A 72,089-nucleotide genomic window follows, 5' to 3' on the forward strand; every position below is an offset into this window, starting at 1 on the left:
ATTTTCAAAGGCATTCGATCTCATCCTGGGAACAACTCTCCAAGGAATTCAAGAAACAATTCAAAGTAGCGATAAGCATCAAGCTCAAAGCTTCCTCATTAACAAATATAAGGAAATAGCCATAGGAATCATTGAAAATTTACTTGGCAAGATTTAACATAGAGGTAGACCGATCTCACAATGTTGATGACAACGACAACGTCATGATAGTACGAGCCTACTACAAGGATTCCCCTCTAGGATGATATGCAAAAAAAGCCTATGAGAATGATAATTTAGTTTAAAACTCAAGCTCAGAGGTTCGTCAATGTAGAAGAGGCGAGGCTAACACTTAAATTGATTCCTGCCCCCTCAATAACTACAATGACAAACATTAAGTCAACTACGAACTCAGTCACGACAACTACAAATCAACCCTCAAAAGATAATTCTTTTAAAAGAAAGAAGAACTAGGGAAATAACCCCGAGGAAGACAGGGGTAAAAAAAAAAGAAATGAGATAAGCATTTATCTATATACACCGACTATACAAATATCACAAACACATGCGAGAACATATTTGTTGCGAATGAAAATCAAGTCCCATTTAGACGACCCGAAGAATGCGACATCAGCGTAACAAGATAGATTCGAATAAGTTCTATAGATTCTATAGAGACATAGGTCATTCAACTAAGGATTGTGTGTAGCTGAAAGATGAGATCATGGGGTTGATCTCGAGGGGTTACCTTGAACAATATGTCTGAAACCGGAATCAAGCAAAGGCTCCACCTAATCAGAGGGTAGCTCCAGCTCAACCAGCTCAACAGGGTGCGGCGCCGCCTACAAGGGAGGATAATCGACCTCGCCCAATTGATGGAGAATATGTAATAACCATCGCTGGGGGACCTCACATTTCAGGGACTAGCAGTAATGCTCAAAAGAGGTGCATCCAAGAGCTAAATATGGGAGATGGATCTCCATACCTGTTTGAACAAAGCCATTCACTAAACATCGACAAAAGCTTCCCTCCAAAATAGCAAAAGAGAAAACTCCTCGACAACGAGAAGAATAAAGCCTTGAAAGAGGAGGTCGACAAATTAAAAGAAAATTGGTTTATCTGAGATGCTTTCTACCCAGAATGGATAGCTAACCTAGTACTAGTCCCGAAACCAAATGGCAATTGGTGAACTTGCATTGACTATTCAGACCTTAATAAACCATGCCCAAAAGATTGTTTCCCTGTGCCTTGAATCGATCAGCTCATGGATGCAACCTCGGGTCATGACATCATGTCATTCATGGATGTGTATTATGGATATAACTAGATAGTCATGCATGCACCCGACCAAGAGCATACAAGCTTCATGATGGATAAAGGGCTATATTGTTATAATATGATGCCATTCGGGCTAAAAAATGTCTTGGCTACATATCATAGACTGGTAAATATGATGTTAGCTAAACATATATGAAATAACAAGGAAGTGTATGTGGAAAACATGCTAGTCAAGTCCGAACATAGTAATAACCATGTTGACAACCTCACAGAATGCTTTGCTATACTTCAAAAATACAACATGAGACTCAACCAGCAAAAATGCTCCTTCAGAGTATCGTCGTGAAAGTTTATCGAATTCATAGTAAACGCATGAGGTATTGAGGCATACCAAGATAAGATAAAAGCCTTAATTGATATGCCATCACCCCGAAAGCACAACGATGTTCAGAGACTAGCTGGACGTGTGGCAGCATTAAGTAGGTTCATTTCAAAATCTACAGACAAGTGCCTGCCATTCTAAAAGATAGGTGGCAAGAACTTCGAGTGGTCAGACATGTAATGCCCCGACTAACTCTAAGACCTCGTACAATTAAAACTACTCAGCATAACTACTATTTTGGAATACATGTATACAAACAATAAAACTTTATTATAAAAATCCAAAATATGAGATCCCATTGCTATTACATAAAATCGTAAAGAAACAAAAAAAACTTCAATTAATTGTTCAAATACTAAATGCAGAAAAACATAAATACATAATTAAAAATACTTGAAACAACACGTCATCCTCAATCTTTCCCATCAGTCCATTAATTTAGTTCTCGCCCAATACACATGACAAAGTATCCATGAATCCATCCTGCCTTCCAAGCTTATTTTCTTGCACCTTCTAAAATAAAAAGGGATGAGCCTAATGCCTAGCAAGGAAAACCTCTAACACATATCATAAATCGTACGTCTAAAAACATAAATCATAAAACGTATGACGTAAACACGTAAATCATAAAACATAGGACTACAATATTAATGGTCATTAACTCATTACCGTAGTATGTGATAGAAACCATCTAGGTCCTTCTGCTACTATTTGAGGTTTGTTTAAACACAATATAGTATATGATAAACCATCTAGGTCCTCTTGCTACTATTCGAGGTAGGTTAAATAATAACTATAGTCTATAATAATGATAAAAAACTTGGGATTTGCTTATTTTCTATCAAAGCAACTATATTTCCCAAGTGTCTACAACATAAAACATATACATATATATACATACATACTCTTAGCATATACACATAATCATTACACATAATATCTAAACTATTTTGCTTACCAAAACTGGGATATTGGAGACAAGAGCGGGATTGAAAACTCCTAAAACCAAACTAAAAAATCATAAGTTTTCTAAAGTGATGGAGATGAAAAAGAAGATCTAAATCTTCATGATAAGAACTTACCGAAAACCTTTAGTTTCTGGAAACTCAAACACCTAACCAAAATCCATTATAACAAGTTAGGATTTTGAAGAAAATGAAAAGAATAAAAGGAACTATAATGAACTTGCTGAGGATAAAGAATACATTGGATAGATTAGAACTTTGATCTACACCTCAATACTGAAATATCCCTCTATCTTACTTCCCAAGTGTTTAGAAAAGCTTAGATTGGAAAGCTTTTAACCTCAAAACCCTAGTGTTTCTCCCTAGAACAAACTTAATAGCTTGGAGGCTCTGAAAAATGCTTGAATAATGAAGCAAATGGCTGAGTTAAAGGTCTTATTTATACAGTTCAAGGAGTAAAAATAAATCTTTTTAAAATGAATAAATCTGAATTTTCTGTTCAATAGATGCACATAACTTGGTCAAAAACATTCAAGAGCCAGTCCAAGTTGTTGAGGGTTGTTTCTTGCTCGGATTTGACGGAATTTGAAACTATGCTAAAGGAGTCGATATATCACCCCTATAGGCAACATATCGCCCCCCCCCCCCCCTTAGTCCCAAGTCTCCGTGTTTTCGTTCATGCGAAGTTGACGTGTTTTCCGTATTACCCATAGGCGATATATCAGCCCTTATAGCTGCGATATATCGGCATACGCTTATATTTTAAACATGTTTTTGCACACTTTCAACACACTTGAAGTTTGTTAAAATAGCTTTGACAGAATAAAACGTGATCCTAACAGCTGATGAAAGGTTCTACACCTTCTTGGTGGCCATTAATAATTTATTCATCTAAAATCCTTAAATTCTTAATAAACATGCATATGACAAGTGTCACGTTCTTAATTATTCTATCTAAGCCGTAGGTTATAATAAATAAAATTTCTCGAACCAATTATATTAATTAAACCTTGTGTTAAAATTAATATTTCTAAACTATAGGTTACACTTATAAAATCCATAAGTATTTCTACAAGTTTCCAACTAAATCTTGGCTTGAACCAATAACCACGAAAACTAACATACTACAAGCTACTACTACTACTATCTAGCTAAGTAAATTTTCGAGACGCTACAAGACCAGTGTGAACTCGCCTTCCAGGTGCTCAAAAAACACATTCCTAAGCTGCCAATCTTATCCAAACTAGTCATGGGGGAAATATTGTACATATACCTCGCTACAGTCAAGCATGCAATCAATGCAACACATGTTCGGGATGATAAAAAAGTACAAAAACCAGTCTATTACGTCAGCAACAGACTGCTGAGAGCTGAATCGAGAAATCCACTAATGGAAAAACTAGCACTATGTCTGGTTCATGCATCTCGAAAGCTTCGACCTTACTTTCAAGCACATCCTATACATGTGCTAACTGATCAGCCAATATGCAGACATTAATGAAACTTGAAGCATCCAGAAGACTACTAATGTGGGCAGTTGAACTTGGGCAATTTGAAATCACATACAACCCAACGAATGTACAGGAATCACCAACGAAAAATTCATAACCCCAGCCCAGGAGCTGTGGAGACTTTATGTCGATGGTGTTTCCAATTAGACTGGATCAGGGGTAGGCATTATCCTAATAACCCCGTTAAGAAATAGGTTCAATTTAGACTTAAGGTTTGGCTTCAAGGCTGCAAATAACAAGGTTGAATATGAGGCACTGTTGGAAGGACTCCGAATAGCATCCAAGCTAATAGTTAAAGCCATACATTGTTATAGTGATTCTCAGTTGGTAGTCAACCAAGTGTTGGAGACTACCAGGCTCGGGGTATTAAGATTGAAGTGTACCTGGAAAAAGTGAATATGGCATTCGAACAATTCTTTTCTGCGTGATCGAATAGGTTCCACAAGAACAGAACTTGAATGCAGAAGCCCTAGCATGACTCACCACAACCAGGGAGGTTGACATACTCAATGTGGTAATAGTGAAGTTCTTACCAGAACCAAGCATAAGCGAGCACGACGGGGTCAAAGTTGACATAATGGATTCGTAGCCTACTTGGATGACACCTTGCAATGCCTCGACTAATTCTAAGACCTCGAACCATTAAAACTACTAATACATAGCTACTATAACTTTATTATGAAAATCTAAAATACTGGATTCCATTGTTCTAGACCTTCTAGATTTATCCTTTATAAATTTATTCATCTAAAATCCTTAATAAACATGAATGTGACAAATGTCACATTCTCAATTATTCTATCTAAACCTTAGGTTATAATAAATATCATTTCTAGGATTAGCTATATTAATAAAACCTTATGTTAAAATTAATATTTCTAAACAATAGGTTAAACTTATAAAATCGATTACTATCTCTATGAGTTTCCAACTAAATCCCAGCTTGAACCAATAACCATGAAAACTAAAATACTACAAAATACTACTAGTACTACTATCTAGCTAAGTAAAATTCTGAGACGCTACACACCTATAATCGACTACCTCAAAATTGGGAACCTAGTTGTAGACCGAAACGAGGTCCAAAAAGTAATGTACAAAGTACCAAGGTATACTATCTTGAAGATGCGTTTAATTTATATGCAAATATGTTATTAGGAAATCCCCATCATTATGGGATTTATTCCACACCGTTTAATCAACCTAATTGTCTAGGGATATTTGTTCGCAATAAATGCAATTGATTATTTTTATACTACGAGATTTGTTGTCTTGATTTAGACCTAACATGTCTCTTATAATATCCCAAAGATTAAGGGAGAAGTCGGGTAACTAGACCTATAAATAGTCTGGGAATAGTCATTTGCAAAGACACGACATTTTGTACTAAGAAAACCTCTACAAAATTGCTCTCAATAAACTTGAATGCAAGTCTCGATAGAAGTTAGTTGTGGATGTAGGTAGTTTTTATACTTCTGAACCACGTAAAAATTCTTTGTCCTTCTTTTCTTACTAAATTATATATTTGCTTAATTTCTCTTATTTTTAGTTGACGAAAAATGTCATCAACAATAATTATTATGTTCCAAAATTAACCCTCAAGGGAACTAATATTTGATTGGTTTGGAAAGTATGAATTCCATTATTGTAAATCATTTTCCCAGCCAATAATTATATTGAATCTCCAAAGCAAAAGTCACTAGCCTCATTATACTAAGAAACCTTAATGAGTGAATGAAAAGATCCAATAAGCACAATCAAGGGTTCATGACTACTCAGGATCTAGACTGATCTACAAATGATCTTCTATTATGATAAAAATTAAATCTTTATCACGAACAGTAAGTTTATAAAGATAGTTAATTTTTAATGGTCTTATCATATATAATCTCTATAATATACAATACCTTTACCAAGATGTCTATCCACATCAGTAATTCGAATTTAGACTACTTGCATCTCATATGCTTAGTAAACCATGTGGATATTGGTTATATATAATATTTAAGATGTTTACATGTTGAGGTTCAAAAAGCATAATGATTTTCACTTAAGTTGAAGTGAAAACATGAAATTGTGTAGAAGGCATCTAAAAACGACTTTTACGGGTGTAAAGTTATACAATAAGGTATCCAAACATTCCCAAAATATTTGGGAGCATTTGGAGGAATTTTGCAACAAGTCTTGGAGTACCAAATCAGAGGCAACACATTGTGTAGGGCTTCAAAACCCTAGTTGACACTACTACTAAAACACCCTTTTAAGTCATATTTTTAGGACACTCACCTAGATGTGAGTCCTAAAAACAACTCCTCGACTTTTTAGGACTCACATTGTGAGTCCTTAAAGAATTTCTTTTAGGGCTTGCAAAGCGAGTCCTAAAAACTGATGCGTGTCCTAAAAGTTTGGTTTTTTTTAATATACACCTATTGGACTTTTTAGGACTTGCAAAAGAATTTTTTGAGGACCCGCTACTGATGCATGTCCTAAAAGTTTTATTTTGTTTTTTTAATAATAAACACCTCTTGGACTGCGAGTCCTTAAAAGGATTTTAAATTAGTTAATTATTTTTTAAATAATTAGTAAAAAAGAACAATAAATTTTTTAATATTTTATATGTGAACAATATATAATTTTCTTTTTAAAATAATTATATATGTTAACATTACATTATTATATTCATTGACGATACTTATTGAAATGATGTTATAGTATTCATTTTCTATTTTTTTCTTTTAAAAATAATAACTATTATTTACGAAAAAATTTAATTAATAATGAAATAAAACTTGTCAAAGTAGTAATTAATAATTTGTAATACTAAATGTCTTTTAGTTAAAAATAAATTATTTCAATAATTTATCTAAATTTTTAATAATATTTAATATTATCTATTAGTAAATTATTTATTATATTTTATTTTTAATTAAGTATCATTTATATAAAACATGAATAAAAAATTACTTTTTTTTTTTTTTGCTAACCCAGGGTATCAGAGGCCCCACCCCCACTAATCCCTGGTGCCAAGTGGTAATTACCACTAGAGTGATATCAGCATGCCCAGAGGTCCATCCATTAGTGGATGACCCTCCTTGGACTGCCCTGACCATCGCTTCAGCCGGAGATCGCCCCAGTGGCCCCCTGTGGTTTAATGACTCAGTGGGGAATCAAACCTATGAGGGATTATCTCCTCAAGTTCGCCCTAACCAACTGAGCCACCCCTTGGGGTTAATAAAAAATTACTTATTAACCTACTATAAAAATATTTTTAAAAAAATATATTGTAATAATTTTTAAAACCATGGTCCAAAACACCCTAACCCTCACATCTTTTTCTTTCCCTCTCTCTATCAGCCGCCTTACCCCTAGTCCATCTCTCTCTATCTCCGTCTCGCTGCCCTCTCTCTCCCATGCTCTCTCTCGATGATGTAGCAAACGACAACTTATGTCCTCCACAGCCTTCTCACCCTCTCCATCTCTCAGCCCCGCTCTATCTATCTATCTATCTCTATCTTTGTCTCTCTCTCCTTTTATCAGGCATCGCCAACGATGTGGTGGGCTCGATGACAAAGGCAAAGGCAGAGGCGGAGGCGGAGGCGGAGGCAGGGGTCCTAACTCTCTCACTCCTTTGTCCTCCCATTTCTCTCTTTCTCTCGTTCATTTTTTTTTTGTAGATGGTGCTCATGGTGGTTGTGATTGTTCTGGGTGGCCATGGTTTGGGGTGGTGGTGGCAGCGGGCTATGGCTTATGATGGTAAATTTCACACCTGTCTTTTATTTTTGGATCTGTCTATTTGTTTTCTCATGTTTCATTTAGTTTGTAATATGTTGGGTTTACGTTATCAATTTTTATCTATATATGGGTTTAAGTAATGAATATATATATATTATCTATTTAAGTTTATGGTATAATATATATTGGTTGCTTCTGTTATCTGCTGGGTTCTCTTGTAAGATTTTAATATGTATATACGTATGTGATCACGAGTTTTGCTGCTTAATTGTGATGTATTAAGTTTATGGCATCTCATTACTGCATAATGTAGACAAAGTGAAATACATACACAGAGGAAGCATATGAGGTTTAGAGGTTTAGAGTCGTATAAAACCATACATAGTGTAGTGTTTAGTATATAGTATAATAGTTAAAGAACAAAGTTCGTCTTGCAATGACTTTGCACACAGGGCATAGGATCTATGCTTCTAATTTTTATAATTTCAGTTGTGGATGTATGGAATTTCCTTTTAATTGATATTATAGATTGGTTTTTACACTAAATAATATTTTGTATAATTACTTATATGCTTCTATTTATGTAGTTAGTTTAGTTGGGTATTCTCGACCTATAATTTTCTCAACAATTATTTACATTGATTCTAACATCCAATAATATTTTGCAGCCACTAATGCTAATAGTTCTTGATGTACAAGATGTCTATACTCCCTTACAGACAGATGTTCTTGTTCCTCTATCCGAGGTTAATGTCCAAGGCTGTTGTTTTCTGGTCTGTTTTCTTCGTTAATTTTGTACTATACTATTTTTTTGTGTTTGAGGTTATATTTAATTGCCAATAATAGTTGATCTTTTGTTTTCTTTATTGATATAGTGCCGCTAGCATTTAGAGTTATTGCTGGAAAGCTTTCCAACCATATTTCAGAATAGTAAAACTGCTGAATCAGCATTTGGCGTTGCAATTAAGGTTTTCCATTTTTATTAAGATAGTTTACGGTCCTTGGTGTTCTAATTATGTTTTTACACCTGGAAACACATCTCTAGTATTTTTTACTTACAACAATTTCGTACTTGATACTCCTTTTTCTTTCTAAGATTCTAATATCATTAACAATATTAGCTTTTATTTTATTTATTTAAAAAATAGCCAAAATTTGGCACTCTTGTACAATAACAAGCATACCTGGGGGATTGAAGAAGCTTATCTCAACTTCAATAAATTGTTCCAGTATGTCCTTGTCAAAATGAAAAAGGACAAAATCGATCCATGGTGTTATTTGCATAACTGTAGTGAATTGTAAATATTTGGAAGTACTGGTTTAGTATATTTGAATGCCCACTAATAATCAATTGAAAATGAAGGTGATGTAATGTTTTGATGAATGCCCGCTATCATGACCCCGACCCCTACTAACCAAACACCGTATCCCGACCAGTGACCCCTACCAACGACCCTGACCCCTACAAACACCCCCAACCCCGACGGAAACCCTTACCAACCAACAACCATATCCTGACCAATGACCCATACCAATGATCATGACCACGACTCCTGACCCCTGCCCCGACCATATCATGACTGTAGTGCACCAAATTTTTTTTTTTAGATTATTAAAATTTTTGTGATTTATTTTATTTAAATGTTAAGTGTGATGAATTGTTTTATTTAAGTGTTGTTATTTTATTTGGTTGATTATTTGTTTTATTTTATTTAATTGTTAGAATTGTTTGGTTAATTAATTTAATAAGTGAATAATTGTGTAACATGTTATTTTACTATTAGTGTTACATTTTAATTAAGTGTGACAATTGAGGTAATTATGTGAGCTATGGTGGAATGCACCAAGGTGCATGATAGATAGTAATGCACCCTAGTGATTTAATGTGTACTAGTGCATCGTAGCATGGTACACATGTGTAGATTTTCTACACACTTTATATTTCCTTATTTTAGATTTTATTTGAGTTAATTTATAAAAAAAAAAAAAAGAAAGGGAAGAAGAGTGTTTGGGCGTGTGACCTAGTGGGAAAGGAATGATTTCTTTTAAGTAATAAAAATCAAAAATTGAAGACAATAGTTATTTTGGGGATAGGCATGATCATTTTTATTCCTTTATATCTATTTAAATAAAGAGAAATTAAGAGAAAATAAATGGAAAAAGGAAACTTACCTTATTATGTTGGGGAGGCTTTATGAGAGGATTATGATAAAGGGGAAATGAAAGAGGAGAAGAGCCATTTGCTCTTGTGTGGCTGCCGTGACCTAGAGAGAGAGAGAGAGAGAGAGTGGCGTGTAGAGAGAGAGAGAGAGAGGAAGAAAGAAAGAAAGAAAGAAGGAAGGAGAAGGTGAAGAGGAACCCCTCTTAGAGTATGTCCTCTTGTTTTTCTTATTTGTATAATCTCTTTTATTGATAATATGTTATTGACTTGTGTTATTGTTGTGTGTTTGGGTTCTTTCTTCTCCTCATGGTGGTTTTCCAATAAAAACCCTAGGCTTGAACAAGGGTGTGGAGTTTGGGTATTGATCTTATTGTGTTCTTGATTTTACAATCAAGAGAGGTAATGGTCTTTTCTTAGCCTTTACATTGTTTTTGGTGGGTTGTCTATGAGGTTTTGATGATGATGCTAATGGTTGATTTTTGGTAGGATTGGTGTATATGATTTGTATATTGTGAGAGTATGGTTTGTGTTAAAAGGGTTGTGATGTTGATTTTGCTATGCATAAAAAAATTGTGATAATCTATGAGTGCATGTGTGGTGATTTCGGCCTAGGCTTACCCAAGGGTGTTCTTGATATTTTGTGTGATGTTGTGTGATCTACAATATATTAGATCCATGTTTTAGGACCTATGTTATATGGGTAAGAGGATAATTGGCAATCTTGATATTTTGATCCATGAAATTTTGATAGATGCATGTTATATTTTGAATGATTAAATTATAAGATGCATGAAAATAATGATAGAAACATGTTAGGTTAATATAAGACATATGTGAATATGGTGCTTATAAATTACTATATGTTATTGTTATTGATAGTGTTTTGTTTGTTTTCATGGAATTGCAACAAATGGTTTTTAAAAGGATTCATGTGAATATGTTAGTAATATTAGAATCATGCATATTATAAGAGTATAATGAGATTTTAAACATGTATGATTTTATGTAATTTTGAGACAAAAGTTGAGTTTTATGAGGAATTAAGCTTGCTGTTTTTTTTTGTAAATAATTGGGTAAAAGTTGATAAGAAGATGAGTTGCATGCATATATAATGTTCTTGATGAATATGTTAATTTTTATGAAATTAAAAAGAGGATTTTAAGTCTCATGTTATGATATTTTACTCAAATAATTACCTACAGAATTTTTATTGAATTTTGAGAGAATATGAGTTTATAAAATTGAATATGGTGATTTTAATGATAAAAATAGTTGCTGGAATTTCTGTAATAAAATATTGAAGTAAGTTTCACTAAAATGAATTTGGTGAGTTTTTTTGGAATAAATTATTTTTCCTAAGTTATGGTAATATTGAAAAATGATATTTTTAATGGTATGAATGCATATTTTGATAAGTAATGATTTTTCATTTATTTAATTTGAGAAAAAAATATTTGGACTCTATTTATTTGTGATTTTTGAATAAAATAAATGGTGGCTGAAAGTTTGTTTTAAAAAGGTTAAAAATTGTTATTAAATTGTCACATATGGATTTTTGCTACTTAAAAACTAAGTCTTATATAAATTAAATCAAAATGTATTTTTCCACACTTAAAAATATATTTTTCACATCATTATGTAACACAATGATAAAATTTATTTTTCTAAAGAAACATATTAAAAATAGGCATTTTAATTAAATCCAAGCTTTTTGGTTAATTCTTTGTAATTTGAGATTAATGAATGAAATTTGTCACATATTTTATTTTTGAGCTAAAATAAAATAAAGTTTTGAGAAGTTTAATCAACTTATAAATTTATAAGAAAAATAAAGCATGTAATATGTCTATTGATTTTCAAACCATAAAAGTAAGAAATGTAGAATTATCGTTTTTGAAAACGTCTTTATTACGCAATGTTCCCACGTATGCATGTTACATGCAAACCAACTTTTACGTCCAAAATCATGATTATTATTCAACTATGTGATTTTTATAAAACAATCATGTTAGTAAAATGGGTAGAACGAGTATTATTCTTTTTGGCGATAATTGCATGTTTAGTGTAACTGTTATCATGAGTGCATGGCCCATGCACACACGAGTTGTATGGAAGGGCAAAATAGTAATTTTATGAACCTAAGAAATGCTATTTTGATTATGATATAGGCTCGTTGAAAGATTGTGAAATTCTTAGCTTGGACCTGAGGTAAGGAAGTTAGATAGATTCTATGATTTTATGCTATGAATGGTAAGGTTGTTATATGAATGAACTGTTATGAAATTATGAATGCCATAATGTGATGATATGTTGAATGTGATATGTGTCTGGATGTTAGATACATCAAACAGAATACGATGTTAGATACATCAAACAGATTTCGATGTCAGATACATCGAACGAGTTACTAAGGACATTGAGACGTGACTCCTAGGGCGGACGCGCCGAGGTTATTCAAGGACCAGAGAGCTCCTGTTTACCTCATAGGGTGACATGGACAACTAGCGTTCCATGCTCATCATGTATGTTGTATGTTTGTGATATGATGATATGTCACATTTATGTTATGATATGATGATATGTTACGTTATGTTATGATATGATGATATGTACGATTATGTTATGATATGATGATATGTATGATTATGTTAAGATATGATGATATGTTACGATTACGTTATGACGTACCATGATGTCTTAGATGAATGTTAGTGTTTGGTTTTTTGTTGTTTTCTTACTTGCTTATTTGTTTGTACTTCCTTACTGGGCTTTTAGCTCACCCCCCTTACTTTCCTTCCAGGTAGCAAATAGGATTTCTCTATGGCACGCGTGGTGACGTGAGGAGTTCTTTCATCATGGGGTGTATGGCGTGGGGTAATCCTATGGACGATAAAACGATCAACGTAGAACGCCATTTAAAATATGTTTTGTTTTTAAGGGACTTTCCTAAATTATCAGTGGGACTTTGTTATTTAATTTATTTGGTTTCTTTGAACTTTGCATAAAAACCTATGTTTTATTTTAAACTTGTGGCGCCAACTTGCATGGTTTTAAATAAGTCCCCCTGAGACTTTAATAATGGATGGTATTCTTTTATAAACTATGTTATGCGAATGTTTTGTAAGTATTAGTCTAGGGCGTTCTTTACAATGACCTCGACCCCTACAAACACCCCTGACTCCCGAAGCCTAAAAACACCCCCGACCCCTATTAACCAATCACCCTATCCCGACCGATGACCCTGTAATGCACAAAATTATTTTTTAGTATAATAAATTTTTTGCTTTGTTTTATTAATAATTTTAAAGTATTAGAAATTTATCCTAATTTTTTTAATTGCTTGGTAGGAATTAAATTAATTTAATTGTTAGTTGTTTTATTTATTTATTAATTTAATTTGTAAGTAGAACGAGTTTTGGTTGAATGCACGAAGGTTCAGGGTAAGTAGTGAGCAATTGGGTGTGTGCATGTGCATGGTGACCATGCAATAATTTTTCCTACACATTATTTCCTTTTTATTTTATTTAATTAAGAAATAAAAAATAAATACATAAAAAAGAGAGGAAAAGGGAGAGTGGTTGAGGGCAGTGGAGTGGGAAAGGGAAGGATTTTATTCCCATTTATTTTTTAAATCAATCAAATTAAAAGTTGACGACTAGAGCTATTTTTTGTAAGGAGATTTGTTGAAAATTTTCTTTTATTTATTCTTTTATTAAAATTTAATTTTAGGCCTAAATTAGATGAAATGGTTTGGGAAACTTTCCCACTCCCATTAGGCTAGTTATTTTCTGTAGGGTTAGATAAAAATGAAGAAAGAAAGAAAATAGCCATTTTGACTCTTGGGAACCATCAGCTAGATGAGGGAAGAGAAAGAGAGAGTGTGTGAGATAGAGAGAAAGAATGAAAGAAAGAAAGAAGAGAAAGTGGAGGAGAAGAAAAGAGAGGGGTTCCAATCTTTCTATATGAATTGCCTTTCTTGGTTTGATTGATTTTCAAGGTTAGATCCTCTCCTTAATTTCTAGTGTTTGATTTCTCTTGTTTTGTTCTTGTTATGTTCGAAAATCCCTAGGGTGAGTGAACAAGGGTGGTAGCCAATTTGAGTATTGAACTCTATCAAAGTAGGTAGTTGATCACTAGCTTTGTTTTTGTTTTGTGATTATAGTTAAGGGATTGTTGATGTTTTGATTCCTATTTAAATTTTTCCATGTGTTGATTGATATTGTTAGAATACCTAAATATGATATATGGTGTTATGTGAATCTCTTGTTATTGGATTATCTTGATCTTAAAGTTTTAGAGCATGGTGATCTTGATGTTATGACACCTGGGGTTTGCCCTATGTTTTGGGCTGCTATAGGTTATTTGATTATAATGTTCAATGCAAAGGCATGCAAGGATTATTATAAATACATGCTAGGGTTCATGTGAGTGTAAGTTCGGTTAATGGTATTTTCTTGTTTGTTGTACATGTGGGTTTCGACTTAGGGAGATTATCATTGCATGTAGGTCATTTTTTTTATTTTATTTAATGTCACATATAATAATTTAGAAACATGTAAGGTTATTTTGGTAAGGTTGGGAATTGGAATTAAGTCCCTAATGATGATCTAGTTAGTATATGAAGATTTGATCTAAGCATTGTTTAAACATGATTAAAAGTGGGTTTTATGTTAATTGTACTTGTTTTTTTTTATAATTTATGAGGAAAATGGTAAATTAATATTTTAAAATGCACATATGATTCACTACAACAATATAAGAGTTTTATGACTTTATTTGGGAGACATTAAAAGTCTATAATGTAGCCCGCTGGAGGAGACATCGTAAGTGGGGTCATTGTAACTACACATCCCACGTCTCCCACTAGGAGATGTTGATGTCCAAAAACATAGACTTTCAATGTCTCCCAGTGGAAGACATTGAAAAGTCCCCCAATTTTTTTAAAAACAAATTAAGTAAATTAAAATTTATTTAATCTTAATTCAAATTGATTTAATAATTAATTAAAATGCTTTTGATTTAATATATAATTTAATTGAAATTAATAAAATTAATTGAATTAAAATTGATATAATTAATTAAATTGAAATTGATATAATTAACTAAAATTAAATTACAAATCTTCATTAATGAAAATTTCGAATATTATTTTACAAGATAAACAATATTTGTTAGACATATGCAAAATTAACAAATATTGCACTATATACGAAGAAAGCGGTAAAATATAATAAAACCTAATAACGATGTGGGTAACTTTGTATTATCGGTAACACATCTGTCGCATATTCTTGTCACATCTCATCAATTTGTGCCTCTGTATATAGCGTACTTGTTAGCTGCAAAAAATATAAATATATATTAATTCATTACAATTACATATATGGTTTCAAAAATAATTTGTAAACTTCAATAAATAATACAATTCTCAAGTAAAGTCTTGGACTCGCATGTTCAATCAAATCCTTCAACATCCTCATCATGTAGTAAATTTGAGCAGCATCCCCCCTATATCATGAACCTAACCATCCATCGATTTAATAAATCAATCAAGCAAGCACAACATAATTTAAATACAAGAAAAATATGTATATAATCCTACATAAAATCGGATAACATTTCCCTTATAATAGAAACCTAACCATCTGCATGTGAATAGCAAAAAAAAAAATTTCAAACAACGTAAAAAAAGTTTCTTGCTTATAGCTCCACAGCACACAACCAAAATTTTTAGAACATACTTCATTAAAACACACAAGATATCAATCTTCCGTTATCACTGCAGCACACAATTTTAATCTCATAACCTATTTCATTATGGATAAATATTTAAGATATTCAAACTCATCTAACATTTCTTTAATAATATTAAAAGTAGAAGTAAGAGAATAGATATGTACATCTTGCAATTAATAATCCAAGCTAGCAAAATTACTTCACTTAGCAATCCACTTTGCTATTAAATCAACAACCAACAAAATTAAATTAAAAAATAATAAATAAAATATCACTAAATATCTAACAATATATAACTTATTCTTGTAATTTTAGAAAATTGATTACCTCAAATGTGTGTTTGAAATATAAATTTTGAGGCAAACATTACCATAAAATCTCACTCCAACAACACCTCAAACTACAAAATTAAAATTAATTAATAAATAAATGATTACTAAACAGATAAAAAAATCCAATGAGCCACTAATTAACCTAAACATAAAATGTGGTTTTATAGAGCTTAGACTTTAAAACTCTAAAACTAAGTCACTGAAAAATCAATAATCAACAAAAACATATAACTTTTCATATATCTCTAATTTTTAAAATTATTTAAAAATTTATTTTAGCATAACTATATATAATAAACCTCGCTAGAATGTTAATGAAAATATGAAAATATATATAAGTATACATAATTTTCAAATTAAATCATAATAAAAATTTAGAAAAATCAAAAACATATATAATTGAATCAAATCTATACATTGTGATATGTAAAATTAAAATTATTTCTACAATGTCAACAAATTTATTTTCTTAGAAACCCACTCAAAATCTTCTAATAATCAAAACTAATAAAGAAATATATCAGTAAATATTATTTTAACAATAATTTATACTTATAATTTTAAAAACTTACCTCAAATGTGTGCTTGGAATAGAAATTTTGAGTCAAAATCTCAAGTTTCCACACCTCTTATATTCTTCAGAAAAATCCTATAAATTCATTGAAAAAACTCATAATCTTAAAAAAAGCAAACACAAAATCGCATATATATATATCATCTAAATACTAAACACATAATTTTTTTTAAAGAAAATTTACCTCAAAAGCATGAAAATTGAGAGAATTTCGTATCTTTTCTAGCCCCAAAATCTCTAGAAATTTGCCCCAATTTTCCTCTTTGTAATTGCTCACGAAGAAGGAGAGGAAGAAGCCATGTCTCGGGTAAATATGCAGTGAGGACTCTCCCAGTGGAAGACGTTGAAAGTCCTCTCTAATTACTTGTTGGGCAAAGGTTTTTCAACGTCTTCCGACCCTTTTAATGTCTTACAATTTTTGTCATTAATAAAAAAATTCAATGTCTCCCAACATAAGACATTAAAATCCTCTCCTAATTTTTAAGGTCATACACCGATGGTGTAAAACATTGTAGGGAGTCATTGAATGTAGAATTTGTTGTAGTAATTCCTCAAAGTGATATTTAATTTGTATGTAAATAAAATGACATATTTTTTTCACATGTTAATGGTGTTTTCATCAAATTAATACATGAAGATTTTTTTGTATATTTTATAAAATAAAATATAATTTTAATCCAAGTATATGGTTTTAATTGAATGAAATTATTGCTGGAATTTTTGGTTGACAGTAAAAAAAATATTTTAAATGAGATAAATAAAGCTACTGCATCAAAAAAAATTAAACCATAAGCTATGTGTATTATGAATGTGGTCTTCTGAAAATGTAAATATGTATTTTCACACTATTATGATGTTCAGTTATTAAAAAAATGAGAAAAGAATATGGTTTAAATTCATTTGTGTTTTTTAAACAAATTATTAGTTAGTGAAACTTTAGGTTATTAAGATAAAATGATTATTTTATTTAAGATGAATACCCCAATAAATTAAGACTTAAATAATATATATGAAAAATGTCATTTTTCTACACTTTATTTATGATTTTTCACATTTAAAACACATGCATTTTATTTTTTTGGATTAGTAAAAAATTATTTTCTAAAGGAAACAATAAACTTATTTAGATATTCTAAATAGCAACAACATTTGTCACATTTTTTTATGCTATTTAAATAATAAATGGAATTATTATATTTTGAGAAATTAGAAAAGACTCGATAAAGTAAATATATTGTATTAAAAATTGTATAACAAAATTTGGCATTTGAGGAAAAAATTAATGGTAAATAAAGAATGATGCTGAATTTTGTTTTAAAAGGCAAGAAATAAGCATGTAGAAATTATCGTTTTAATACGTTAAATTTTAAGAACTCTCCCACGTATGCATGTCGCATGCAAATGTATTTTTACGACAAAATATATGTCTATTGTTCGAACACATGACTTTTACTTTGTAACCATGAAGGGTTAATAGGTAGAATTAACATTATTCTTTTATGATTTTATGTAGATATGTTGTATGTTTGCAATTATTGAGCAACTTGTGGCACGTGTGCATGACCCATGCACACGTGGGATGTGTATGTTGGACATGAGTAGTCTTACGTGATTCTAAGAGATGAACGTTTGGTTATGATTATATGCTCATTGTGAGGTATTCTCATTTTTGCTTTGCTCGGATATGAGCTAAGAAAGTTAGATAGAATTTCTATTTTTATGCTATGAAATGGTAAGACTTATATGCTACAAGAAATAATGTACTATGTAATAGATGATGCTATGTTTTGATGATAAATCAAGCGATATGGAAAAGTAGAATTCTATCATGATATGTTATGACAAGTATGATGGAACATGTATTATCTTTGTTTTGATGTGAACTAGATTACATGTGTTTGTATGATGAATGAAAAGAGAAGGTTGATAGCGTGCTGAACACAATGCAACAAAAGAGTTACTAAGGATATGACGTAACTCAAAAGGCAGATGCACCGAAGTTATTCATGGACATGAGATCTTGTTTAACTCATAGAGGAGGTTTTACCAGCCCAGTTATACTGGTTACCTCAAAGACTTGACATGGATAAGAGAGATGCCATGATAAAAAAGAGTGTGCTTATGTTGTATGAATGTGCTGTATGACTACGTTTTCATTTATGATAATGAAATATGAGAGTGATGATGTTATGAACTATCCTGTTATATTTTACATGTCTTTCTCATCTTATATTTGATTTTGTTGTACTTTCCTACTCGACTTTTAGCTCACCCCTTACATTCCTTATTTTTGGTAATAAATAGGGTTTCTCACTAGCACGCGCTGTGATGTGGAGAGTTCTGACGTCTGAGTGTGTATGGCGTGGGGTTTTCCTATGAACAAATAAACGATCAATATAAGCGCTAAGATTTAAAGAAACTATGTTAATTTTACTTTTAAATATGCCGGTGTTACTTAAACTTTTATTTTCTTTAGACAATGCATATGAATACTTTATCTTTATTTTTAAACTATTGAGCTAAAACTTGCATGTTGTATCAAGGCCCCACAGAGTTTATCTTTTAAGTGATATTTTTCTAATTATCTATGAGATAAGTGATGTTTTTACAAAATAATAGAATGGGGTGCTTTACAAATGGCATTAGAGATGGTCGGTCATGTTTACAAGGACCCACCCCATACATGCTAATGATGAGAAAATCTCACCTCACCTCGTCGTAAGTACTTGCTCTATATGTTATCTATATTGTTTTCTTACTTTTAAATTTTGTAGTTTTATAATTACAGTTTTGTAAGATGCCTCCTATTATTAGAACCACTAAGAAACAATTACTCAAAAAGATTCATGCATTACCTAAGGTTCAACTTGATGAGGATCACAACGATTGGAGAATCCACTACAAGAAAAAACAGTATTCATAACACTTAAAAACTGCTAACCGGGAATATTGATAACGCTTCTGAAAATGCTAACATAGCCCCTATTATTAAAAGTCCTATCTTTTCTATAATAGTATTCGAATGTTATGTTCGATGTTATCTTAAACTATTCAATAACACATTTTTAGTTGCTATAATATTCAAATAATAACATTTAGTTAGAGTATTTAGTTATAAATTTGAAGTTTAATCTTATACTTTTTGCATAACACTTTTCAACTGTTACATTCGATTATTTTGATAGCATTTTTAGTTTGTTATATTATATAAATCATAATGATTTGTTACGCTTATAATAAGTTTTTAAATCATAACATATAGTAATAAAATTTTGTTACTTTATTGTGGATAATATATTTTAAATTTTATTTTGATAAGTATACTTATATGGTTTTTTTAATTAAAAGATTTTCATTACTGTATTTTGATAAAAAAAAAACAAAATTAATCATAAAATGTAATTCTCAATAGATTGATAAACCATAAGTATTACATTAAACAATAACTAATTCAAACCATGAATGTGTCTACTTCATGAGATCTTAGTTCTAACTTAAGTTCGAAAGCATAACATAATAAAGTTTTATAATCTTGAACATTTTTTACTTCAAACTATAGTTTGGATGATGTTGTTGCTGCTACTGTTGATGCTGTTGTTGCTGCTGTTGTAGCTGTTCTTCAGATTGTTGTGCTTAACTGTGAACCCCAGATGGCATACTAGTCCTTCGAGGGAACTTATTCAAACTCTCTGAAAAATAAATAGAGAAAGATAAGCAGCAAATATAAAATTGCATACTAACAAGAATGAAACTATTCTCATAAGAAATCTAATCCAATAACTGAACGAACTTGGTTGGCTCAAGTTGTTAAAAGACATTGAGAGAGTACAATATCATGTCAATGTTTTGTGAGGGAAGTCTGGATGAATTTTTATTGTTTATTTATTATTAAATTATGTGGAGGAGAGTCACTCATGTTAGACAACTAATAAATTATTCGGCTGATCCTTTGTTGGAGTATAAAGATTGACATTTTTCCCAAGAAAAAAAATTGATGAGTTGGCCACTAGTGCAACTTCACTTGTAAACTAACATTAACATTTTTGTAACAGAGTTGGCCATAGCAGTTATCTAAAACTTATCAATGCACCACAGATAAATTTCATGAGGACATTTTCTGACTCAAATTCCCAAGCTATTTAACTTTCACACAAATCCTTTTTTTTTTTAAGAAATGTGAAATGTGACATGCAAATGCAGACATAACATGAATAATAAACTTTCTACTCTGCAACCAAATTCTTTGCACATTGTTATAAGCTTAATTTATAAGTAAAAAGATAAGTCGAGTAAGGTAATCCAATGTAGATCTCAACTTGAAAAAATTATGCATACGAAAAAAATAATAGATAATTAAATCTAAATTGGATTAAGTTGCATTAAACTTGCCCATAGGTCATGTCCCTGTTTCTCGACTATAATCAATCAAGTCTTTCATATTATTAACCACTTCAGAAATCTAAATGGCAAGCATAAATGTAATTAGAATTTAAAAGAGATGGAAAAAAACAAAAAATCAATAAAACAGTAACCAAAAAGCTACTAATGTAAAAGTTGTCTTAGAGTTGAGTCTGATCATATATTATAACATTTCTAAGTCTTTCTCAATATGCATTCAAAAAGTATTTCAAACGTAAACCTATTTGGAAAGATGGTTGTAACTAAAATACAAGTGATATGAGATATTATATGATATTGTTTGGACACTCCTAACTTGTGAGAAGAAACTACTTGAAATATTGCCGTGCTATAAAGATGACATAAAGTTGAAAGTGAAACTTTTTGCCACTGTGTCTTGATAACATTTAATGATATCTCACCAAAAACTAGCAGATTCCCAAAACACACCCACAAATAATTAAATGTCACAATCATAAACAAAAACTGAAACACTAATGATATACATTTTCCTTTAAAGAAAAAATTACCTGCAAGCAGCGTACGTATCTCTTCGTATAGCCTAAATCATTCCCCAACGACACCTCCAAAGTTTTCGCCAATTGGCGAGCTGATGCCACAAACCTAACATACAATTAGCCCCATTTAAATCCAGTCAGGACATTTAAATTCAAGTCAAATCATTAAAGTCATATTGCATAGGAGTCGTAACAAATTGAACACCAATGATCTAAACAAATACGTGACCCTTATTGGTGTGAAAATTATCCAACATAGAGACTGAAGATATAGAAAGCAGCAAGAATTACATCACATTAAGACCTAAATATGTCAAAATAAATAATCCTACTACAGAATTAAGTAATATACCCAAGGGAGCTTGATAAAAATCGGAAAAACATTATCAAATGCATTATTCTATAAAGAGCTAAGCTAAGAATACTTGCCCTATTTAGAAATGTCAGAATCTATTCATTATCTGCCAAAATTTAACATTGACAATATAATACATTTATCATATGGGTAACTGTACAAAAACCTACATATTACAGTTATTTTACATCTCTGGAAGAAGCATTTTGAGTAGCTGTTTGATATTTTTGGGCTGCAGCACCAAGCTGACTAACCTGTACAACAAAATAAACATTAGCCACCACTGGACTAACATAACAGGAAAAAAGGCCATATGATTCATATTCATCCATATCTTAATTCCAAAAAGAATTACAAGGGAATCCACATCTTAATTAATATATCAACAACTATGGTTGTGTGAATCCAAATCATTACTGACTATAATCAACATGAACAAAACAGAATTTAGAAATCCAAATATAAATAAGCATAATAGAAAACAAAATGAAGATTGAAACAAAGCTTGGGAACAACTGCAAGACGAAAACTAAAATAAATAAATAATATAACAAGTGAATGCAAAGCCCATCCCATAACTATCATATAAACTATAACTTACGAAAGCTATAAAAAAGAAAAGAGAATGCAGTGCAAATAAAATAAAACTTGTCAAACAACTTACTGCCATTAAGAGAATACAGTGAATGTATATCAATATGTATTATCAGTATATTTGTATTTTACTGTTTTAACAAGTTAATAATGAGTTCATACAATCCTGTAAGTAAACCGAGAGGCATTTATAGTGATACTATTTTTTTCCATCATTTTGCAAAGAAGGAAAGGGAGTTGGGGGTTGCTCACGGTGAAATCAAGTCACTGAGAGCAATTGAAACTCTTAAAGATAAGGCAGTAGAAGAGGTACCGAAGAAATTTCTGCCAGCCTACTATATTCACTTGAGTTTCACATACAATAAATTCAGTATTCTAACACTTAAATTGTGTCTGAAGTTAGTTTTTTTGTGTTGTTATTTCCTTTCCAGCTCAAGAACGAGGTTGAAAAAAGGGATGAAAAAGTCTCTGTCACTGAAAATCTTCTTGAGCACAAGGTGAGTTATGGTCTTTCATGAGATATTTTCAAACATTATGAGTGTACTTTAAATAAGATCTAATGGAGGCATTTGTAATGTACAAATATGACCCAAAATCTTGAAATAAAGATACTAACAAATGACAAAAAATATGCGCTGGCCGCACAGTTTGCTGCTGAAGCACCTCTTAGAAGGGTGCATACAAATCAAAAGGATGATGACTTTCTTCCTTTGGCTTCTGTTGTTGCTCCTCTTGAGGCTGAAATCAAAATATACAAGACTGAGGTACTACTTTAAAGAGAAAACTCCCTTACATGAGAAGTTGCATTTTGATAAGTCATGGCCAGAATTCAAGCCTTTACTTTTTTTTTCAATTGTTTTCTTGTTAATATCATCAGATTGTAGCCCTCCAAGAAGATAAGAAGGCTTTGGAATGCCACACCAAGTTAAAAGAATCAACTCTGCTTGAAGCAGAAAGGATTTTGGAGAGTGCTTTAGAAAGTGCTTTGATAGTTGAAGAGGTTCAAAACTAGAACTTTGAGTTGAGGAGACAGATTGAGATCTGCCAGGTATTTATAACATCACACCAGATTCTATTTTGTTGGTTCAGTATATACATATGGTGAGGCTGAATTGTCAAGGTAATTGACATGTGTAACATACGCAGGAAGAAAATAGAATCCTTGAGAAAACAAACCGCCAAAAGGTTCAGGAGGTGGAAAAGCTTAGCCAAACCATTCAAGAACTTGAGGAGGTTGTTCTAGGTGGAGGAGTTGCAGTCAATGCTATTTACGATTACAAATGACAGATAGAATAATTGAATATGAGTCTAGATAAATTTACTTGTTGTCTTTTTGACAATTATAGTATGCTAACCTCATTTGAGTAAAAAATTCAAGAGGAAAAGAGGACTCTAGAGCGAGAACTTGCAAGAGCAAAAGTTTCAGCAAACCGCATAGCAACTGTGGTGGCCAATGAGTGGAAGGACAAAAATGATAAAGTTATGCCAGTTAAGTAGTGGCTGGAAGAAAGAAGGCTTATGTAGGTATAGTTTGATTACCTCAGAAATTTCCTACAAATCCGACATTTGACACAATGTTACAATTAAATTATGCCTTTCCACTGCTTTTCATCTACTGTTCTTTCCAGTTGTATGAGTCTCCTTACAAATGAAAGAAGAAACTTATTACGATGTATATGTTAGCATTTATTTTCACTTATTCTGTGAATGTTCAATTCTACAATATGTAGGCAGTAAAAAAAACAACATAAACCAGTAACAAAATACACCAAAGCCAATAGCAAAATAAATATTCTATGCCATTAAACCAGTAGCAAAATGCACCAAAGATGTTTTCAAAAAACACCTTCTTGCTTTCAAAAATTCCATATGCACTAATACAATGCAAAAGTAATGCCATCACAGACAAATAAACAAAGCTATTCTCTTCGTTGTGTAATAATGACTAAATGATATTCACATTCAATCATAATACAAACAATATATAGCAACAACCAAAAAAACTCTATCTGAAAGGGTTTGTAAAATTTTGTAACACTAAATGTGCATAAGAATGGATCAAGGAAAAGAAAAAACCTCCAAATTGTCAAGAGTGGCATGCCCAACCTTGATCATCCCATTTTCCATCATCATTCAATCGGTAGACCTTAACATTGAAATTTATGTTAAAAAACTAAGGTTAATTAGTCAAACAAACATATGTATACATAGTTTAATTAGTTATATATATATAACTAAAAATAAAACTCCACCTGAGAATGAGACATGCATGGAGAGGAAGATAGAGAAAAAAAGAGAACCACATCTGGGCCCTTGTTCTTGCTTGTTGCCTGAGGGCTGAGGCAGAGAGAAAGAAAAAGGAAGGGTGTTGTGGTGTGCTTCAAGGGATCATCCTTCAGCCATCAATGGCCTGATGACGTCAACGGTGGTGAGGGAAGGAAGAGCTGGAGAGATTAGAGAGTAAAGGTGCAAGAGAAGGAAGTGATAACAACAACACAGAGAGAGATAGAAAACATATATATACACTACTATGTTGTTATTAAGACACACTAGAAGTAAAATCTAATGAGTCCATGTATCAAAAGTTTAATTTTTTTCTTAGAGGATCCGCATAGGTCAATTTGTGCCTTCAATATTCGCTTGCCTAAATATAGATGACTTAATTACCAATACTGTATGAGGGAAATCATACTTGTTGTAAGCCTATTCGATACTACGGATTTAGCTTCATTTACTATGGACATTAGATATTCCAAAATGCGAGAAAGAAAAATGAAGATATGTCTATAGTTGGATTTCTTTTAATAAAAACTTCATTTCAAAACTACACTAAATTGCTTGGAGGGAGGGCCTAAGCTCATAACGCAACAACTAAAAAAGCTTCAGTCTTGCAAGTCAAATGGCTAGATATTCACCATAACATCGAGTAACATGAGAGTATAACACATTCAGATCAAAAACATCTATCATATAAATAAATATACTATACTAAGAGGAGCAAGATCAATAAAGACTAAATAGATAAGATATACATAACATAAAATAATAAAAACACTAATGAATAATTCGGATTCAAAAATACTATCACTAATAAGTACATGATCAACAATTAAGACTCATTCACCTCGTTAAAATTTCCATATTAGAGCAATCACACACCAAAACAGAAAACGAGCAACTCAAAACGCAAAGAAGAAAAATTACACGTACAAAATTAAAATTAACAAACAGGTCGTGCAATGCAAATCAATAACACAACGATTCGACGAGAAATTGGAAACGAATTCCATAATAGTTGAAAACCTAGATCAAAAAAATCACAAAAACATGAAGAACCTAGACACACAAAACGAAAAAACAAAGCAAACCCAGATCCCAAAAATAATCAAAAAAAATTGATAGAAAAGAAGAATTGATTAGAGAAAGAGTCGAGAGAAGGAACATACTCATGTGGAGGTAGAGAGAGATGGTAGTAGCTTCGCTCAAGAGCTTATTACAAAGAGGGCACATCATGCATGGCTCTAGCTTTTCCCTCCTCGCTTAAACAATCTGACCCACCATCTCTGTGTGCGACTCCCTCTCTTGCTCTCTCTCTCTCACTCTCTCGAGGCTGAGAAATTGGTGTCTATTGAAACGGCATTCGACTCAAATAAATTGAATATATATAAATATACACATTGATTATATGATATCAATTGGAATCTAAATGATAAAAAAAACAAAAAAAAAATACCTCATAGAAAAAAAAGGTCCAGCAGGAGAGATATCAGAGAGAAAGAATGACGGGGAAGCTGGCACGGCCATGGTGTGTTTTAGCGACTCGCATGAGAGAGAGAGGGCTAAGGAAACTAAGTGAGAGATAGAGGAAGAGGAGGCGACACTGATTTAGGGAGCTGGTTTGGGTAGTTTAGGGTTTAGGGATTCAATGAGAGCAGATGAGGGATTAGCGAAATTTCTGTGGTTGTTCACTTTTTTTCTTTTCTTCTCGGATTAGACCAAAGTTTCATATGGCGCCTTATTTCTTTTTCATTTGGCGGCTAACACATATAGGACTTGTTAAAAAATAATTAATTCTCCATTTTTTTTTTTCATTTGCCCATTAATAACGCTTCTTCATTTATGTAAAATTTTACTGTAACATATAGTCAAAATTGTTGTAGTGATCGTCGTACTGCGGTAGTTTGCGTTCGCATCCAAGGATTGATTAACCAAAGAGGGGCATTGTTGTGGCCCATAGAGCAATACTGGGTGCTAATGGAATCATTGTCTATACATCCAGAGGCTCTCCTCCAGTTGACCATGGCATGGGATGATATCATCCAGGATGATTTGGAATTCAGCACGTTCGATGTAATGACCCAACTATCTATGAGACTTATTCATTAAACCTACTAGACATAACTACAACTTTGAAAAGAACATACATAAGAAAATTCAGAACTTTATTGAAACTTTGGAAAATAATATTTGTAATGCATAAATGAGCTCATTGTTTTAAAATAAAACGTAACTTTTAATAAAATTGTTTACAAAGCAAAATGCAGAAAAATACATAAAACGTAATTTAAAGAGATTAAAAAAACATTGTCCTCGAATCAACACGCAGCCCATCCACTACATTCATCTTCATACACACACAATACTTCCAAGAATCCTTCCGCCATTGCATCTATTTTCCTGCAACACACTACAAGAAAAGGAGTAAGCCAAATGCCTAGCGAGGAAAAACTAACAACATGAATCATATACATAAAATTATATCATAACATATGAAAAAAAACATATAATAAACACATACTATAAGCATACAATAAACATATGTCATATACTACTACAATGGCCATTATACTACTTAGGGCTTGTTAACTAAGCAAGTCATATGTGTAATGACCCAACTACTCTAGACCTTGGACCATTAACGAAAACTATACATAGACACTAATCTTTAACAAAACTTACAAGTGAAAAGATCATAACTTTATTAAAACTTGTAAAAACCATTATTAGACTTACATAAAATCTCAAGTAGGATATGGGATCCCATTGTTTTAAAAACAAAACATGACATAATGATAATTTAAAAAGAGATTACATAATAAAATGCGGAAAAATACATATAAAAACCACAAGAACAAAAACTACATCCTCGAATCGAAACTCTCGGATCTTTGAATCCATTCCGCCTCAATACACATTCCCCAAGCTGCCACGAACCTTTCCCGCCACTAAGCTATTTTCCTGCACATATAAACATAAAAGGAATGAGCCTAATGCCCAGCAATGAAAATCTAACATATAACCATATACATAAAAATTCATAATGCAACATAAAAAACATACCATAACACTTATGTCACATACATACTATAATGGCCATTACTACATGGGGTCCCATAAACTAAACAAGTCATATGCCCATTAGATTAGTGGGGTCTTGCTAGCTAAGCAAGTCATATGCCCATAATCTATTTGGGGCTTGTTAGTTGTATAGGTCATATGCCCAAGTCTACAATCATACTTAACATAACATATTGCATAACATAAAATCATAAGATAACATATAAAAGCATATAACACATAAATCCTATCCTATTTTCCTTACCAAAATAACCGGGATATGAGAACTGATTTGGGACCTTGGAACACTCCTAAAAACCATTTATGAAATGATGAGTATATTGAAGAAAAGGGATGAAAGTGAAGAAGGAACTATACTATTAAAATATACTTACCATAAACCTTGTGCTTAAGAACTTGGATTTCCTAACCAAGAATAGGAATAAGGTTAGAATGAGTAGAAGAATATGAGGATTTTTAAAGAACATAATACAGAAATGGACTAGAGTTTGGGATACCTTGAGTACTTCTATGATCAATCTAAACCTTGAACCGAAATGTGAATAAGCCTTACTTCCCCATGTGTTTGATAAGCTTATAATGATCAAGCTTATAATTCCCAACCCAAGTGTTTACACTCTCACAATGACCTAGCAACTTGCAGCCTCTGAACTTAGAGTAATGGATGAATAAATGGCTGGGTACTAGGTCTTATTTATAGAGTTTAGGAATGAAAAGATCTTCATTTAACTTGAATAAAAATAATGTCTTTTAAAGTGAAAATAATTTGAATTATCGTTCAGCAGAGGCTGAAGACTCGTTCAAAAAGATGCTGGACTCATCAAGAGGTTGAAGGTTTGAATGGAGAACGTTTTTGAAAACTTTCAAGATATGCTGAGAGGGGCGATATATCGCCTGGGCCAGTATGCTCGAGGCAATCGTGCAACGTTTCGTGTTTTTCGTATCTTCGTGCTGCGATATATCGCCCCCTCTAGCTGCGATATATCGGCATACGCTGATTATTTAAACACGAAATTACACTTTTTAGCTTAATTTAAATTGAGTAAACAGCCTTGACTAAGCCCTCTAACATTTTTAAAGCTGCTGACTGACCTTAGAGTATTCAAATTTTAACCTTAATAAATTTAATCCTCAAAATACTTAATCATTAATAAACCCATACCTAACATGTGCTATTATCTAATTGGTTCTTATCTAAACCTTATAGTATAATAAATATTATCCTCAATATCATTCATATTAATCAAACCTTAGGTTAAAATTAATATTCCTAAACTATAGGTTAAACTTAGAAAATCTACAAGTACTACTATGAGTGTCCAAATAAATCCCGATCTGAACAAAAAATCCACAGTCATAAAGATAATACTATTATTACTATTATACTACTATCTAACTTAGCTAAGTAAAGTTCTTGGACTCTACAATATGCCCATTAGATTTGTGGGGCTTGCTAACTAGACAAGTCATATGCCCAAGGTCTAATATCATACTATACATAATGTTAACATATCATAACACAACATAAGATAACATAATATGTAACATAAGCATAACATATCATACAAACATATAAGATCTATCCTATTTTCCTTACCAAAACTGGGATATGAGAACAAATGCAGGGCTTGGAACACTACTAAACCAATAATAAGAATAGTGAGTATTTCTAAAGGGAAAATATTAAAAGATTGGAATTAAACCACCAAGAGAAAACTTACCGAAAAGACACCTTAAGTTCAAAGAACATAAAAACCTAACCACAAAACCATAACAAAAGTTAGAACCTGAATATAAACTAAAAAGACTAAGGAATTAAACAGAATTAAACTTAAGAATAATGGGACATTTATTGACCTTATGGATTGGCCTAACCTCAATACCGAAATACTCTAATCCTTACTTCCCAAGTGTTTGATAAAGCTTAAAAATAGTAAAGCTTTTTCATTCCCAACCCAAGTGTATCACTCTTATGTCTCACTAATACCTTGGAGTCAGATCACAGTTGAAGAGTAAGTGAAAGGGCTGGGTGCTAAGTCCTATTTATAGAGTTCTAGGAATAAAATCTTCTTTTTTGGCTTTGAATAAAAAAATAATGAATTTAATTGAAAATATTTGAATATTCTTCAGTCAAAGACTTAGGACTTGGTCCAATTTTTTAGAGATAGGTTTAAGGAGTCAAAGCTTGATTTTTAAAATTAAAAACAAAAAATAATAAAAAACAAATAGAATCCTAACTTCTAACTCCCTATATCTCGTAACTGTAAACTTACCTGCAGTAAAATAAACATAACTAGAGTCATATGACTCTTATATAGACCATCTTTATACCATTAGAAAGATAATTCAATTATCTACAACTTTACAGAAATACTATTTTTTGAAATTCATAACATAACTGGGTCAAAAATAGGTTGGAAGTTACAATACCCTAAAGTTATGGAAAATCTATTTAATTATCTAAATAACAACCTAATCCACAAATAAATAAAATTGTGACAAATGTCATGCTCCTAATAGATTCTGGTGAAGACTAAGTCTTATATTTCCCTTATTTTATCATTAAAATATTAATTCCATAATAATCATGCATATGACAAGTGTCATAATCCTATTGGCTCTATCTAATCCTTAGGAATAACAATGCTCATGACAAGTGTCATATTCTTATTGGCTCTATCTAAACCTTAGGTTATAATAATTATCATATTAATAACCAGCAATATTAATCAAACGTTATGTTATAATTAATATTCTTAAAATATATGTTAAACTTATAAAATTCATAACTATTGCTAGAACTTTCCAACTAAATCCCAATTTGAACCAAAATCCACGAAATCTAAAATACTACAACTAATACTAGCTAGCTAACTAAGTAAACATTCTGGGACTCTACAATTCTCCCCTACTACAAATAATTTTGTCCTCGAAACTTACTTGCCAAAAAATTTCGGATACCGTAATTCTTTCATCCCTCTATCTAGGATGCTAACCAGCTGTTCCTCGTAACTCAAGTCTTTCTAGAGTGCTATCCTATCATACTTGAGGACGTGAGATGGGTCTGACACATATCTACGCAGCATTGAGATGTGGAACACATTCTGACTATCTGCTAGAGCTGGCGATAGAGCTAATCTATATGCAGCTGCTCCCAATTTTTCCAATATCTCAAAAGGACCTATAAACCTGGGACTAAGCTTGCCTTTCTTCCCGAACCGCTTCACACCTTTCATAGGAGATATTCTTAAGAAAACTTGATCTCCGACTTTGAATCCCACATCACGCCTCTTGGAATCTGCATAACTTTTCTGATGACTCTGATCAGCAAGCATACACTGTCTAATCAACGCTACTGCATCCAGAGCTTCTCTAACACCTTCAGATGCAAGTAGTTGCCTTTCTCTTACCTCATCCCAGTGTAGTGGCGATCGACACCTCCTTCCATAAAGTAGCTCGTAACGTGCCATCTTGATCGTTGGCTGGTAGCTATTGCTGTAGGAGAACTCTATCAGTGGCAAGTACTTACTCCATGATCCTCTGAAATCAAGTACACAAGCGTGCAACATATCTTCTAAAATCTGTATGGTACGCTCGGACTGACTGTCTGTCTAAGGATGAAATGCTGTAGTAAGACTTAACTTGGTATCCATAGCTTGCTTCAAGCTTCTCCAAAATCTTGATGTAAACACTCCTTTATCGGACACTATTGTCTTGGGGATTCCATGCAGTCTTACTATCTCTTGAACATAAATATCTGTGTATTGCTCAGCTGTGTATGAAGTCTTGACAGGTAGAAAATGAGTTGACTTGGTTAATCTATCTATTACTACCCAAGCCGAGTCGTGTTGCTTATTCGTTCGAGGCAAACCCATCACAAAATCCATTGCTATGTCATCCCATTTCCATTTTGGAATACTGAGTGGTTGCAATAAACCTGCAGGCCACTGATGTTCTGCTTTCACTTGATGGCACACCAAACATTTAGACACGTACTTTGCTACATCCTTCTTCATTCCTGGCCACCAATACATTTCCTTGATGTCATGAGTCATCTTTGTCGATCCTGGGTGAACTAAGTATGGTGTATTATGCACTTCTTCTAAAATCATCATCTTAATCCCTCGATCGTTTGGCATGCATACCCGATCCTTATATCTTAATAACCCTTGACTTAATATTGAAAAATCTGTGGCCTTCCCTTTTCTAACTGCATCCATATGTGTTACTAATGTGTCATCATGCACTTGCCCATTTCATATATCTTCTAACAGACTTGACTGAATGGAAAAGTTAGCCAGTTGACCAATGACTACTTCTATTCTAGCATTGATCAACTCCCGTTGTAGTGGCTTTTCTATTCCAGCTAACGTTGCTAGACTTCGATAATTCTTCCTACTTAGCACATCAGCAACTACGTTTGCCTTTCCAGGGTGGTATAAAATTTCGCAGTCATAATCCTTTACTAGTTCTAACCACCTGCACTGCCTCATGTTGAGCTCCTTCTGAGTGAAGAAATACTGTAGGCTTTTGTGGTCTGTATAAATCTCACACCGTTCTCCATAAAGATAATGGCACCAATTTTTCAACGCAAAGACCACTGCTGCTAACTCCATATCGTGTGTTGGATAGCGTTGCTCGTACTCCTTCAACTGTCTTGAGGCGTAGGCTATCACCTTGTCATTTTGCATCAGCACACAACCAAACCCTTGCTTCGACGCATAACAGTAGACTACAAACTTATCATTGGGTGTTGGTACACAAAGTACTGGTGCTGACCATAGCTTATCCTTTAACAACTGGAAACTTTCTTCACACTTATCATTCCAGTTGAACCTCTGTTGCTTCCGAGTCAGGTTGGTGAGAGGAGTGGCTATCTTAGAAAAACCTTCTACGAACCTCCGATAATAGCCTGCTAATCCCAAAAAAATTCTTACTTCTGACGTGTTCTTTGGTCTTGGCCAATTTTTCATGGCCTCTACTTTAGATGGGTCTACAACAATCCCGTCCTTGGATACTATGTGGCCGAGAAATGCTACTTGTGAAAGCCAAAATTCGCACTTCTTGAACTTGGCGTAAAGCTGATGCTCCTTTAGTCGCAGCAAAATTAACCTTAAATGTTTCTCGTGCTCGACTTCATCCTTTGAGTACACCAAGATATCGTCAATTAATATTACAATGAATTTATCTAAATAGTCCTTAAAGACTATATTCATTAAATCCATGAATGCCGTTAGAGCGTTGGTAAGACCGAAAGAAATGACTAAAAACTCGTAATGCCCGTAATGAGTTCTAAAGGTTGTCTTAGGAATGTCTTCATCCCGTACCTTGAGCTGATGATACCCGGACTATAAGTAAATCTTTGAGAACACGGTCGCACCTCGAAGATGATCAAACAAGTCGTCAATCCAGGGTAGCGGGTATTTATTCTTAATCATCACCTTATTCAGCTCGTGGTAATCTATGCACATCTGCATACTGCCGTCCTTTTTCTTCACAAACAAAACCAGTGCTCTCCATGGTGAATGGCTCGGTCTGATGAACCCAAGTCAAGGAGTTCTTGTAGCTGCATCTTTAACTCCTTGAGTTCGATAGGTGCCATCCTGTATGGTGCCTTGGAGATAGGCTCAGTGCCCAGTACTAGCTCGATTGTGAAGTCAATTTCCCGAGTCAGTGGTAATCCTGGAAAGTCATCAGGAAATACCTCTGGAAATTCCTTTACAATATGTACATCTCCGACCTTTAGTGGTGTTTCCTTTACCACTTTCGTAATGCTAGCTAAGAATGCCTTTTTTTTTTACCGTTATTGTTGTTGGACTACTGGTTGTTGTTCCGACCGTGTTGACCCTGCTGCTTAGGCTCAGGCTTACTGGCCTCCTCTTTACTAACATTTGCCTGAAGCCTTTCCACTTCTATTTTCGTTTCTATAACATTGGCATAAGTAGTACTCCCCGAGTTTGCTAGCTTAACCCCTAGATCGATCTTTGGTCGAGGTCCTCTAACGAACTTGTTCACCCTCAGAAAATCAGTTGGAACCATCTCAGATGCAAACTTAGCTAATCAGTCTAACTATCGAGCATATTCTGCTATTGTCAACTTGCCTTACTTTAGACTAGTGAATTCCTCGACCCTTGAAGCAATGACAGCTAAATTGTAGTACTTTTTGTGGAATAGCTCCACAAATCTGGTCCAAGTCATAGTGGTGACATCGTGAGTCTACTGTACTAGGTCCCACCATATTCTTGCATCTTTCTTGAGTAGAGAAGAAGTGCAGGATATTCGGTCCACGTTGCCAAGGTTCATATGTGATAGGATTGGCTGCACATTTCTGAGCCACTCTTCCGCCTCTAATGGGACGGTTGTCCCTTCAAAGTTTGGAGCGTGTTGCTTATGAAACAGCTCATAGATAGGCTCCATATGTTGAGTTGGGTATGGTACATAGTTCGTCATTGACCATCCCCCATAAGGACCAACTTGCTGGGGTGCTGGAGCCATTTGCTGGGGCTATGGTTGTGGCGGAGGCTGAGGATGAGGCTGAGCCTGCTATCGTTGTTGCTGCAGTAAATCCTCAAGTTGTCGTCGTAGTCTAGAAACTTCCACGTTGTTGTCAACTGGCAGCAGCGGTGCATTCCGGTTGGCATTTGGACGCCTTCCCCTTCTGCGAACTGGAGGGGCTTCATTCATCTCAGCGGCAACGTTGGGGACATTGCCATTGGTGTGAGCAGATCTTCGGAGCGACATCTTCAGCAGAGTTCTAACATTTGAGAAAAGATGTTAGAACATACCTTAATAGGCTCTAAGGAAAAAACTTAATCTAAGTAAACATAACTCAAACTTATTAATTATGACTTCTTATGAAAAGAATTATTTAAGCCTTCTTTATAATTAGGGTGTGTTTCTGAACTTAGAAAAATAAGACATCTTTATTATTTTCAAGTGTGTTTCTAATTATCCTATATGACTTAATTCTCAGGCTCGAAACTCATCGTTGTTCCAAAGTTAACCATACTGAGGGAGGGCTGGGATCAGTAAAATCGTTCCCAATACTATGGCCCCCTATCTCTCAATATAGAGAACCCGGTTCATTGATTTGTATCCACCTTCACCGAACTTAGTCATTATTTATTAAATTTATTATTTATTATGATTGCAAAAATAAAATCAAACTCATACATGTTATCAAAATAACAATGATATCAATTTGGAAAAAGAGTTTTCACTAAGTACAATCATAAAGAAAAATAATAAATAAACTAAATAAATAAACTATTCTATTCTAAAAATCGGGATCTTCAACATCAGATCCTTCATCTAACATGTCATCATCTATCTCTTCATAATCATCATTTTCGTGAGCCTCAAAAGTTCCTCTTGGAAGATTGTTAATGATTCTATTCTTTTGTTCTTATGTGAATTGGAATTCCATCTTAGATGTAAATCTAATTATGAGAAAATAATATCTCACATAGCTGGTGGTACTTCATCCTCAACATCTATTGTTTCCCATATTTCTTCCTAAGCAGCAATTACAACAGGAAAATCTCTAAAAAGCCTAATTAATCAAATATATTGCTCCGTAGCTCTCATCATTATTTTCTTAGTTTCTTGGAGATGAACTATTTGATTATGGAATAAAAAAAATCTCCGAGTGATTCTCTCCAATATTCCTATGGTATTTCTTGGTTCTCTAATCCTTTTTAAGGCTTTAATTGCTCGGATATTGTTATATGATAAAGCTCCATCCATATCTTAACTGAAAACATAAGACTAAAATGTTAGCTTAAACACATAAACATAATAACTAAAACATAAATACTTACATTGGCGGTTAGATTCAGAGCTTGAGCGTGTGTATCAAGGAGAATTTCATGAAAAATGAACCGTTGTTCTAATACCAACTGTAACAACCCAACTATCTATGAGACTTAGTCATTAAACCTACTAAACATAACTACAACTTTGAAAAGAACATACATAAGAAATTTCATAATTTTATTGAAACTTTGGAAAATAATATTTGTAATACATAAATGAGCTCATTGTTTTAAAATAAAATATTACTTTTAATAAAAAAAATTACAAAGCTAAATGCGGAAAAATACAAAAAAACGTAATTTAAAGAGAGTAAAAAAACGTTGTCCTCGAATCGACACACAGCCCATCCACTCCGTTCACCTCCATATACACACCAAGCTTCCAAGAATCCTTCCGCCATTGCATGTATTTTCCTGCAACACACTAAAAGAAAAGGAGTGAGCCTAATGCCCAGGAAGGAAAAACTAACAACATGAATCATATATAAAATTATATCATAACATATGAAGAAAAAAAACATATCATAAACATATACTATAAGCATACCATAAACATATGTCATATACTACTACAATGGCCATTATACTACTTGGGGCTTGTTAACTAAGCAAGTCATATGCCCATTAGATTTGTGGGGCTTGCTAACTAGACAAGTCTTATGCCCAAGGTCTAATATCATACTATACATAATGTTAACATATCATAACACAATATAAGATAACATAATATATAACATAAGCATAACATATCATACAAACATATAAGATCTATCTTATTTTCCTTACCAAAACCGGGATAGGAGAACAAATGCGAGACATGGAACACTCCTAAACCAATAATAAGAATAGTGAGTATTTCTAAAGGGAAAAGATTAAAAGATTGGAATTAAACCACCAAGATAAAACTTACCGAAAAGACACCTTAAGTTCAAAGAACATAAAAACCTAACCACAAAACCATAACAAAAGTTAGAACCTAAATATAAACTAAAAAGACTAAGGAATTAAATAGAATTGAACTTAAGAATAATGGTACCTTTATTGAACTTATGGATTGGCCTAACCTCAATACCGAAATACTCTAATCCTTACTTCCCAAGTGTTTGATAAAGTTTAAAAATTGTAAAGCTTTTTCATTCCCAACCCAAGTGTATCACTCTTATGTCTCACTAACACCTTGGAGTCAGATCACACCTGAAGAGTAAGTGAAAGGGTTGGGTGATAAGTCTTATTTATAGACTTCTAGGAATAAAAATCTTTCTTTTTGACTTTGAATAAAAAATAATGAATTTAATTGATAATATTTGAATATTCTTTAGTCAAAGACTTAGGACTTGGTCAAATTGTTCAGAGAGAGGTTTAAGGAGTCAAATCATGATTTTTAAAATTAAAAACAAAAATAATGAAAAACAAATAGAATTCTAACTTCTAACTCCATAAATCTCGTTACTCTAAAATTACCTGCAGTAAAATCAATATAACTAGAGTCGTACGACTTCGATTTAGACCATATTTATACCGTTAGAAAGCTAATTCAATTATGTAAAACTTTCCAGAAATACTCTTTTTCGAAATTCATAACATAGCTAGGTCAAAAATAGGTCAGAAGTTACAGTACCCTAAAGTTATGAAAAATCTATTTAATTATCTAAATAACAACCTAATCCACAAATAAATAAAATTGTGACAAATATCATGCTCCTAACATATTCTGGTGAAGGCTAAGTCTTATATTTCCCTTAGTTTATCATTAAAATAATAATTCCTTAATAATCATGCATATGACAAGTGTCCTATTCCTATTGGCTCTATCTAATCCTTAGGAATAACCATGTTCATCACAAGTGTCATATTCTTATTGGCTTTATCTAAACCTTAGGTTATAATAATTATCATATTAATAACTAGAAATATTAATCAAACCTTATGTTATAATTAATATTCTTAAACTATAGGTTAAACTTATAAAATCCATAACTATTGATAGGAGTTTCCAACTAAATCCCGGTTTGAACCAAAATCGACAAAATCTAAAATACTATAACTACTACTAGCTAGCTAACTAAGTAAACAGTCTGGGACTCTACATTCGAATACATGATTTATGGCCTTGTAGACAATTACAATTTTAGTCATGTGGGGTCGATCATGGTATAGAAGGATGACATAGGGATGGAGGAATGATTCCAGACGGTGCATGATTTGGAATAGGTGATGGCACGTCAAGAAGCAATACACGCCATACCAAAGGTGAGTGTCAGGATGAAGACATTACACTACTACAAAAATTACATGGTAAGTCGGTTAAAAACCGACTTCTGAATGTTCATAAGTCGGTTGTGAACTGACTTCCCATGTAGTGACTTATGATGTAAAAACATGGTAGGTAGGTTGGCGCCAAACCGACCTCTAGTGTAAGACATGGTAGGTCGGTTGCAAACCGACGTATGGTGTAAGACATGGTAAGTCGGTTGCAAACCAACCTACCATGTCTTACACTAGAGGTCGGTTTAGAGCCAACTGACCTCTGGTTTAAGCCATGGTAGGTCAGTTGCACACCGACCTCTAGTGCAAAACATGGTACGTCGGTTGCACACCGACCTATGGTGTAAAACAGGGTAAGTCAGTTGCAAACTGACCTCTAGTGTAAATCATGATAGGTCGGTCTGGCACACCGACCTCTAGTGTAAAATAGGGTAAGTCGGTTCCCAACCGACTTATGGTGTTTTTTGTTTTTCATGAAAAGTGTATTATGCCAAAACAAATCCTGCTTTTTATACAAACAAACATAACAAAACAAAACATATATCACAGTAATATAAAATACTAGAATTTGAATTAAATATCCAAAATAATGATGAGTCTTAAGTTAATTACAAAATTACTCATATAAGCAACAAAAGTGTAAACAATAGTTAGACAATAAAAGTGTGTGTTTCTCTAAGAAAGTCTAAGTTATTATAAGTATATCTCTTTAAAAGTCTAAGTTAACAAAAGTGAGTAGACTTATGTAGTACTCATCAAATCCATAACGCATTGTGCCCATTCTTCATGTACTTCATTGATCTCATCCTTTGTGTAAGAATTCTTCCCGCCACACTAAAACAAAATTCCTTGTGTGAGTTGAATTAATATACTTAATCTTGAGGTAAAGCTATAACTTTAATAATAAATATTTTCACTTACTTTACTAGTTAGCCATCGCATTGAAAACTCATTTGTCACGAAGTCTTTCATCATCCTCATAACATAGAATCCACATTGTACTGATTTTGATGGTTGACGAGGACACTTAACAGTTCTCCATGCGACTTCCTTAGTTTTCGTATTATTTGTGCGCAAATGTTGAAAAACACTATGCAATAAAAACATAAACATTTATATGTTGTTAATTTTTAAATGAATTTAAGAGTATATAGTTAATTGGTTAGATTATTACCGAGAAATGAGAGATTTGATTTCATCTAGTGGAAAATTGTCAAGAGAATCCAGGAAATAGCACAATTGGTGATCAAAATCCATTATTATAAGCATCCAATGATTTCTAACAGAAACACAAAAATATTTCATTATTAATATTATATATAATCACTAACAAAATACTAAAAGTAAAAAACTTACCCCTTATGATATGGCAACAACCACATTTGACCTGGATTTGAATTAATCATACGCTTTGATATCCATTCAACTCGTTCTTCTTCAGTAGATCCAACATTTGATAACCAAATTGGCTCAACAAAACGAAAAAAGTGACTGATCTCTCTTTTCACTAATTGGAAGTATAAAATCCTACATAAAAAATATATATCTTTGTTAAACTTATAAAATAAGTTATCTACAAACTTATAATGGTTTTAAAAATCTTTGATACCTGATATATAACGATATACATGATGCTCCAATCTCCTCCATTAAGCCAAAGTGGACTATATCTTCTTGTGAGATATATAAATCATTCTCATTACCTAATATCTCGAAATCCATCGGAACTTTGACCATGAAACTTGGCTCCACATACTTCACAGTAGTTAATAAACACTTGAGAGAGTGAGGAACCCCACTAGGAATCTTGAAGAGTATCGGGGCACTAGCTTTACTTGACACTACTTCATTTTGACTAGGAAGTCTTTGGGAAGGATGAGACTTGTCTTGTGTCATTGGGGCATTAGGTATTGGTGAACTATTTATTTTTTGCTTCTTTGTCTTCTTAGGTAGCTTCAACATGAAAGTAACACATGTTAGTCTTGAAAAATAATTTAATCAGTAACTATAACTATTTGTTAATATCTTACCAAATTTGAATCGTATGGAATGATCAGATGAGATGGCCACTCAACAAAGTAACCGACAGCATGACGTACAAAAATGATCTCATCCTTAATAGGAAAAATAAGTTTAGCATCATTATTGCAGCACTCATCCACCCGCACACGATAGTTACCCTCTCTTAAGTCAACACAATGAATTGTTCCGCTTGTTGCCATTATTCGTCCAATAGCAACAGTATCACCATTTTCTGCCAATAATCTAGGCTTCTGATTATCCTACAGGCTTAAGATGAGGAAAATAATAATATTTATGTCGTAATAGATATTTTCTTCAATAATAATATAAATAGGTGAAGAACAAAATACTTTTGAAGAAATTAAAGACTCGTTTACCACCTCCATTGGTGTAGGGGTCTCACTTGATGGTGAAACTATCGTAGGCAAACTCACTTCACTTCCTTTTAATGATGAAATTTGATTTGCTAATTCTATAAACTTTGTCAAAAACAACTCTCGTTCTCATTCTCGTTCTTCTCTTTCTCGTTTTCGTTCTGCTTTAAATTATTCAGCTTGACTACGTAGTCTTTGCTCAAACGATTGCTCTAACTTTTTAAAGTCATCTAAGTATTTTTGCGATTGGTGTTGTTGAAATTGAAATTGATATTGTTGAAGTCCACTAAAACCTCCTGCTGGCTTCAAAAAGTAGTCTCTTTGTGTAACACTACGACTTTGGCCTCTTACTCTACCAGGATGCTCCTTTTTCCCTAACACTTGTGTCAATATATCGTTTGTCCCAAATTCTACAAGTGTCCCCTCGTTTCTTTGATCTAGAAGGTCATCCTGCGATATTTAATTTCATAAATTTAGTAATAAAATATAATGAAGGATAAAAAATAATCCAAGTTCATATAGTTTACATCATACTATGGCATCTCCTATAAGCTTGTCACGTTCATTTACATAATTTCCCGATGCATCTTTCCTTGCCTCCTTCCAAAGTATAGATCGGTCTATTGGCTCATCTGTGCCTAATTTAGTTTGCTATAACAAAATAAAACTCAATTAGTTGTATATAAAATAATTACAAAATTAAAAATAGTAGTAAAAGCTCACTTACAAGGTCAAATTCTATTTCTTTATAACTGCGTCGTGATGAACGATGAGGATACTCCAAAGCAGCACGCCTCTCTTTTTGTTTTTTACTAAATTCCTAATCCAATTGGAATAATTTAACTTTTAAATGAATTAATATATCAATTAAAAAATTGAAACTTGGTATTGTACACTTACTTGAAATTCTTTACTTTTTCTTTTGGTGACGAATATTTTCCATTCTTCCTCAGGAATGCTATATCTTTTTGGAGGCACATCTAATGCAGTGGGATTATATTCCAATAAATGTGGGTTGGTAATGAAAGGTGCTACAAATCTTCTAGTCAAAAACGTTTTGAATGCCCTCCACTTGATGCCTACTGAACTCATCACTTCCTTTCTCATTCCCTCGTTAAGATGAAAAGCTAGCTACGAAGTTAAACAATACAAGTTAATATAAATAATGTACAAGTTCATTAAAAGATTACCTTCATTCTTACATTTACATCTTTCCAAAAATTCTCTAAAGTTGCAGCAGGAACATCATGCCAATTATCATATGTAATCGACACCATTGACTTTGCTTGCATCCCCAAATAGCATTGTAACGCTCTCTCCGGAGTTCCAATTGATGGCCCTCTCTTGTTAAACCTTAAATTTATCTTTATCCCTTTGATTTTGTCAGCAATTATTTTTGCCAATCGCACTATCCCCTTAGTTTGCCTACTTATCTTCTTATTTGTCATTGGATCTTCAGTACCAGCCTCTTCTACATCAATGCCTTCGTCTGCATTGTCTTCAAGTTCCTCTTCGGGATGCTCTTCACGATTGTCCATGATCTTATTCAGGAAAAAAACAAGTATAAAGATTAGTATATAAAATAAACAAATGATAAGAATATTTTAAATACAAACTTTCAATCCAAATTCCATCACAATCGCGTCGAACATATGGTCCAACTATTGATTCGATTCCCTCAAATTCATTGATATCTCCAATTCCTTTCTCAAAAGTTTGAAGTTCGCCAATCTCATAATCACCATCATCATCACCACCTATGAATTTTGGTTGTGATGCAAGTACAATTGACCATCTTGAATCTGATGGATCTTGAATATAGAACACTTGTTTTGCTTGACTTGCTAATATAAATGATTCTTCTTTATGTCCTATTTTATTGAGATCCACTAAAGTACATCCTAACTCATCTGATATGATATATTTGTCTTCTACCCAATTGCATTTGAACATTTCCATCCTAAAATCACGTTAATCAAGCTCCCATATTTCTTCAATGACTCCATAAAATTTCATATCTCCATAAAATGGTTTCTTATCACGAGCTGAAGCAAATTGAAGAGTTTTTGCAACAATACATACACCGCTATTTTGTGTCACTCTAACATCATCACGAGCTTTTGTACTAAATCTATAACCATTGATGACAAATCCATCATGCTTAATTGCCATTGTAGTTGGACCTAATGAAATCCATCTTAAGTTTTCAGATACTTTGTGAAACTCCTTACTCAATTCAGATTGAATCTGCATAATGTAAAATAAATTATAGACTTTAAAATAGTAATTTTTTAAAACTAAGAATACTTATGATGAAGTAATTAGCATAGGTTACCCTATCACGAAACCATTGATGAAAAGTCTGATGGTCGTAATCTTGGATCCACTTTCTTGATTTATTTCGATTCTCATGATGAAGATATTCCAAGTGTTCTCTAAAATAAAGAATATTGTTATTATGACAATAAATCATTGCTTAAATATCATTTCACATGATATTAATACTTACTCTATGTAAGCTTGAACATCAATTTTATTCTCTAGAACATTTCGATGAGCAACATCCCAATCTTCTTTTTTGATCAAGGTGAGCCTTCCATTGTTGATGCCTCTTCCAGTAACATCTTCACTCATTGTCTTTTTGGGAATACCAATCGCTTCTGCATCAGTAATGTACTCAGTACAAAATTCAACGGCTTCTTCTGCTATGTAAGCCTCAACTATACAACCCTCTGGACGATTTCGATTTCTAACATAACCTTTGTAAACTTTCATCAATCTTTCAAATGGATACATCCAACGAAAACATACAGGCCCACATAATTTTACTTCTCTAACAAGATGCACTGCCAAATGAACCATGATATCAAAAAAAAGATGGAGGAAAGTATTGCTCAAATGAGCACAAGGTCTTGGCAATTTCTATTTGGAACTTCTCCAACTTAGATACATCAACCACCTTACAACATATGGCATTAAAAAACAAACACATTCGTATTATAGCATTTCTAACATGTTGGTCTAGTGATCCTCGAATAGCAATTGGAAGTAATTGTTGTATCAATACATGGAAATCATGAGATTTAAGACCGATTAGTCTACAATCTTTCAAAGATACTAAATTACGAATATTTGATGAATACCCATCTGGAACCTTAACATTTGCCAAAGTTTCACAAAGTTTACGTTTCTCATCTTCAAGGTGTAACAAGCAGGAGGAAAATATGTTCTTCTTTCACCTGTTTCAGGTGCCAAATCTTTTTTCGATTCAGACATTAACACAAGGTCCTTGCGAGCAGAGATACTGTCCTTAGTTTTACCAGGAATATTAAGTAAGGTTCCGATCAAACTATCACATATGTTTTTCTCAATGTGCATGACGTCAAGATTATGTCTTACTAACAAATATCTCCAATACTCCAATTCAAAGAAAATTGAATTTTTCTTCCAACATGTAGTATTCTTTGGATCTTCCACTGATTGGTCTTTCTTATTGCGTTTTCGTTTTATGTTTGTTTTAAATTTGCCTTTCTTTTTCCCCTTTGTCTCTACACTTTCATTGACCTTTTCTACAAGCTTACCAAATTTATTTTCTATTAAACGAATCTCTTCGTAGACAGCTTCTCCAGTCATTGGTGTAGGCGCTTCTCGGAACTCTTGCTCACCATTAAATGCTAATTTTTGTTTCCGGTAATAATGTTTTTCTGGTAGAAACCTTCTATGACCCATATAACACATCTTCCTACAGTGTTCTAATCTTATGCGCTTGTTTGTTTACCGCATATTGGACATCCTTTATATCCTTTCACAAAACATCCAGATAAATTACCATAAGCAGGAAAATCATTGATTGTCCATAAGAGTACGCCTCTAAGTATAAAATTTTCTTTTTTAAAAGAATCATAACAATCAATTCCGTTCCACAATGCCTTCAAGTCATCTATCAAAGGTGATAAATAGATATCTATATCATTTCCAGGTTGCTTGGGGCCTGATATCAACAAAGTTAACATTGTGAATCTTCTTTTCATACACAACCAAGGAGGAAGATTGTAAATACATAGAATCACTGGCCAACAACTATAAGATGAGCTCATATTGCTGAATGGATTGATGCCATCAGCAGAAAGTCCCAGTCGAAGATTTCTAGGATCCTCTCTTATTTGAGGCCATAGTTCATCCACTTCTTTCCAAGCTGGGGAATCAGCTGGATGGCGCATTTTGTCATCTTTGATCCTTCCATCCTCATGTCATCGCAAACTTTCAGCATGTTCGGGGTTTCGAAACAAACGTATAAACCTAGGTATTGGTGGCAAATACCACAATACTTTTGCTGGAATCCCTTTCTTACATTCTTTGTTGTTCTTATTTTTTTTCCATCTATATGTTTTACATACGGGACACTCAGTTGCACTCTCATATTGATTTCGATATAGAACACAATCATTTGGACAAGCATGAATCTTGCTATACTCCATTCCCAATGTGCACAATGTTTTTTTCGCTTCATAAAGCGAGGAAGGCAATTCATTGTCTTTTGGTAAAATTTCTTTTAATAAAGTTAATAACTTTGTGAAACTTGTGTCACTCCAACCACTACCAGCTTTCAAGTTGTATAGTTTTACTAAAACAACTAATTTTGACAAAGGTGCCCCCGAGAATATTGGTTTCTGTGCATCTTCTAAGAATTTCAAAAATTCTTTAGGTTTATCAACAAAACGTTCATCTGCATCTCTCACCATCTCTACAGGGTCATCAAATACTTGATCAAATTGTTTTCTTTCATTGGGAACATTATTATTAGAGTCATCTTCTTCTCCATGCCAAATCCACTTGACATATGTTTGGTCCATTCCGTTAAAGTATAGATGACTCTTTATCTCCATTATATCCATTTTTTTCAAATTTGAACATTTTCTACAAGGACAATGAACTCTGGAAGGATCCGTCGTATTTTCTAAGGCTAACTTAATAAAATTGTCAACTCCCGCTTCATACTCTTTTGAAAGTCTGTCCTTTGTTATCCAACTCTTGTCCATTTCCTAGAAAAAATTCGACAGAGGTGTCCCTTATAAAAAAATAAAACATAATTCTAGATGAATTTGGACAACATTTCCCTTATAATAGTGACCTAACCATCTATCAACAGTGAATCAAACAATTCAAACAACACACAATAAGTTTCTTCCTTATATCTCCACAGCACACAAATAAATTTTCCAGAACCTACTTCACTAAAACACACAAGTTCTCAACCTTCCATTATCACCGCAACACACAATTTTAATCTCAAAACCTACTTCACTATGGATGAATATTTAAGATATTCAAACTCCTCTAATAAGATAACATACATACCTCTTGCAATCAACAATAATCAAGCAAAATAATTAACTGGAGCCTGCATGAACATTATGATTAATGATACATTAGTTAAACATTGTCAGACTATATATATAATATATTATATATTAAAAGAAAGTCAATTTCTCCACTTATTACTACAAAAGACAATTATAAAGTTGTAATTGTGAAACATAATAATATGTATACTATAAATTTTTTATATACTAAAATATACCATGCATAGACTAGGTTATATACTATACTATACCTATATTTGAAATGAAACAAAAAGGATAAAGGATATTGGTGGAACTTTTGCAACAGAGAGGTGAAGATGTGCCACAACTTGCAAAGTTGTGTTGGTACATGAATCTATTGATCATAACAGAAGAAAGGTATCTAATTCCTAATTTTGTTAAAACTATTGTTGATATATTTGATGTTGAATGTAGATTGTATGAAAGACAATTTCTTATGGTCGATATGCGATGTGTAAACATGCAAAAGGAAAATGATTCACTGCGTTGGATGACTAAAAGAAATGCGATGTTTTTTTGACAAGTTTTATTATTCTTTGAGAGGCTCATAAACAAGATATTGATGTTGAAATTTTTAATTTCAACTCACCAATGAGTTCTTTCATTACTCCACATTTGGACTTGGGCAAGTACTGTCATGTACTTGATAAAAGAAAATTAAACATAGAATAATTTGAAAGTAAAGTTGCTTAGGCTTGGAGAAGACCAATCAATGAAACATGCCTAGAAAAAATGATTTCTTTGAATATAATCTTTTTATTTATTTATTTATTTTGATTACCTATTGGATTTTTGGAAGGATCCTTTGATATGTTATGAGTTGTATCTCAATTTCACCTAAATTATTATACTTATCTCTACTGTGTAGAAACTTTTATGAATCCTTTTCTAATTAATAAGTTGGCATGGTCAAAGGGCCTTTCTAGGTTCATGCTTCACTTGATTGAGTTGAGCAGATTTGTTGTGCTATTAGGTTACAGAATCCCAGTTTTCTTTTTGTGGATCTAGTTTTGTTGGCTATAGTTCTCTATACAAACTATAGATTTGGTCAACTTAGTTCAACTATGTTCCACCAAGCAATATTTGTAAAATATGTCTCAGAGATCCCTTCAACAGTAAGATTTCATATAATTATTCATTACCTTCCATTTTTGTTTTTTAGTTATTGCATTTTTCTCTGCACTGAAAAATATTATAATTGAAAATTTGTGTCAGATTCGGTTTTCTTGTTAAAAATGGTTTGTTGTCTAGAATGATGATGTTGTACTGTAGTTCAAGTGGTTTGTGGGACGTGCTGTGTCTTCTTTTATTATGGATTATTATAAACTATCTTTAGCAGTGAAGCTATTTATTTATTTATGAAGATGAGATGACTTCACTTGATAATGTACTACATATGAAGAGAAGTCAGTAAGAGTTATAATCTAACAGAGAATTTTAACATAAAAATGATATCTTCAACAGTTTATTATTTATTTAGATTCAGAATCAATGAATTGACTTTCATCACTACCTCATCTCATTCTTATATAAGTTTCCCTTATTTGTTATGTTCTGCTATTTAATTTGATCAAATTTGGTAATATTAATTGGCTGATGTAAGAGTTTTTTCTCTTGTTGTGTGTGGTCAAAGATTGTGTTGTATAATTTGTATGATCACTTTTACTTGCCTGTAATGTCATCTGCCCCCCTGCCCAAACCTTAAAATTTTAGCCTTAACTTTATTTGTAAGAGGATATATATATCATATGTGCTTTGCAAAATCAGAATGAAGAAAAGAAGAAAAAAAAAAAAAGCACCGCTTAAACTTAAACCCTAAGTAATCAAATTCACTTTCCATTACCAAATGAGAAATAAAACTATTCTTAATTCTTAGCACAGTGATCTGAAAGGGTATTGGGTTATCATAGTCTTTCATAGATACTCTGTTCTGCATCACTTTTTCTAAAGATGGCAGGCTAAGATGTGTTATGAGAACTTGCAATATTCATAAATTATATATATATAAATCTCCTATTTCGGTTTCCAATAATAATAATAATAATAATTAGTAATACCTTCATCTTTACATAAAGTAAATAATTTATATAATATTATCATATATATGTATGGCAGCTGCTGATTGCACCCTCTATTTTAGACTCTGGCGCCAACTTTCCCAAAGAAGGGCTCAATTTCATGTATGCATAGTTCAAGTTCAATGCTAACTAAAGATCTTTATAAATTTGATCATAACAAAAGTATGCATACATACATCATCTTTTTTTATGCACTCAAATAGATAAAATCATGCTTGACAGCTTGCTTGTACAAAATAGAAAAAATATGATGATGATAAAAGGAAAAACCTTGTTTATGACTAAAAAAGAAGGTGACACTTGCAGCTCTAGTAATTCACACAAAGTAAGATATGTATACCTGCAAGTTTGTCCAGTAATGAAATCTTTCAAATCCTTCCACAGTTCATTCCAGAGGCTTTCAATGAATTCGAAGAAACCATTTATGGTGTTCTTTGGTGGATGAAAGGGAGTACTCTGCATCATAGTTATTACATAAAGTCATTCACAGAATCATACAAGCATCAGTTGCAAAAATTTTATATTATGTTCTTATCTCATGTTTGAAAAAACTAAAAGGCAAAGTTTAAAAGCTGCCATTATACCTGTGATCCATTGTCAAGTACAGTTGAAGTTGTAGAAAATTGGCACTCAGCTCTATCTACTTCATTATAATCAGAGTCCTTCAGTATAGCTGCATTTAAGTAAAAGTCATCAGTCTTAAGTCTCCTTCTAACTCACCATCACTAGAAGTCATCAGTCTTAAGCCACAGCCACAAATATTAATAGAGAAAAAAAGAAAGGTTTTCTCTATTAATATGTATTCCCAAAAAAGCAGTCTTTTTACTAGTCATAAATAAATTCATGAGCTTCATGGGTACTAATTTATGTGGTATGCAGGTCAGATTCGTCGACCAAGGCCGATCGCAAGTTTGAAAAGAAGCTCAAGTTTTATTCCAGTGAGTTTGGCTCTATGTACTATTTTTTGGTAGTTTTAAGCCTCTACATTCTTATTATTAATCGGTACTTTTTTTCAAGTCTACTCTCACTATGGATGATTAGTATTGATGCTCTAAATTTCATTCTTGAGTTTGTAATATGGTTTCAGATGTTGTAAACCAAATTATAGTTATAGTTTGATAAAGTTGAATTTATTGAACCTTACTCAGTAGTCTCTTCCTAAATTTGCAATGCAGAGGTTAGAGATACTGTTGCCACCTTGACTGCCCAAAAGACTATTGCCAAGGTCAGAATCTTGTTCTTACTGAATCATTTGAATGCTCATTTTGTTTATTATATATATTTATATATATGATCCAGGCAAATTTCAAATATATTATGACCATATATAACTATTAAACAAAAGGAAAATTACTTTGTAATTTCCCTACTGAGATTATGAGCTGAGATTTATTCAATTACTCTACTCCACGTTATTTCCAAACTCTACCCGAAATGAAAATATACTTATTAGTTGAGTTGAAATAAAACAATAGCAAGCAAGAACTAAAGGATTATAAAGGTTCTTGAAAAAGAAAATGCAAGAACGGGCCGATGAAGAAAATGCAAGAACTAAAGAATAGCAAGAAAATGCCAATAAAAATTTTGCCGATGAAGAACGGGCCGGAAAATTTTGGGGTAAAAATTCAGGCAAGCTGAAACTGACCTTGGAGAACCAAAAACATCTAGATTTCTCCCAAATTCAACATAAATATATACACAACCCATGACTCCCATTTATATATGATATATATATATATAAGATTGACCTGATAGAACCAGAACCAACTTTCAGCTTTGATGTTTTCTATTTGACAAAGAAAGCTGATAATACAATGTTACTACGTACAGGGGCATAGACAATTTGTCGATTTTGGTTGTCAAAAAACCTCAAAGCTATCAAAGGTTTGGACCCCTCTAACGCATCCTGCAGAAAGGGACATCATATTAAGTATTTGATATTCTCTGTTCTGAAAAGAAAATCAAGAATAAGGGGATTTGGAAGACAAATAGTATATACCCTGCGCATGAAGTTTGTATCGTATAAAAATTTCCTTTGGGTCGCTGGCGGAATGAAGTAGAAGAAAATAAAGAAATGGCCGGGTGTACACAGTGAAGAAGACGCGGGATACTTAAAAAAAAATTGGCTTTTATTTTCAATGCCCTAAATTTTACATGGTAAGTCGGTCTATTATTAACTGACTTACAATGTAACACCATAAGTCTCTTCTACAACCGACTTAGGATGCCACATATTAAGTCATTTACTACACAACCGACCTCTCATGTCCTTTAAAAAATTATTAAAGAGATACACTAAATTATGTTATAAATTTTTTTATTTTAAATTATCACTATTATTAAATTAAAATATTTTCTTGTTTATAAAAATGAAATAAATATTTTTAATTATAAATAATTTATTAATTTATTTATATTTAAAAAATTATAATATATGTAGTATTAATAATTATATATTTTTTATACTTATTTCGTACCCAAATAAATTTTATATATGTATTGTTTAAATAAATTTATATATTTTAAATTTTCAATAATATAAACAAATTAGAGTATATTTAATAATGTATTTTTATAATGACATGGTAGGTCGGTTCTACACAACCGACCTACCATGTCACATGAGAATCATTTCCCACACAACCGACCTACCATGTCCTCTAAAAAATTATTAAAGAGATACACTAAATTATGTTATAAATTTTTTTATTTTAAATTATCACTATTATTAAATTAAAATATTTTCTTGTTTATAAAAATGAAATAAATTTTTTTAATTATAAATAATTTATTCATATTTCAAAAATTATAATATATGTAATATTAATAATTATATATTTTTAATACTTATTTCATACCCAAATAAATTTTATATATGTATTGTTAAAATAAATTTATATATTTTAAATTTTCAATAATATAAACAAATTAGAGTATATTTAATAATGTATTTTTATAATGACATGGTAGGTCGGTTCTACACAGCCGACCTACCATGTCACATGAGAAGTCATTTCCCACACAACCGACCTACCTTGTCCTCTAAAAAATTATTAAAGAGATACACTAAATTATGTTATAATTTTTTTTATTTTAAATTATCACTATTATTAAATTAAAATATTTTCTTGTTTATAAAAATGAAATAAATTTTTTTAATTATAAATAATTTATTCATATTTCAAAAATTATAATATATGTAATATTAATAATTATATATTTTTAATACTTATTTCATACCCAAATAAATTTTATATATATATTGTTTAACTAAATTAATATATTTTAAATTTTCAATAATATAAACAAATTAGAGTATATTTAATAATGTATTTTTATAATGACATGGTAGGTCGGTTCTACACAACCGACCTACCATGTCACATGAGAAGTCCTTTCCCACACAACCGACCTACCATGTCCTCTAAAAAATTATTAAAGAGATACATTAAACTATGTTATAAATTTTTTTTATTTTATATTATCACTATTATTAAATTAAAATATTTTCTTGTTTATAAAAATGAAATAAATTTTTTTAATTACAAATAATTTATTAATTTATTCATATTTCAAATATTATAATATATGTAATATTAATAATTATATATTTTTTATACTTATTTCATACCCAAATAAATTTTATATATGTATTGTTTAAATAAATTAATATATTTTAAATTCAAATAATGTAAAATTTATATTTGTTAATATTACATTATAAATATATTTTATAAATAAAAAATATTTTAATTTAATAAAATTTACAATTTAAAATAAATAAATAAAAATTTGATAAGAGTATTTTCTTAAATAATTTTTTAAATGACATGTTAGTTCGATTGTGTGTCATTATTACACAAATATAGTGTTAAAGATACTCTAATTTGTTTGTACATTATTAAAATTTTAAAATATATTAATTTAAATTATTTATTTATATTACAAAACATTATAATGTAAAATTAATAAATATAAATTTCTTACAATCGTTTCATACACTAATAGCTTACATATAGATATATATTTATAGTTTAAATAAATTAAAATATTTTAAATTTCTTTCAATGTGACATGATAAGTCGGTTCACATAGTAACGACCTACCATGTCAGCAAGGTAGGACATGGTAGGTCGGTCGACACAGAATTGACCTACCATGACAACATGGTAGGTCGGTTTTGCATGAACCGACCTATTATGTCTTCTACAAGCATGGGAGGTCGGTTCACACAGAACCGACCTACCATGTCCACATAGTAGGTCGGTTCTCGCGTAACCGACTTCCCATGCTTGCCTTGGACATACATGATAGGTCGGTTCTGTCTAAACCGACTTATGAACATGAATTAAGTCGGTTTAAAGAGAACCGACCTCTTATGTCCGATGGCTAATGTCCAAATTGTAGTAGTGTTAGCTACCGCTCATGATTTCTTCCACATTTCAAAAGTCGTATTTGACTACAGCTCAGGGGACAAGTCCACAATTGAGGACTAGAGTTCGTCTCGAATTTCCTTTCAATAAATGTTAACGAATAAAATGGGACTTCTCTTAAAAACCATTAAGAACTTATGGATTTTTCTTATGGTTAATTAAACACTTTATTGGATGTTTGAAGTTTTGAAATAATTTTAGACAAAATTTTGACATTATGGTTTGATAATTTTTTTCCATTTTGCAAACTCTAAGTGGCGTGGATATGGGAATGTATGACAACTTTCATGAATTACTATAAGTAACCAAACCATTATGTAATTTATCCTCCCTTAAGACTTTCATTTGGTGCCATAGAATTTCATAATGTCAACGATAAGAAGAGGAGCAAGAGGAGGCAAGGGAAGAGGAAGAGGTCGAGGAAGAGGTTCCACTACAAGTCCTAATGCTACAAAAATTCTTGATCTGGGAATGCCACCAGCCCAACCAGCAGCCCCAGCTGTACCGACTATGGATTTGGCTGCAGAAATAGCGACGTTAAGGGAACAATTGAGACAAAGGGATGAAGAGTCAGCCGAAGCCAAGAAAGTATCCCATGCACCCTAGGTACCAGTGGCATAGCCTGAGCCTCCAGTACCACCACCTACACCACTGCCTATGGCTTATGGATTTGAATGAGTCTATGAGCACTTTAAGAAGTAAGCCATACCTAGTTTCGATGGGAAAGTTAACCCTATCGTGGCAGAGGATTAGTTGAAGTCAGTAGAAGCTATCTTTGATAACATGGAGTTGAACGATCATTAGAGGGTTTCATGTGCAGTAGACTTGTGAAGTAGACTCGTGACATAAATACTATGACCTGGGCAGGCTTTGTTCATGCATTTGGAAAGAAGTACTATAGTGCATCTGTGTTGGAAACCAGGGTGGACGAGTTTGTGTCTTTGGTTCAAGGGAACCTTTCTGTTATCGAATATGCACAAATGTTTGATAGGTTTGCTAAGTTTGCTTTCGAGATAGTACCAACTGAAGCCATGCAGATCCAAAGGTTTATGAGGGGGCTTAAGCTAATGATTGCTAGAGATTTCAAGATGCCCAGTGCTGAGGTGGTTAGTATGTTGAGGTGTTGGATAAGGCATTTGAAGCAGAATACTTGGAGGACCGTATATCGAAGGATAGCACTGCATGTGTTATATTATTTCATATAATGTTAGATTAAATAATGTGACAAAATGTGATTTGTCACACCTTGTAATATATTATTGAGAGTCACAAAATTAGACACATGTGTGTGCCCAAATGTGACACATTTTGGAGTTACAAAATTAGTTACAAATTTGTAACTCCCAAATATTACCCAATAATGTCTATATTATATGTTACACATTTGAGATTGGATTTCACAAAGTCATGATGAAATATGGCTCTTGGAGATATCTTTTTAACTCCCAATGGGTGTTTGGAGGTTACAAAATCAAGTGGGAAAGGATTTGGGACATTTTGGAACGTTTTGGAAAAATGACATTTTTGTGCTGAAATGGCCTGTGGCCGCAACCTCGCGGACAGAGGCCAGTGGCCGCGGCCATTGACAATACTGGCCGTGGCCAGTGAGGCTGACAACCAACTTGGTTTTTCAGTTTTTTATAAATTGAACGGTTCTAACATCCCAAATAACTCCCAAATCTCCATTTTAATTCCATAAACATCTAATTAAACATTGGTAATAGCCATGGGGGTTGGTGGAATTTGAAATTCGAAGGGTTTCTCAATCTCTATAAATAGGAGTCTAATGCTCACTTGTATTACACACCATTTTCCATCCACAAAGCACTTGGTTGGAAAATACACCATAGAGGCTTGATAATTCCAAAAAATTATTTCCTAGAGAGATCCCTTAGTTCTTAGAGAATAGGGGAAAATAAGATTTTGGACAAAGGTTTTGAACTTGTTCAAGTTGGTGATCCCCACTACTCTACACTTTGGTTGTGTGAGAGTTCATTTTTTCATTGATCTTTTCATTCTGTTGTTCTTCTTGTATTATTATTGTATTGAGTTTGTAATCCTTTTCTATTTCTATTTACATATTTATTGGCATCTTTTATTTTATAGTTTTAGTTCTTATAATTCTCTTATTTCCCTTATTTCTATTTACTTGTATTTTGAGCAATTGAGTTTTAATATTTCTTTCATCAATATTATATTGTCTATTGTATTTTTGCATAAAGTTGTATTTGGTTTTACCATTTCCATTGAGCAATAACATATATTCTCTAACAATCAAAAGCTTGTCTTTCTTTTCAATGGAAGGAGAAACCATAGAGATCTTGTGAGGATCCAACTATGAACAGATGATAAGATAAGGTAATGTTCTTCTTTTACTTTCTTAGAAGATCTAATGGTTTTCATATAGTGATAGAAATGAGAATAAGAAATTTTCTATAAATGAGTTTCATTGTTGTCTAATCTCCTTTGTTTTATCAAATATAGTGGTTAGATTAGAAGATAATTTAATATCTTGTTTGTTGTATGTCATTAACGTGTAAATAATCTAGTAGATTATTGGGAAATATGCTAGCATGTTATAGAATTGTCTTATTATGTGATAATGATAAAATATTAGAATGACAATTTTATGAGTTGTATATGACATGCATAATATATTGATTTTATGAATCAATAAAAATATGAAATCATATGTGTATGTGTAATGACCCAACTATTCTAGACCTTGGACCATTAATAACTACTATATTAATCATAAGAAAATGTACATGCGAAAACATCATAACTTTATTAGATAAAGAAAAAGGTTTGAATACATAAAAATGCGTTTAGGATATGGGATCCCATTGTTTTAAAAATAAAAACATAACATGATCTAAATAAATCAATTACAAAACTAAGTGCGGAAAAATACATAGAAAAATATGATTTAAAGACCTAAAGACTTCATCCTCTCATCGAACGCTCAGTCCATCGATTCCATCCAGCCTCAATACACAACCCCCAAGCTGCCAAGAACCTTTCCGCCGCCATAGCTAATTTCCTGCACATATAAACATAAAGGAATGAGCCTAATGGCGAGCAAGGAAAAATCTAACAATATAAATCATATACATAAAATTCATATCATATGCTAAAAATATGTCATAAACATATACCATAAGCGTATCATAAACATAAGTCATATATACTATAATGGTCGTTATGCTACTTAGGGCTTGTTAACTAATCAAGTCATATGCCCATTAGATTTGTGGGGCTTGCTAGCTAAGCAAGTCATATGCCCATAAATTTATTGGGGCTTGTTAGATATACAAGTCATATGCCCAAGTCTACCAACGTACATACTATAACATTTCATAACACATAAATCATAAGATAACATATAACATATAAAATACTATCCTATTTTCCTTACCAAATATATCGGGTTATGAGAACAGAATCGAGACTTTGGAACACTCCTAAAAACCATAATAGAAAGGAGAGTATACTTAAAGAAAAGGGATGATAAGAATGAACGAACTATACCATCGAAAAGATACTTACCAAGAATCTTACGTTCAAGATCTTAAATTCCTAACCAAGAATACAGAATACAAGTTAGGATTTTGAGTAGAAAACTATAAGAATAATACAAAAAGGAACTAGAATAAGGAATACCTCGCTTCTATAATCGAACTACACCTCGAACTGAAATATACTATGAACCTTACATACCGAGTGTTTATTAAACTTATAAGGATAAAGCTTATAACCCCAATCCAAGTGTTTATCACTCTAAAATAACCTAGCAGCTTGCAGACTCTTAACTTAGCTTGATGAATGAATAAATGGCTAGATACTAGGTCCTATTTATAGAGTTCAAGAATGAAAAGTTATTCATTTAACTTGAATAAAATAATGGCTTTTTAATTGAAAAATATTTGAATAATCGTTCAGCAGAGGCTGAAGACTCGGTCGGAAAGATGCTGGACTTATCAAGAGGTTAAGGATTAAAATGAACTCGGTTTAAAAAACATTCAAAAATCATGCACATGAGCCGATATATCGCCCCTAGTAGGCGATATATCTCCTGGGCTAATATGCCCGAGGCTCGTCGAGGTGACCATGCGAAGTTACGTGTTTTTCGTATCCCCGTATGGCGATATATCGCCTCCTAGTGCTGCGATATATCGGTATACACTGCAATATTATACACGTAATTGTACATTTTCAGCCTAATTTGAATTGAGTAAACAGCCTTGACTAAGTCCTCTAACAATTTCAAAGTTGCTGGCAGACCCTAGGATATTCAAATATTACTCTTAATAAGTTTATTCCTCAAAATTCTTAATTATTCATTAAACATACATATGACAAGTGTCATTTCCTTATTGGGTTTATCTAAACCTTCTATTATAATAAATATCACCTTTATAATCAGTTATATTAATTAAACCTTAGGTTATAATTAATATTCTTAAAATATAGGTTAAACTTATAAAATCTACAAGTGCTACTACGAGTGTCCAACTAAATCCCGGTCTGAACCAAAATCCACAGTCATAAAAATACTATAACTATTACTATTGCTACTACTATCTAACTAGCTAAGTAAAGTTCGTGGACTCTACATTATGATATTTGTAATTGATGTTTACATATTAATAAAGAGCCATGTTAGTATGATATAAGTCATATATGTTGACAACTATGTGAAATTATATTGAAATATAATCATGCAAACATTTGTGAGATGTTAATAGATTTTATCCTATATTATTGTTAGTATGTGATATGTGAATAAAAGAAATTATTTGAGAATTTAAAATTTTCTTATTTAAAAGATGAGCATCACATTTTATGAGATAAGGAAAGATGAACCTAAGGGGTTTACATCTTTTAATGGTTGTTTCTTGCCATTGATAGAAAAATGGATCAAGATGGGTTCAAAAGTTGTGGGATGACATATTGACTCAATAGTCTTATAGCCTAGAGTGTGTTCAAAAGAAATATATTTGAGAATTATTTAGTGACAATAATTCTTAAATATTCAATGAGAAGACATTTCAAAATTTGAGAAACAATTTTGACTCTTTACACCAATAGTGAATAGAATAAAGAGAACTTTATTCAATTTTGTTAAAGATGGTGATATGTTTAAATTAATCTCAATGAGGAGATAATTCTAAACTAAAACATAAGAAATCAAAGTGTTTAAAGAAATCGATGAGGGTTTATTTTCTTTGATTTAAAGTGTATAAAAAAATTGACATCTTCAAATTGATTTTGATGAGAAAATCAATGGATGTAAAATTGGTGTTTTCAAAGGAATCTCAAAGGAAATCTTAAGAAATACACAAAAGTTGTTTAAGTGATTTTGAGATTATTTAGACAACTAAAAGGGAAAATTAGTGATTATTTTTTTGAGAAATTTTCACATGACATTTGTGTTTACATATTTTATTTTGTGAAATATATAAAAGAAAGAAACTAAGTGAAAGTTGATTTCAAAGAAGTGTGTCTTTGTTTAGCAGGTAGATAAATCAAGACGAACATTGGGGATTTTTAGCTTGATCTATTGAGAGTTTATTGTGTGGCTTAGAGGATTCATGATGAACTTTGAGAATTATAAGTCTAGATTTATATTGGAGGATAAAGGACTTAATAGAAATGAAGAGATTTCTATTTTAAAAATGATATTTTATTATCACTATGGGAGAAATGTGGGGGTGATACTTCAAAATTAATCAATTTATTTTATTGACAATAATTGATTAATTTGGTAATCATATCAAATAGGTGATTTGGAATTTCCCATTCTAAATCACATTGGCTATATATGTGTATAGAATGGGTAAATCTAGAAATGTTTGGTGTCTAAACTTATTGTTTGTAATATGTTGATTCAAGAAGGAATCAATTTAAAACATAAAGGAGAATTTTAGAAACAAAGAGGTTTCTAGAATTAATATTCAAGGGAAATGTTTATCTTGGATATTGAAGTATAATATAGTAGGGTGTTGACTATGATCAAAATCACTATTTTAAAGAGGTAACTATTTTAATCAAACTATAGTTAGCAACAAAGTTTGAAGAAAATAATGCGATTGTATAAGTATGCATACATGAGAAAAATTATTCAAATGGAATCACTTCTACATCTTAAGGGATGGGACTTAGACTCCTTAAAGAGATTCACGGTTGATAGTAACCTATCTTAATACTAGTAACCAAACTAGTATTAGGTTCAATAGGTAATAACAATTCCATCAATTGAATAGTAGTAGTACTCAAATTTTGTCCAATCTAAGATATGAGTACAAGAGTGTTACCAAAATGAGGGTTAAAACTGAAAGGTTTTTTTAATAGAACTTAGTCTTGAAAAGACAAGTATTTTAGGGTAACAAAATATTGTAAGAGTTCTACCTATATAGACCTAGGGGTGGTGCCGCCCCTCATGAGAATTGGGAGTCATTCTCAATAAAAGTCTATGAATGGAATGTCCACATGGCCATTAACATTGCAAAAGCGATACATTGAGGTCTCAAGTGAACATACCAAAGGTATGTGTGTTATCACCGGTTTGTTATCAAGGGATAGTGGTTCAATGCTTCGCCAACCAAAATTTCAAAAAACTTTGTGGTAATTACACTAAGGTAAAATTCAAGTCGAAAGACATTTTACTCTATGCACCAATGCAAAGGCTTCTATAGAGAAAGATTATTTAATCAAGTGGGGGAAATGTTTGATTGATTAAATAAGTGTTACAAAAAGTGATTATTTAATCTAGTGGGGGAATGTTATATTATTTCACATAATGTTAGACTAAATAATGTGACAAAATGTGATTTGTCACACCTTGTAACATATTATTGAGAGTCACAAAATTAGACACATGTGTGTGCCCAAATGTGACATATTATGGAGTTACAAAATTAGTTACAAACTTGTAACTCCCAAATATTACCCAATAATGTGTATATTATAAGTTACACATTTGAGATTTGATTTCACAAAGTCATGGTGAAATATGGCTGCTGGAGACATGTTTTTAACTCCCAATAGGTGTTTCGAGGTTACAAAATCATGTGGGAAAGGATTTGGGATGTTTTGGAAAAATGATTTTTTTGTGCTGAAAATGGCCTGTGGCCGCGGCCACTGACTTTCCTTGCCCACGGCCTGGGGGACAGAGGCCAGTGGCCACGGCCACTGACAATCCTGGTCTCGGCCAGTGAGGCTGACAGCCAACTTGGTTTTTTCCAAATTGAACGGTTCTAACATCCCAAATAACTCCCAAATCTCCATTTTAATTTCATAAACATCCAATTAGACATTGGTAATAGCCATGGGGTTGAAGAATTTGAAATTCAAAGGGTATCTCAACAATCATAACCACCACAACAATCGTAATAGTCACAACAATTATCATATTGAGCACCCCAACTCCCCTAAATGCTCACGATGACACTTGGGAGAATAACAAGCTGACACCAACAAATGTTACATGTACGGTCAGGCAGGCCATCTGAAGAAGGATTGCCCATAGTGGAAAGTGGGGCAGGGCAATAACAGAAACCTAGTCTCGTCAAGGGTTTTTGGATTGACCCAAAAGGAAGTATCTAACACTAATACATTGTCACAGGTCAACTCCCTATTTCAGGTATGATATGTAGAGTCCTTATTGATTGTAGATCGACTAAATCTTATATTATTATAAACGTGATTGATAAACTGGGTATGTCTTGTAAACTGTTTGAGCGTAGTTTTAGTACAATGTTACAATCAAGAGACATTGTGTCATCAACTAGGTGGTTACAGTCAACATCTGTAGTAGTAGAGGGCAGAGAGTGCCCGACAGACCTCATAGAGTTAGACATGCCATACTATGATGCCATACTTGGCATGGATTTGTTATCCAAGTATGGAGCGACGATAGACTGTCGGCAAAAGACTGTGGAGTTCATGCCAGAGGAAGGAGAACTCTTTTCTATTAAGGGAAAAGTGTCGAGTTTTTGTACACAAATTATATCGGCAATGGAAGCTCGGAATATGATTAAGCATGGGTGTTCAACCTTTTTGGCAAGTGTGGTGGATAAATCTAAGGAGAAATAGTTGAAACAAGAAAATGACAATATCGTTTGTGCGTTTTCAGACGTGTTTCCTGAGGATTTACAAGGTTTAACCCCAGACAGAGAAATCTAGTTTGTTATCAAACTTGCACCAGAAAAAACACCAATACCTAAAGCAGCCTACCGAATGGCACCTATAGAGTTGAAAAAATCAAGACCCAGCTACATGAATTGTTGGATCAGGGATTCATAAGACCTAGTCATTTTCCATGAAGGCACCAGTCCTCTTTGTGAAAAAGAAGGATGGAGGCATGATAATGTTCATTGATCACCAAGAACTCAATAGGGTCACCATTAAGAACAAATATCCTTTGCCTAGGATAGATGACCGTTTTGATCAACTGGAAGGGGAAGCAATGTTCTCAAATATTGATCTGTGATCCAGGTACCATCAGCTGAAAGTGAAGGAGGGGGACATTCCTAATGTCTTTTGAGCTCCTTGTAATGTCTTTTGGACTCACTAATGCCTTGGAGACATTCAAGGAAATGATGAATAGAGTAATTAAGGAATACTTGGATAAATTTGTTGTAGTGTTTATAGATGACATCCTTATCTACTCAAAGACTAAGGAAGAGCATGAGGAGCACCTTAGGCTGACATTAAATCGACTACAGGAGCATCAACTATACGCTAAGTTCCCCAATTGTGAGTTTTGGTTAGAACAAGATACTTTCCTAGGGCATATAGTGTCCAAGAATGGAATAGTAGTGGATCAAGCAAAGATCGAGGCCATTAAAGACTGACCCCAACCAAAGAATGTCTTAGAGGTTCTATGCTTCTTAGGGTTAGCATGGTACTATCGAAAGTTTGTTGAGGGTTTCTCAACGATTGCCACACCCTTGACCAACTTGACCCACAAACACCAGATGTTTACATGGACTGAGAAATGTGAAGAGAGCTTTTAGACTATGAGGGATAAGTTGATCTCTGCACCTATCCTTTGTGTTCCCACAGAGGGTGGGAAATTCGTGGTGTATTGTGATGCATCAAAGATCAGCTTAGGTTGAGTGTTGACATACAATAGGAAGGTGGTAGCCTATGCTTCAAGGCAGCGCAAGGACTATGAGCAACGATACAACCCGAGCTCAACTGACTTTCTTTGATCCTTTCCAACAGTGTAGACTGTACGTAATGTTAGCCAACTGGCCCACCAGCAACTCTATACCAGCTCTGGTCATATCATCTGCTAACTCTCTGGCTATGAACCTCATACCATGAATCTGCCCCGGACCTTTCCGGCTCAAAGCATCAGCTACCACGTTGGCTTTACCCGGGTGATACAAAATCTCACAATCATAATCTTTCACTAACTCCAGCCAACGCCTTTGCCTCATGTTCAGGTCTTTCTGGGTGAAGAAGTACTTCAGGTTCTTGTGGTCTGTATAAATCTCACACTTCTCCCCATAGAGATAGTGCCTCCATATTTTCAGAGCAAAAACCACCGCCGCCAACTCCAGATCATGAGTAGGATACCTCTTCTCATACTCCTTCAACTGACGAGAAGCATAGGCAATTACTCTCTCTGATTGCATCAAGACACAGCCCAAACCCTGATGAGAAGCATCACAGTAAATCACAAACTTCTCCTGATCTGTCGGAAGACTCAGAATTGGAGCTGTAATCAATCTCTGCTTCAGTTCCTGGAAGCTATTCTCACACTTATCTGACCACACAAATTTCTGGCTCTTTCGTGTCAGCTCAGTCAAAGCGCTAGAAATCTTCGAGAACCCTTCCACGAACTACCTGTAATAACCTGCCAATCCTAGGAAACTTCTAACCTCAGAAGCATTCTTTGGCCTTGACCAATCTCTGACCGCTTCGATCTTTGCTGCATCTACCTTAATCCCTTCCTGACTGACAATATGCCAAAGAAAGGATACCTGAGACAACCAGAATTCACACTTCTTGAACTTTGCAAACAATCTGTGTTCCCTCAGTCTCTATAGAACCAACCTCATATGCTGCTCATGCTCTAACTCAGTCTGAGAATATACCAATATATCATCAATGAAGACGATCACAAACTGGTCTAAGTAATCCTTGAACACTATGTTCATCATATCCATGAAAGCAGCAGGGGCATTAGTCAATCCAAATGACATAACCAGAAACTCATAATGCCCATACCTGGTACAAAAGGCAGTCTTCGGTATATCTCCCTCCTTGACCCTCGACTAATGATAACCAGAATGAAGGTCGATCTTAGAGAATACCTTCATACCTTGCAGTTGATCGAACAGGTCATCTATCCTTGGCAAAGGATATCGGTTCTTAATTGTCAACTTATTCAGTTCCCTGTAATCTATACACATTCTCAGAGAACCATCTTTCTTCTTTACAAACAGAACTGGCGCACCCCAGGGTGAGAAACTAGGTCTGATGAAACCCATATCTAGCAGCTCTTGCAACTGCACTTTTAATTCCTTCAACTCAGCTGGGGCCATTCTGTATGGTGCCCTAGACACTGGCTCCGTCCCTGGTGCCAGTTCTATAACGAACTCAATCTCTCTGTGTGGTGGCAATCCTGGCAAATCTTCTGGAAACACATCCAGAAACTCACATACAAGTCCAGTGTCCTCCGGTCTCACTGGCATGACCTGAGTGGTGTCAACCACACTGGCTAAGAATCCAATGCAACCTCTCTGCAGTAGATCCCTGGCCCTCAACACAGAAATCATAGGAACACGAGGTCCATGCACAGTACCAAGAAACACAAAAGGATCTTCACCTTCAGGCTCAAAGGTGACCATCTTCCTTCTGCAGTCAATAGTTGCCCCATACATTGCCAACCAATCCATACCTAGTATCATATCAAAGTCAGTCATAACTAACTCTATCAAGTCCACTGACAACTCTCTGCCCTCTATTGTCACTGGAAAAGATCTGACCCATATTCTGGACACCACTAACTCTCCAGTGGGTAACAAAGTACCAACCCCACAGCATAGAAATCACATGGTCTACAGAACCTATCGATAATGCTACTAGCAAAAAAGGAATGTGTAGCACCAGAATCAATTAACACATGATAAGGGATTCCTGCACTAAGAAGCTGACCTGTAACAACTGAGGGGGAAGCCTCAGCTTCTGCTTGAGTCAACGTGAACACTCGAGCTGTGGCCGAGCTGTCCACCTTTCTGGGTTCTTCTTTCCCTATCTGAGGGCAATCTTTCTTAAGGTGACCCACTACTCCACATAAATAGCAGGCCTTTGCCCTACACTCTCCCAAATGGCACCTCTTGCACCCAGGGCATTTAGGACGAGCCTTCCAGGCTTCACTGCCCCCAGGACGACCTACTGTAATACCACGAGGTCTCCTGTCAGGACCTAGAAATGGGAAGGTATCAGGAACCTTCCTCTTCTGATCACTGGGGCCAACACCCCTACCCGAACAAAAAAATGGAGGAACTGTCCTCCTGAAATCCCTTCTGGCTGCACTGTCACGCCAAATCTTATTCTCTGCACTCTCAGCTATGAGTGCCTTCTCCACCACTTGTGCATAAGTAGTGACTCATGCCACAGTGGTGATGCGAACGTCACGGGCTAACCTGGGCTATAGCCCCTGGAGGAATCTCTCTCTCCTGGTCCCATCAGTGGGCACCAACTCCTTGGCAAACTTTGCCAAACGGTCAAACTTTAAGGCATATTCAGTAACTGATAAGCTTCCCTGAAATAGCCTCATAAATTCATCGACCTTCATCGCTCTAATAGCATCAATATAGTACTTCTCATTAAACAAGGTCTAAAACTCCTCCCAGCTCAGAAGTTTAACATCCTTAGTCTGGCCAACCACCTCCCACCAAATCCGGGCATCATCCCAACTACCCTCACTACCAACTACCCTCATAAAGTCAAGAATAGTGGTAAGCATGCTCATCCATTGCTCAGCTTTGATAGGATCAGCACTGCCTTCAAACACAGGAGGTTGCTGTTTCCTGAACCGCTCATAAAGAGGTTCCAATCTATTTTAAACCCCAGGCAGCTGCCCAATAACTGGCACTGACACAGAAGGTGCCTCTGACACATTAACCCCTGCAGGCACTTGTTGCTGTCTCAAGAGACAAAGCTCCTCTCCCTGTTTCAACACTATAGCCTGTAAATCATTAAACAACTGCTGCCAGTTTGCAGGTGCTGGATGTGGAATCTGGGATTGGTCATTCTCTTGACCCTAGCTGTTGTCATTATTCTGACCCTGACCACTCTGGCCAGCTATAGTGCCTGCCTGTTCTGGGTTCATTCTGTCATTGATACCTTACTGAAACAACAATTAATACGGCCAGTCAGGTAGTAATAACAAAACCTCTTGCTGCCTCACGGTCCAAGAACAAGCAGACAATTATCATATTCCACAGTCGTTCAATATGCACAAACAGATACATGTTTATGGCACTCAACACGCAGCTTGTATCACATAACAGTTCATAATATCTCATGCATACAGGTAAAGCATTTGCACCACATTTAGGCAGTTATGCACATAACTGCATAAAGAATTACCAAACCAAGAGTCAAGCTTGACTTCAGTGATGTGTGTACATGCCCAGCCAATCTACAAGAACCTTAACCTTGGCATTGCTCTGATACCAAGCTGTAACGCACTGGCTACCCCAGAACAGTTACGGTGAACGGTGGACCGGAAATTTGACTCACTACCTGAGTCCTTTGGTCAAAAACGTGCTCTAAGTGTACTTAACAGGTTAAGGCATAAAACCAATAAAAAGGAAATGGAGATTTTCATTACAAACTGCTCTGTAGAGCTAAACAAAATATTTACAAGTGGTTCTCAGTTCAAAATGGTCATTGCAGTATTAAATTTACAATCCCGCCGACCTAAGCGACAAAAATAGGGTAAACCCCCTAGTTCCTCTAAGAACTCCTTGGCCGTGGTGGTCAAGCGGCCGCATATGTACACATCACCACATCAGCTCTCCACTCAAGGCTAGGTGAGCTTTTCTTTCCCTTTACCTGCACCACATAGCACCCATGAACCAAAGCCCAGCAAGAAAACATAATACTTTTCATAAACATTATCAAATGATTATCATTATAATCACACTGAACATAAAGCTTTCGAACAAACGAGTGAACGTCACATGTTTCTAGCGGGGAAGAATGGATGCTAGGTAAGCCACTAGTCTCCAAGCGCTTATTTCATTCATCGACCCTCGGGGTCGGTCTGGCATTAATGCTCTTTGAGCCATTCAATGCTAATAGTAGATTAGATCTAATCTCTGTCGGCTTACGTGATCCACGCTTAGGCCGTTCTGACTAATAAGTCAGCGTTATGTGACCAGTGTCCAGTATCACTGCCGAACTTGACTAATAAGTCACAGCTTCACAGCTGATACTAACACCTTTGCCAATTCTGACTGACGAGTCAGTGCAACGTGACCACTGCCCAGTACCACTGCTGAACCTGACTAATAAGTCACAGCTTCACAGTTGGTACTAGCACCTTTGCCAGATCTGACTAATGAGTCAGTACCATGCACAAGTGAGCAACTGATGCCAAACATTCTATATTCAATCCATGTCCATATTACACAACCAACATGCCTCACGAATATCCATGCATGTCACACTTGGGGTGCAGTTTTCTTACCTCTGGTTCGAGTTGGAATGAATAAAAGAACGACCCTGAGAACGATCAACCTTTTGGTCCTTTAGCGGTTACCTGGTCATAACCAAATTATGGGATTTCATCAATAAGTGGAACGATAAAAGGTTCCCAAACCAAAACCTAACCTCCGGGACATCAAACACAACTAAACCGGGTAGTAGGTTCAACCCCGAGGCCTTAGGCTTGAATCCCCATGCTAAAAACACTATTTTGGCCAAAAATGCCTTAAGGGCCGCGGCCCTCCTTGGCCATGCCGTGGCCCACCCCTCAAACAAAGGCGCCCAAACTCAGCATCGCCCAAGGGCCGCGGCTCACCCTGACCATGCCGCAGCGCAAGCTCCAGTTCAGCCAAAACCCCTGTTTTTCTTCCCTTGCGTTTTCTCTTGAACCAACCCTTCAAACCCAATTAAAACACCAACCTAACACCCAATTAAACCTCTAAACATCACCCATAACTCTCCCTCATCATAACCCAAGTAAAACACCACAAAAACTCCCCTTGATTCCAACTTTCCACACCAAAATCTAGAGTTGAAAACTTAAAATGAAAACAGAGCATACATGAAAACTAGTGGCTAAAAGCTTACCTCAAGTTCAGGTTATGGTGCTCTTCCACAATGGAACACTCTCCCAAAGTTCGAAGGCCTAGCTCCCAAGCTCAAATCCTCAACAAGATCACAAAAATTCACAAGGAAGATGAAGGAAGGAGAAGGTACGGGAAGGAGAAGAAGAAAACTCTGTTTTTGGTTCTGTTTCTTCAGCCATCCAAAACCATATATATCCAAATCCCAAATGACCAATATACCCCTAGGTCTTTTAAAGCATCTAAAACCACTTCAAGGGTAATTTTGACATTTTCCCCCTACACCGTTAATGATAATTAACGCTTCCCAATTCCCGCTAATCTCAATATTCTCAAACACCAATAATTCACATCCCGTTACCCTTTAACGCCCGGTAACACTCTAATCATTAAAACACCCCGGGACTCACCCTGAGCCCTGAGCTTAAGCCTGTTATGACCAAACCGATAATTAACATTTCTTGATCGTCTCATGCCAAATGGCTCGAACAAACCCACATCATAATGTGGTCCCATAATATATCACCAACATCTGTACAAATAATCAATTTACCCTCAACGGGCCAAATTACCATCACACCCCTGTAATTAGAAATATGGACTCACATGCATGCATTTCACATCATATCATAATATAATCAACATATACATGCATTTATCAATTAATAACATAATTAAGAAAGTATGGCCCTCCCGGCCTACTATTCACGCCGTTAAATACAACGGAAAATTCAGGGCATTACACTAGAAAACCTCACTCTACAATCCTCCCTATTGGAACAGATTAGAGAAGGGCAGAAAATGGATGATGCCATAATGAAGCAAGAGGCTTTGGCACAGAAAACTAGTAACAGCGACTTCACTATATCTAATGGTGGATTGTTGCGATATAAAGATAGGATCTGTGTGCCTAACAAGGATGAGATTAAAGAAAATTATTATGAAAGAAGCATATACAACACCCTATTCCTTACATCCAGGGTCGACAAAGATGTACCAAGACCTTAAGGCATTTTATTGGTGGCCTCGAATGCAGAAGGACATTGTTGAGTTTGTTGTCAAATGTTTCACATGTCAGCAAGTCAAAGAAGAGTACCAAAGGCCAGCAAGGCTACTACAACCTCTTTATGTTCCATAATGGAAATGGAAAGCCATTTCGATGGATTTTTTTGCATGGTTACCTAGGTGTAGTGAGCCAACTAATTCTAAGACTTTGGACCATTAAAACTACTATACATAAACACTATTTTCGAGAAAACATACATAAGAGACATTCACAACTTTATTAAAAACTCTAAGGTAAGTGTTGAAACACATAAATGAATGGCATAGGATCCCATTGTTTGAAAACAAAACATAACTTTAAACTTAAATGAAATTGTTTACAAACTAAGTGCGGAAAATACATAGAAACATAATAAAAAGACTGAAAATAACGTCGTCCTCGAATCATTCACGCAATCCATCGAATCCATTCTTCTTCAATACACAAGCCAAGCTACAATGAATCCTTCCGCCGCCATATCTATTTTCCTGCATCACATAAAAAAATAAAGGAATGAGCCTAATGCCCAGCAAGGAAAATCTACTAATATCATAAAACATATACATAAACTATATCATAACCATATACTATAAACATATGTCATATAATACAATAATGGCCATCATACTACTTAGGGCTTGTTAACTAAACAAGTCATATGCCCAATAGATTGGTGGGGCGTGCTAGCTAAGCAAGTCATATGCCCATAATTTATTGGGGCTTGCTAGCTATACAAGTCATATGCCCAAGGACTATAAACATACTATACATAATGTAAACATAACATAACATAACATAACATAATCATAACATATCGTATAAACATATAGAATCTATCCTACATTCCTTACCAAAACCGAGATATGAGTACAAGGACGGGATTTGGAACACTCCTAAAACCAACAATAAGAATGGTGAGTAATACTAAAGATAAGAGATGAAAAACAAGAGAACAAAACCACAGAGATGAAACTTACCGAAAAGAAATCTTAAGTTCAAAGAACTTAAATACCTAACCAAGAATGGAAAACAATGAGTTAGGATTTGAGTAAAGAAAACTGAAGAAATATATAGAAATGAACTTAAGATTAGGAATACCTTTGGATGTACTAGAACTGAACTACACCTCGATATTGAAAAACACATTATTTATCTTACTTGCCAAGTGTTTATAAAGCTTAAATTGATAAATCTTATGACCAAACCCAAGCATTTATCACTCTATAGTAGCCCTATCAGCTTGAAGGCTCTGAACACTGCTTGAAGAATGAGAGAAATGACTGGGTGTTAGGTCCTATTTATAGAGTTCAAGGAGTGAACTACCTCCTTTTAGCTTGACTAAAAATAATGAGTATTCATTGAAAAATATTTGAATATTCGTTCAACAGAGGCTTAAGACTCGGTCAAAATGTTCAGAGGCTAGTCAAGAGGTTAAGGAATGAAATGAGCTCGGTTTCAAAAACATTTGAAAACATGGCCCTAGGGCCGATATATCGCCCATCATAGGCGATATATCACCTGGGCTTATGTCCTGTGTGTTCGTCAATTCATTTGTGCAAAATTGATGTGTTTTTCATATTCCTCGAGTGGCGATATATCGCCCCTGTAGCTGCGATATATCGGCATACACTGAAATATTAGACACGTAATTGCACTTTTTCAGCTTAATTTGAATTGGATAAACAGATTTGACTGAGTCATAATATGGTTTTAAAGCTGATGGCAGGTCCTAGAGTTTTTAAATATATCTATTACAAAACTATTCATCAAAAATACTTAATTCCTTAATAAACATGCACATGACAAGTGTCATGATCTTATTAATTCTATCTAAACCTTATAGTATAATAAATGGCATCTATATGATCAGCTATATTAATCAAACCTTATGTTATAATTAATATTCTTAAACTATAGGTTAAACTTATAAAATCTATAAGTGGCTATAAGTGTTCAACTAAGTCCCAGCTTAAACCAAAATCCACAGTAGTAAACATACTATAATTATTAGCTATTACTACTACTACTACTATCCAACTAACTAAGCAAAATTCTGGGACTCTACAATTCTCCCCTACTAAAAAAATTTCTTCCTCGAAATTTACTTACCAAAATATTCCGGATACCAAGCTAACATGTCCTCCTCCAAATCCCATGTTGCCTCCCATTCAGAACTATTACTCCATAGGACTTTGACTATCAGAATACTCTTAGACCGTAAATTCTTCATCCCTCTGTCTAGGATGCTAACCGGTTGTTCCTCGTAACTCAAGTATTTCTGGAGTGCTATCATATCGTACTTGAGGATGTGAGATGGGTCTGACACATATCTACGCAGCATCAAGATGTGGAACACGTTGTGGCTATCTGCTAGAGCTGGCGGTGGGGCTAATCTATATGCAACTGCTCCCACTTTGTCCAATATCTCAAAAGGGCCTATAAACCGGGGACTAAGCTTGCCTTTCTTTCCAAACCGCTTTCTACCTTTCATAAAAGATATCTTTAGGAAGACTTGATCTCTGACTTTGAAATCCACATCACACCGCTTGGCCTCCGCATAACTTTTCTGACGGCTTTGAGCACCGAGCATACGCTTTCTAATCAACGCTGCTGCTTCCTAAGCTTCTCTAACAACTTCGGGACCAAGAAGTTTCCTTTCTCCTATCTCGTCCCAATGTAACGGCAATTGGTATCTTCTTCCATAAAGTGCAGAGTCCAAGAACTTTACTTAGCTAGTTAGATAGTAGTAGTAGTAGTAGTAGTAGTAGTAGTAGTAGTAGTAGTAGTAGTAGTAGTAGTAGTAGTAGTAGTAGTAGTAGTAGTAGTAGTAGTAATAGCAAGTAATAGTTGCAGTATGTTTATTATTGTGGATTTTGGTTCAAGCCGGGACATAGTTGAACACTTGTAGCAACACTTATAGATTTTATAAGTTTAATATATAGTTTAAGAATATTAATTATAACATAAGGTTTGATTGATATAGCTGATTATGAAGATGATATTTATTATACTATAAGGTTTAGATAGACCCAATAAAATAATGACACTTGTCGTGTGCATGTTTATTAAGAAATTAAGTATTTTTGAGGAATAGTTTTATAAGAGGAATATTTGAAAACCCCAGAGTCTACCAGCAGCTTTGAAATCGTTATAGGACTCAGTCAAAGTTGTTTACTCAATTCAAATTAGGCGGAAAAAGTGCAATTATGTGTATAATATTTCATCGTATGTCGATATATAGCAGCTCTAAGGGGCGATATATGGCCACTCGGGGAATACAAAATACATGTAACTTCTCAAGAACACTTCGACGAGCCTCGGGAATATAAGCCCAGGCGATATATCACCTACCATGGGTGATATATTGGCTCTAGGGCAAGTTTTTCAAACAATTTTGAAACTGAGCTCATTTTATTCCATAACCTCTTGATAAGCCTCAAAATCTTTTGACCGAGTGTTAAGCCTCTGCTGAACGATTATTCAAATGATTTTCAATTAAATAGTCATTATTTTATTCAAGCTAATAGAAGATCTTTTCATTCTTGAACTCTATAAATAGGACCTAGTACCCATCCATTTCTTTCATTCTCCAAGCTGAGTTCAAAGCCTTCATGCAGCTAGGCTTACTTTAGAGTGTTAAACACTTGGGTTGGGGTTATAAGATTTATCATTTTAATCATATTAATCACTTGGGAAGTAAGGTTAATAGTGTGTATTTCGATATCGAGGTGTAGTTCGGTTATAGTGCATTCAAAGGTATTCCTATTCCTAGTTCATTTCTGTATGTTTCATTAGTTAATATAGTTTTTCTCTACTCAAATCCTAACTCTATATTTTCCATTCTTGGTTAGGCATTTAAGTTCTTTGAAGTTGAGGTTTCTTGTCGGTAAGTATCTTCTCGGTGGTTAAGTTCATTCCTTTTCATCTCTTTTCTTTAGAAGTACTCACCTTTCTATTAATTATTTTTAGGAGTGTTCCAAAATCTCGTCCTTGTTCTCGCATCCCGGTATTTGGTAAGGAAAATAGGATAGTTATTATATGCTTATATGATTATGCTATAATATGTTTTTATATGTTATGATATATATATGGTTTGGGGCTTATAGTTTCTTAAATAGAAAACCCCAACACTTTTATGTTCTTGGGGCTTATAGTTGCTTAGCTAGCAAACCTCATTGTATTTTGAGGCTTATAGTTGCTCATTTAGCAAACCCCAATGTTTACCATGTACATGGGTTAGAATTGTGATGTATGTTATAGTATATGTTATATGTTTATAGTTTATGTTTATATTTATGTTTCATGATTTTAGTTGATTTTCCTTGTCGGGCTTTAGGCTCATTCCTTTTTATTTTATATGTGCAGGAAAATAGTTATGGCAGCGGAAAGATTCTTGGCGGCTTGGGATTCTGTATTGAGGGATAATGGATTCGGTGGACTGCGTGAACGATTCGAGGACAAAGTTGTTTTTAGTCATTTCAAT

At 33.7% G+C, this 72,089-nt stretch overlaps 3 protein-coding genes and 1 pseudogene across 9 annotated transcripts; 1 reads left to right on the forward strand and 3 right to left on the reverse strand.

The window, feature by feature from the left end:
• Positions 1-22,625: 22,625 nt before the first annotated feature.
• On the forward strand, positions 22,626-24,039 carry LOC133821140 (microtubule-associated protein 70-5-like; annotated as a pseudogene).
• A 14,454-nt stretch (positions 24,040-38,493) lies between these two features.
• On the reverse strand, positions 38,494-40,497 carry LOC133822717 (uncharacterized). Of its 2 annotated transcripts, none has more exons than XM_062255149.1 (7): positions 40,355-40,497; positions 39,983-40,234; positions 39,562-39,905; positions 39,309-39,479; positions 39,127-39,231; positions 38,874-39,042; positions 38,494-38,786 (listed from the first exon to the last, which is right to left on the reverse strand). In XM_062255149.1, the coding sequence occupies exons 1-7, from the start codon at positions 40,358-40,360 to the stop codon at positions 38,694-38,696; spliced, it is 1,140 nt and encodes a 379-aa protein (XP_062111133.1). In that variant the 5' UTR covers positions 40,361-40,497; the 3' UTR covers positions 38,494-38,693. The 2 variants fall into 2 exon arrangements, with proteins under 2 accessions (XP_062111133.1, XP_062111134.1); XM_062255150.1 differs by having other exon boundaries at positions 39,983-40,241; positions 40,355-40,491.
• Positions 40,498-40,513: 16 nt separating this feature from the next.
• LOC133822719 (uncharacterized) lies at positions 40,514-49,907 on the reverse strand. 6 transcript variants are annotated; one of them, XM_062255154.1, is made up of 11 exons: positions 49,810-49,907; positions 49,639-49,716; positions 48,395-48,483; positions 48,151-48,266; positions 45,707-45,749; positions 42,684-45,390; positions 41,551-42,595; positions 41,249-41,479; positions 41,076-41,168; positions 40,883-40,999; positions 40,514-40,798 (listed from the first exon to the last, which is right to left on the reverse strand). In XM_062255154.1, the coding sequence occupies exons 7-11, from the start codon at positions 41,884-41,886 to the stop codon at positions 40,520-40,522; spliced, it is 1,056 nt and encodes a 351-aa protein (XP_062111138.1). In that variant the 5' UTR covers positions 41,887-42,595; positions 42,684-45,390; positions 45,707-45,749; positions 48,151-48,266; positions 48,395-48,483; positions 49,639-49,716; positions 49,810-49,907; the 3' UTR covers positions 40,514-40,519. The 6 variants fall into 6 exon arrangements, with proteins under 6 accessions (XP_062111138.1, XP_062111136.1, XP_062111135.1 ...); XM_062255152.1 differs by lacking the exon at positions 42,684-45,390 and having other exon boundaries at positions 41,551-41,889; XM_062255151.1 differs by having other exon boundaries at positions 41,551-45,390.
• LOC133824193 (uncharacterized) lies at positions 44,599-45,387 on the reverse strand. The gene has a single exon (XM_062257064.1). The coding sequence runs from the start codon at positions 45,385-45,387 to the stop codon at positions 44,599-44,601; it is 789 nt and encodes a 262-aa protein (XP_062113048.1).
• Positions 49,908-72,089: the final 22,182 nt, after the last annotated feature.

The sequence above is a fragment of the Humulus lupulus genome, chromosome 3 (genome assembly GCF_963169125.1).
Source record: "Humulus lupulus chromosome 3, drHumLupu1.1, whole genome shotgun sequence".
In the NCBI taxonomy this organism is placed as follows: domain Eukaryota; kingdom Viridiplantae; phylum Streptophyta; class Magnoliopsida; order Rosales; family Cannabaceae; genus Humulus; species Humulus lupulus.

Bases quoted from the DNA above. Each gene is read 5' to 3' on its own strand.
- LOC133822717 (XM_062255149.1), bottom strand. The intron at 39,906-39,982 runs GTAAGATATTAA...TTCATGTTGAAG, and splicing joins TTCCATACGATTCAAATTTG to CTACCTAAGAAGACAAAGAA. The intron at 39,480-39,561 runs GTATCAAAGATT...TTTTTTATGTAG, and splicing joins TGTATATCGTTATATATCAG to GATTTTATACTTCCAATTAG.
- LOC133822719 (XM_062255152.1), bottom strand. From the start codon at position 41,886: ATGGACAATCGTGAAGAGCATCCCGAAGAGGAACTTGAAGACAATGCA. The intron at 41,480-41,550 runs GTAAGAATGAAG...TTAACTTCGTAG, and splicing joins ATTTTTGGAAAGATGTAAAT to CTAGCTTTTCATCTTAACGA. The intron at 40,799-40,882 runs GTATGATGTAAA...TAAATATCGCAG, and splicing joins AGCTTATAGGAGATGCCATA to GATGACCTTCTAGATCAAAG.
- LOC133824193 (XM_062257064.1), bottom strand. From the start codon at position 45,387: ATGGACAAGAGTTGGATAACAAAGGACAGACTTTCAAAAGAGTATGAA.